Source organism: Phycodurus eques, chromosome 15, assembly GCF_024500275.1.
Source record: "Phycodurus eques isolate BA_2022a chromosome 15, UOR_Pequ_1.1, whole genome shotgun sequence".
NCBI classification, from domain to species: domain Eukaryota; kingdom Metazoa; phylum Chordata; class Actinopteri; order Syngnathiformes; family Syngnathidae; genus Phycodurus; species Phycodurus eques.
This window is the reverse complement of record NC_084539.1, coordinates 789974-862062: the sequence shown is the minus strand read 5'-3', so window position 1 is coordinate 862062 and position 72089 is coordinate 789974. Positions and strand designations below refer to the sequence as shown.

Sequence of the window (72089 nt, the reverse complement as noted above, 5' to 3'; positions counted from 1 at the left end):
TCAATAGTGCACATTATACATGGGTAATGGAAAAACTTTCACATTTTAGAAATGCATGCCGCCATCTAATGGTTATGAAAAAGTTGTACACTTTCATTCCAATATGACAAGGGTACGTATGACTCCATATAGGTACAGTTGTGCTCATAACTTTACATACCCTGGCAGAATTTGTGAAATATAGTTTTTTTTAATTATTATTAAATATGACTGATGACTGAACAACAACCATCATTAATTTATTTATGGTTATGTTTTGTTTAATTATAATTCTTTTTTTAAATGCTTGACCGTTTAATTTGAATCGCATTAAAATAAAAGTTAAAAGTGGTCTACCTGGTCCTTCATGTTTTCTTTAAAGAATTCTACCCATCTTACAAATTCTGCCTGGGTAATCAAACATATGAGCACAACTGTGTATTTTCTAATTTACTAAATAAAAGTAGGGCTGTGTATTTCAAAATAAGAGCAAGTAAATAAAACAAGTATTACGTGTTCAAATAAAGTGCTTAACTTCAGATTTAAAAAAAATAAATAAATAAATACAATTTTTAATATACAGATATTTCATGTTTTGATCATATGGATAGAAGCAAAAATCATGCATTGTGAAAATGCATTATACATGGGTCGAAGGGTTTTCCAGAACTTTGGGGTCAACTTTGGGGGTGCCTATTATACATGGGTGCGTATTATACACGAGAAACTACGGTAATTGATATCAGGAAAAATCACAAATGCCAGGCACTCTTTGTTGTTCTAGCTCACCTACATAATGAAGGAATTTTTTGGGTTAACATGTGGAACCCCTAGTGTTTAACACCAACGTGTGATAAGGATGGAATAGATTAATTAATCTGCATAAAAACAGAAAGGCGAACCTGCAGGTTAGAGGGGTCCTTGTAGTTCTCATCAGAGGCAATTTGCAACTTCTCCTGAATCCATTTCTCCAGCTCATCTGCATCGCGGCGGAAGAACTGAAAACGGTAGGAGTCTTCCAGCTTCTGACGCCGCATAATAGACAGATCTTTGAAGCGCCTGTAGCGATCCAGTACTTGTTGCCGGCGCTCTTGGATGTCTTCGGCAGTCTCCAGAACTTTAACTCCAGTCGTTTCCATTTTCTTTTAAAAGGACAACAACAGATTAGTATATGCATGTTCCGATATTGTGTTGCTGTACATACCACAAATCAGTGAGTCCCAAACAAAGTGCCGTGGCACATTATTGTGCCATCGGAGACAAATGAGGTGCCACGGGAAATGTTTTAATTTTACTGAATTTGTTTGAAAATGATTATTCATTACAAATAAATTTTTGGGCATCAATCTATGCCAGAGTGTAGTTAAATGCTCTTCCATTAGATGGCAGAAGGTACAATAGACATGATACATACTATAGTGTGATATAAAAAAATAAAAAAAAGTATCGTACAATAAAACAGTAATTTACATTGTTAGTTTCGATTTCCCTAACAGCTACTATGGCAATCATGTAGTCTTTTCCTCCGTGCAATATTGTGTGCACTAGTAAAACGAAGACTCTTTTGACCTGCAGACGAACAAGCTTAAATAAACAAAAGCAACTACACCAGGTAAATCCCGAGGTAGTGTGGAAATACAGCAAACATGACCAGAAGCCCACTGCTCATCACACTACCCACAGTCAAGCTTTCATGAAACAAAAATGCATACATACCAATCTAGCCTAATGTACAGTTAAGGCCTACACATAAAAATATAGGAGGGAACAAATACAAACAGGGGCAGATGTTAAGCCTTTTTGAGTGGTTGTGTTGGCCCTGTCCGAACTTGTATTTATCCCGTATATGAATGATATAATGGTTTAGTGATTATTTTGTATTTAGCGTTGTTATGCTGTATTATTTAGCATTGACATTCCAACAATGCTTTATCTATTGTCTTGATGCTGTGCACACTATGTATAATTAAAGGTGTGCTCTGATCAGTTTTTTGCTGCCGATTCCGATTCCAGTCCATGAGTGAGATCTGCCGATCACTGCCGATACCGATCATATGGATTAACTGTAAATGTTTCAATTTACGTATGGTGAGTGCTATTGAAACTCTCAATAAACATCAATTATAATACTAAGAAACCACAGCCGAAGCTTAAAAACTCTGCTGTGACACAGTAAAACTATTCCGGCATAAAAGGGATACAGATCCTCCATTCTGCTTGACCTAACAGCCGAACAGGACAAAAAAATTATCACAAGAACGGTGAGCAAAAATCCCAGAACTACACGGTGGGACCAAGAGAATGACCTGCAGCGCGCTCAGACCAAAGTAACAAAGGCTACCATCAGTAACACACTACGCCGCCAGGGACTCTAATCCTGCAGTGCCAGGCGTGTCCCCCTGCTTAAGCCAGTACATGTCCAGGCCCGTATGAAGTTTGCTCGAGAACATTTGGATGATATAGAAGAGAATTGGGAGAATGTCATATGGTCAGATGAAACCAAAATATAACTTTTTGGTAAAAACTCAACTTGTCATGTCCGGAGGAGAAAGAATGCTGAGTTGCATAAAGAACATGCATGCTTTGGGGCTGTTTTTCCTGCAACGGGACCAGGACGACTGATCCGTGTAAAGGAAAGAATGAATGGGGCCATGTATTGTGAGATTTTGAGTGAAAAACTCCTTCAGTCAGCAAGGGCATTGAAGATGAAACATGGCTGGGTCTTTCAGCACGACAATGATCCCAAACACACTGCACGGGCAACAAAGGAGTGGCTTCGTAAGAAGCATTTCAAGGTCTTGGAGTGGCCTAGCCAGTCTCCAGATCTCAACCCTATAGAAAATCTTAGGGGGGAGTTGAAAGTCTGTGTTGCCCAGCGACAGCCCCAAAACATCACTGCTCTGAAGGAGATCTCCACGGAGGAATGGGCCAAAACACCAGCAACAGTGTGTGAAAACCTCGTGAAGACCTCGGTCATTGCCAACAAAGAGTATATAACAAAGTACTGAGATAAACCTTTGTTGTTGACCAAATACTTAGTTTCCACCATAATTTGCTACTAAATTCTTAAAAATCAGACAATGTGATTTTCTGGATTTTCCTCATTTTGTGTCTCATAGGTGAGGTATACCTATGATGAAAATTACAGGCCTCTCTCATCTTTTTAAGTGGGAGAACTTGCACAATTGGTGGCTGACTAAATACTTTTTTGCCCCACTGTAAGTCCTTGAGCTTTTTGTGTACTGGCCTTTAAGACACCATAGGAGTACTGTTGCGCATGCCATCCATCCATTTTCTACCGCTTATCCGGGTCGGGTCGCGGGGGCAGTAGCTTTAGCAGGGACCCCCAGACTTCCCTCTCCCCAGCCACTTCATCCAGCACTTCCGGAGGGATCCCGAGGCGTCCCCAGGCCAGCCGAAGGACGTAGTCTCTCCGGCGTGTCCTGGGTCGTCCCCGGGATCTCCTCCCGGTGGGACGTGCCCGGAACACCTCACCGGGGAGGCATCCAAATCAGATGCCCCAGCCACCTCATCTGGCTCCTCTCAATGCGGAGGAGCAGCGGCTCTACTCTGAGATCCTCCCGGATGACCGAGCTTCTCACCCTCTCTCTAAGGGAGAGCCCGGACACCCTGCGGAGGAAACTCATTTCGGCCGCTTGTATCCGGGATCTCGTTCTTTCGGTCACGACCCACAGCTCATGACCATAGGTGAGGGTAGGAACGAAGATCGACCGGTAAATTGAGAGCTTCGCCTTTCGGCTTAGCTCCTTCTTTACCACAACGGACCGATACAAAGTCCGAATCACTGCAGACGCTGCACCGATCCGCCTGTCGATCTCCCGTTCCATTCTTCCCTCACTCGTGAACAAGACCCCAAGATACTTGAACTCCTCCACTTGGGGCAGGATCTCATCCCCGACCCGGAGAGGGCACGCCACCCTTTTCCGACTGAGGACCATGGTCTCAGATTTGGAGGTGCTGATTCTCATCCCAGCCGCTTCACACTCGGCTGCGAACTGCTCCAGTGAGAGTTGGAGCTCACGGTTTGATGAAGCCAACAGAACCACATCATCAGCAAAAAGCAGAGATGCAATACTGAGGCCACCAAACCGGACCCCCTCTACGCCTTGGCTACGCCTAGAAATTCTGTCCATAAAAGTTATGAACAGAATCGGCGACAAAGGGCAGCCTTGGCGGAGTCCAACCTTCACCGGGAACGAGTCCGACTTACTGCCGGATATGCGGACCAAACTCTGACTCCGGTTGTACACCCCGTATCAGGGGGTTCGGTACCCCATACTCCTGAAGCACCCTCCAGAGGACTCCCCGAGGGACACGGTCGAACGCCTTCTCCAAGTCCACAAAACACATGTAGACTGGTTGGGCGAACTCCCATGCACCCTCGAGGACCCTGCCGAGGGTGTAGAGCTGGTCCACTGTTCCACGGCCAGGACGAAAACCACACTGCTCCTCCTGAATCTGAGATTCGACTTCCCGACGGAACCTCCTCTCCAGCACCCCTGAATAGACCTTACCAGGGAGGCTGAGCAGTGTGATCCCCCTGTAGTTGGAACACACCCTCCGGTCCCTCTTCTTAAAAAGGGGGACCACCACCCCAGTCTGCCAATCCAGAGGCACTGTCCCCGATGTCCACGCGATGTTGCAGAGGCGTGTCAGCCAGGACAGCCCCACAACATCCAGAGCCTTTAGGAACTCCGGGCGAATCTCATCCACCCCCGGGGCCCTGCCACCGAGGAGCTTTTTAACTACCTCGGTGACCTCAAACCCAGAGATAGGAGAGCCCGCCTCAGAGAACCCACACTATGCTTCCTCATGGGAAGGCGTGTCGGTGGAATTGAGGAGGTCTTCGAAGTATTCTCCCCACCGACTCACAACGTCCCGAGTCGATGTCAGCAGCGCCCCATCCCCACGATACACAGTGTTGGTGGTGCACTGCTTTCCTCTCCTGAGACGTCGGATGGTGGACCAGAATTTCCTCGAAGCCGTCCGGAAGTCTTTCTCCATGGCCTCACCGAACTCCTCCCATACCCGAGTTTTTGCTTCAGCGACCACCAGAGCTGCATTCCGCTTGGCCAGCCGGTACCCATCAGCTGCCTCAGGAGTCCCACAGGCCAAAAAGGCCCAATAGGACTCCTTCTTCAGCTTGACGGCATCCCTCACCGTTGGTGTCGACCAACGGGTTCGGGGATTGCCGCCACGACAGGCCACAGCTCCGGTCGGCCGCCTCAGCAATGGAGGCGTGGAACATGGTCCACTCGGACTCGATCTCCCCAGCCTCCCCCGGAACATGAGCAAAGTTCTGTCGGAGGTGGGAGTTGAAACTCCTTCTGACAGGGGATTCTGCCAGACGTTCCCAGCAGACCCTCACAATACGTTTGGGCCTGCCACGTCGGACCGGCATCTTCCCCCACCATCGGAGCCAACTCACCACCAGGTGGTGATCAGTTGACAGCTCCGCCCCTCTCTTCACCCGAGTGTCCAAGACATGTGGCCGCAAGTCCGATGACACGAACCACAAAGATCATCGAACTGCGACCTAGGGTGTCCTGGTGCCAAGTGCACGTGTGGACACCCTTATGCTTGAACATGGTGTTCGTTATGGACAATCCATGACGAGCACAGAAGTCCAATAACAGAACACCGCTCGGGTTCTGATCGGGGGGTCCGTTCCTCCCAATCACGCCCTTCCAGGTCTCACTGTCATTGCCCACGTGAGCATTGAAGTCCCCCAACAGAACAATGGAATCCCCAGCGGGAGCGCTCTCCAGCACCCCCTCCAAGGATTCCAAAAAGGGTGGGTACTCTGAACTGCTGTTTGGTGCATAGGCACAAACAACAGTCAGGACCCGTCCCCCCACCCGAACGCGGAGGGAGGCTACCCTCTCGTCCACCGGGGTGAACCCCAACGTACAGGCGCCGAGCCGGGGGGGTAATAAGTATACCCACACCTGCTCGGCGCCTCTCACCGTGGGCAACTCCAGAGTGGAAGAGAGTCCAACCCCTCTCGAGAGGACTGGTACCAGAGCCCAAGCTGTGTGTGGAGGCGAGTCCGACTATATCTAGTCGGAACTTCTCGACCTCACACACCAGCTCGGGCTCCTTCCCTGCCAGAGAGGTGACATTCTACGTCCCTAGAGCCAGCTTCTGTAGCCGGGGATCGGATCGCCAAGGTCCCCGCCTTCGGCCACCGCCCAGCTCACACTGCACCCGAGCCCTATGGCCCCTCCCACAGGTGGTGAGCCCATGGGAAGGGGGACCCACGTTACCCTTTCGGGCTGTGCCCGGCCGGGCCCCATGGGTGCAGGCCCGGCCACCAGGTGCTCGCCTTCGAGCCCCACCACCAGGCCTGGCTCCAGTGGGGGGCCCCGGTGACCCGCGTCCGGGCAAGGGAAAACGAAGTCCATTGTTTGTAGTCATCATTAGGGGGTCTTTGAGCCGTGCTTTGTCTGGTCCCTCACCTAGGACCTGTTTGTCATGGGTGACCCTGCCAGGGGCATAAAGCCCCAGACAACTTAGCTCCTAGGATCACTGGGACACACAAACCCCTCCACCACAACAAGGTGACTGCTCAAGGAGGGGCTGTTGCGCATGTTTTTATTTATTCTTTTTAAAGTACCAGTCCTAAAAAAAAAAAAAAACTTGCTATTTTTCACATCAAAATATTTGCGGTCACGTACTGGGACTGGTACTTGGTGCAACACTACTGTGTTGTATTTATTTTAATTATTTGCACTTTACTGTTGTACTACCAGATATTTATTTAGCCATTGGATAATTGTTTAAATTTTATTAATCTTTTATAAATTTTGTGTGTTCCATAAAAATTAATTTTACGAACAAATGATAAAAAAAGAATAGAAAATCTCCAGTTATTTCATGTAATTTAAGGGAATAATACTGTATTGGGATATATCGTTATCATGATGTAAAATTATCTACATTGGGTGTGCATTAGGACTGTCACTATCAAATCTTTTTAGAATTGATTATCGACTATTCATTCACTCAAGTAATTGCCCCAAAAAAAGAATTTTTCCAAAAAAGACCTGGATTACCACTACTGTGCATGTACATTAACGTCAGAAGGTAGACAACAGGCAAACAGCAAGGGGATTTTTGAGAGAATAACAAAGTTTAAAAAAAATAAACGGCAGCCCAACACTGCATATATGGGTTTTTTTTACCTGTAACTATAGTGTGCACACTGTACTGCATTTATTAAATCAACCCCTAACCCACTGTTACAAATACCACAACATGTTCTTTCTTCATGAAACAAAAACATTTTTAACTCTTAAAAAATATACTTAATAATGACGATTACTATAGCGCTTTGTTAGAGCTGCGGTGGTTAAAGTGCTCTATAAATAAAGTTTTTATATCCAAAGTATGCATGTATGTCTGGCTATTTTGTATTTTTAGCAGCAGCCATCTTGCTGACCACACTCACCCAATGTCCACACATTTCCATTCTTCTGCCTTGCTTTTGTCTTACAATTTGCAAAGCCATCAGATCTACATTCAGATGCTAAAGCTGGGCTGTTGTTGGAATTTGCTGACCTCTCTTTCCATGCATGGTCAGGTCAAAATCTGACAATAAATGGAACCTTCAAATGTTTTGTTTGGTCCCGAACAAGTCTTTTAATATGGCCACATTATTTGACTTGAAATTCTGTAATATTTTATTTAATAAATTCTAAGAGACACAAATTTAATAAATTAAGTCTTTTAAAGATGTTTGATAATTTTCTTTTTTTCTGAAAATCCACACCCAAAAATAAAATAAATAAATAAAAATGTAGACCAAGTCCACAACCATCATCTTAGGTGTGGTTTTGATGGTTTCTCGATATTTACAGATATCTGTGTTTGTGCAAGCCGATAAGCTTCACGGTGCAGAGGGAGAGACACTCAGCCACATGTCAACTTTCTTCTCTCTGAATTACACAGTCACATAGCTTTGGCCAGATCATGTGGACTAGTTGATATTAGTGATGCACCAAAAAGAAAATTCTTCACCAAAACCAAAAACAGGAGGAACCCAAATCCAAAAACTGAAACACCGAAATAAATTATCGATTAATCAAACAGATTTGATTTGTAAGCACTTTTCATACAAATGAAATGCAACACTACATTAATGCAAATATAGAAATAAATCAAACCTGCCAATTATTAATAAAAAAACCATGCCAATTATTAGTACATTTGAATTTATGGCTATGACTGCAGAGCTTCCAACCTATAGAAATTCCCTTCCAGAACAATTTTTCTGACTTTCCATATTTTTTATATTATATCAAGAGCACCCCCGCAGGACAGTTATTGCAGTATATTATGTAAAAGGAAAAAGAAATAAAAAATTAAATAAAAAAAATTAAAAACTTCAGCATGCTGTTCAATTTCACAAAGTAATCATTACTCTTATAATCGTACTTGTTAATAAATTATGGCTTCAAATTTGTTATTTTAAAGTAATTATTGCAGCAACCTTGGAATAGCGGACGCATTTACAGCCAAATGTCTTTTGTATTTCCTGTATTCACTATTGCTGCTAAAAGTATGCAAATTTCACCATTGTGGGACTACTTATAAGGATTTATTAATGTACTCTTAAATTATAGGTTCATTTTCTCAAGTGACGTACTAATTCATTTTCGGTTTCCGGTCCCTGTTATGGCTGTATATTATAGTATTTTCCTCGATAAACGCGTACTAATTTGCCTGCTATTTTGCTCTTCAAACTTTGCTCATTTCTGCTATAATGCGGTTCCAGCCAGACCAATGTGACAAGTGTCTCTACCACCCAATCACTTAATTTGGCGTTTTGCCACGTCATGTGATTGCTGACAACGGACACCAAGCGAACGTTCACCTCCGCGGCACAGAATCGTATTTAGTCGCATTCGCACACACCTGTCTATATAATGTCCCACAGGTGACATTGCATGTCAAAGCACAAACCAAGCAAAGAAATTGAGAACTTTTAAGGAGGGAGACACGGCAGCTAAAATCAGTCAGCCAAAACATTGCAGTGTGTACTCTCTTACCGGTTCAATAGATCGTTTTCAAATAATCACATTTGATTTTTCATTTGTTGGAATATTATGCTAGAACACTAAAAGGAGTAAAGAGTCTATCTAGATTCGCTAGTCATTTGTTACTGTCAATAAGAATAACGAATGGGGATTAAGAAACTGAGTCCGAGCACGACTAAACGCAAGAAATAGATCAAACACACCCAACTAAGTCTTTCGACCGGCCGAAGCCAGTGTTGAATTCTAGTTAACGTAGTAACAATGCCCGTTTGTAGCACTGTCCATGCATGGTGATCTTACATTGAAATCTACATTTCCCAGAGCCTTGACGTTCATCCTAAAGACATTTGTTTTTAGCATTTCTTTGGCTCCAGTACAGCATTGTAGGGTAGGAAAAAATAGGTTTGTGCTGAAACAAACCTCCAACGGTATATACGTTTGTGAATCCTAATTTGGTATTGCGTGATATGTGTCAGACCTGTTTCAGTAACCCAGGGATATGTGATGCTAACATTTAGCACAGCCAGCATGGTGGATCTACACGAACAGTTATAATTCCTACACCGTTGACCTGATTTGGATGTAAATGCCATCAAATTAAAGCTGGAATTCGGCAGTTAAAGCACATCCTGGTCGTTTCAATTTAAATCCATTGTGCTGGTGTTTGGAGTCAAAAAGATGAGAATAGTGTCCATGTCACGCATGAGCTGTGCTCATTTAAGTTTGACTATCATCAGGTGATAAATAAATAATAGTAATAATACACAATAATCACTCCTCTACCCCGATTAGATATGAATTGTGAAACATGTCAGTCTATGCGCATTATAAGACTTATTTCACAACTGGAGCTTTTATTTAGGCGAGTAATCGTTAGACGAGTGTTTTGCAACCTTCGTTGAGCAAAGGAACCTATTTTGGTTGGTCGTTGGAGACTTCAATCATGACAATGACCTTTGTTTAACTAGGTTCAGGCAATAAAAAACTCTCTCTCATTTACAATGCTAAGCTTGAGGCAATTTAGGGTTCAGTGTCTTGCCCAAGGACATTTTGACAGTGGACAGCCGGAGCCAGGATTCAAACTAGCAACTGAGCGACAGCCACTCTGCAATCCTCTCACACCGATAAACCTTCAACACATGTAGGCGGCGCAACAAAACCTCCTGCATCCCAAACGCTAATGTGAAAGGAGCTCTTCTTGCATAATCAATGAGAACATGATATTGTATTTATTAAAAAAATTTTATTTTTAATATATTTATTAAAAAACAATTGTTGAAGTTTTTGCAGATTAATTCAAAAAGACATACTGAAATATCACACAGCCATAAGTATTCAGACCCTTTGCTCAGTATTTAGTAGAAGCCCCCCTTTGAGCAAATACAGCCAGGAGTCTTTTTGGGAATGATGCAACAAGTTTTTCATACCTACATTTGGGGATCCTCTGCCATTTCTCCTCGCAGATCCTTTCCAGTTCTGTCAGGTTGGATGGTGAACATTGGTGGACAGCCATTTTCAGGTCTCTCCAGAGATGCTCAAATTGGGTTTACGTCAGGGCTCTGGCTGGGCCATTCATGAACAGTCATGGAGTTGTTCTGAAGCCACTCCTTATTTAATGTTAGCTGTGCGCTTTAGGGTCAATGTCTTGTTGGAAGTTGAACCTTCAGCCCAGTCTGAGGTCTTGAGCACTCTGGAGTTTTTTGTCCATGATATCCCTGTACTTTACCGCATTCATCTGTCCTTCGATTGTCCTGCCCCTGCAGCTCAAAAACACCCCCCAGCATGATGCTGCATGGTGATCATGCTTCACTGTTGGGAAGGCGATGGACAGTTGGACAGGTGATGAGCAGTGCCTGGTTTTCTCCACACATACCGCTTAGAATTAAGGGGGAAAAGTGTCATCTTGGTCTCATCAGACCAGAGAATCTTATTTTTCACCATCTTGGAGTTCTTTAGGTGTTTTTAGCAAACTCCATGCGGGCTTTCATGTGTCTTGCACTGAGGAGAGGCTTCCGTCGGACCACTGCCATAAAGCCACGACTGGTGGAGGGCTGCAATGATGGTTGACTTTCTCGAACTTTCTCCCATCTCGCAATTGCATCTTTGGAGCTCAGCCACAGTGATCTTTGGGTTCTTCTTTACCTCTCTGACCAAGGCTCTTCTCCCCCGATTGCTCAGTTTGGCCGGGTCGTCCCACACGTCTTCCATTTAAAGATGATTGAGGCCACTGTGCTCTTAGGAACCTTAAGTGCAGCAGAAATGTTTTTGTAACCTTGGCCAGATCTGTGCCTTGCAACAATTCTGTCTCTGAGCTCTTCAGGCAGTTCCTTTTAGCTCAAGATTCGCTCTGACATGCACTGTGACCTGTAAGGTCTTAGATAGACAGGTGTGTGGCTTTCCTAATCTAGTCCAATCAGTATAAACTAACACAGCTGGACTCGAATGAAGGTGTAGGACCATCTCAAGGCTTATCAGAAGAAATGGACAGCAGTCGAGTTAAATATAAATGTCACAGCAAAGGGTCTGAATACTTAAGGCTGTGTGATATTCCAGTTTTTTTTAATAATTCTGCAAAATCTACTAAGTATTCATTCTAAAAAATACTTTTAAAACATTTCCTCTACGGTCTTATGGGGTTAGCCATTTTTAAGTCTTTTCACTCTTGCAAGAGTGCAAATGTGACATGTTCACCAATTCCTGCCAACTTTATTTACCAAGAAAACCATACAATAGTAATGTAGAGTTGGGCAGGTGTTTCTGACAAACGAAAGCAAGCATAGGTGCACAAACGATGAGTCAACAATTCAGTTTTTTTCTGTCAATATGGGGTGCTGCGTGTACATTAATGAGGAAAACAAATGATTTCAGCAAATGGCTGCAATATAACAGAGTGAAGGATTTAAGGGGGTCTGAATACTTTCCGTACCCACTGTATATATTTATACATTGTATATTTATTTAGTGAGGAAACTGACTTCAAGAAAATATTTCATTAAACTGACAGCTCATTATCTTTGCTCCTGAATGCAGAGGTGGATTTAGTAGCCAGATATTGTACTCAAGTAAGAGAACTGTTACTTTAGAAATGACAAGTAAAGGAAAAAGTAGTCCGCCAAATTACTCGAGTAAGAAAGTACTCAGTGAAAAAAGGACAAGTACTGAGGAACTAGTGAGTAACTTCTGATTTATTAATTTATTTATTTTTAAGTCAGAGCATGAATGTCAAATAAAATTAAATATGAATGTGCAAATTCAGATATTCCTGAACAACATCACGTAAACATAAATGCAATCTGGCGGCACGGTGACCGAATGACTGGTTAGAGCGTTTGCCTCACAGTTCTGAGGACCGAGCTTCAACCCCCGGCCCCGCATGCGTGGAGTTTGCATGTTCTCCCCATGCCTGCGTGGGTTTTCTCCGGGCACTCCGGTTTCCTCCCACATCCCAAAAACATGCATTAATTGGAGACTCTAAATTGCCCGTAGGTGTGACTGTGACTGCGAATGTTTGTTTGTTTGTATGTGCCCTGCGATTGGCTGGCAACCAGTTCAGGGTGTACCCCGCCTCCTGCCCGATGACAGCTGGGATAGGCTCCAGCACGCCCGCGACCCTAGTGAGGAGAAGCGGCTCAGAAAATGGATGGATGGATGAATGTGCAAATTCAGATATTCCTGAACAATATCACTTTAACATAAATGCAATCTGGCGGCACGGTGACCGACTGGTTAGAGCGTTTGCCTCACAGTTCTGAGGACCGGGTTCAATCCCCGGCCCCGCCTGCGTGGAGTTTGCATGTTCTCCCCGTGCCTGCGTGGGTTTTCGCCAGGCACTCCGGTTTCCAAGTTCCAAATATCCAAGTTTGGGCAGTGAAAAAAACTACACTGCATGCTAAAGCTGGTTTTTTTTTTCGTAGTCTGTTAATGTAAATTTGAGTCGCCCGCGAAGCCCAATGGAAGGCTTTGTGCAGACGTGACTTTCTTGTGTCGTTTGATTGGTGAACTTGAGTCAAAAATCACTGTGGTAATCACGGTGGATTGGAGCAACTGCACCCGATGTGGAAGTCGAAAACGGAAATCTAAAAATAGATAGCACACTTCCATCCATCCATCCATTGTCTTCTGCTTATCAGAGGTCGGGTCACGGAGGCAGTAGCTTTAGCACCTTCTCCAAGTCCACAAAAATACATGTAGACTGGTTGGGCGAACTCCCATGCACCCTCGAGTACCCTGCCAAGGGTCTTGAGCTGGTCCACATGTTCCATGACCAGGGCGAAAACCACACTACTCCTCCTGAATCTGAGATTCAACTTCCCGGCGAACCCTCCTCAAAAGCACCCCTGAATAGACCTTACCAGGGAGGCTGAGGAATGTGATCCCCCGACAGTTGGAACACACCCTCCGGGGACCACCTCCCCAGTCTGCCAATCCAGAGGCATTGTCCCCGATGTCCACTCGATGCTGCATAGGCATGTCAACCAGGACAACCCTACAACATCCAGAGCCTTTAGGAACTCCGGGTGAATCTCATCCATCCCCCGGCCCTTGCCACCAAGGAGCTTTTTAACTACCTCTGTGACCTCAACCGCAGAGATAGGAAAGCCCGCATCAGAGATCACAGACTCTGCTTCCTCATGGGAAGGCATGTCAGTGGAATTGAGGAGGTCTTTGAAGTATTCTTCCCACCGACTCACAACATCACAAGTCAAGGTCAGTAGCGCCCGATCACCACTATACACAATGTTAATAGTGCAATGCTTCCCCCTCCTAAGACGCCAGATGGTGGACCAGAATTTCCTCAAAGCCGTCCAGAAGTCTTTCTTCATGGCCTCACCGAACTCCTCCAATGCCCACGTTTTTGCTTCAGCGACCAACAATGCTGCTTTCTGCTTGGCCAGCAGGTACCAATCAGCTGCCTCAGGAGTCCCAAAGGCCAAAAAGGCCTGATAGGACTCCTTCTTCAGCTTGACAGCATCCCTCACCATTGGTGTCCACCAAGGAGCTCGGGGATTGCTGCCATGATAGGCCGCCTTACGGCCACAGCAATGGAAGCGCGGAACGTGGTCCACTCGGACTCGATGTCCCCCGCCTCCTCCGGAACATGAGTAAAGTTCTGTCGGAGTTGAAACTCTTTCTGACAGGGGATTCTGCCAGACGTTCACAGCAGACCCTCACAATATGTTTGGGCCTGCTAGGTCAGACTGGCATCTTCCCCCACCATCATAGTCAACGCACCACCAGGTGGTAATCGGTTGACAACTCCGCCCTTCTCTTCACCCAAGTGTCCAACACATGCGACCGTGAGTCCGATGACACGACCACAAAGTTGATCATCGAACTGCGACCTAGGGTGTCCTGGTGCCAAGTGCACGCGTGGACACCCTGATGCTTGAACATGGTGTCCGTTATGGACAATCCGTGGAGAGCAGAGAGTTCCAATAACAGAATAACGCTTAGGTTCTGATCAGGGGGGCCGTTCTTTCCAATCAAGTTCTGTCATTGACCACATCAGCATTTAAGTCCAACAGAACGATGGACGGAAGAACACTTAATTAATAAATTAATTAAGTAGTATTATTAAGTAGTGAGCGGCATGTCGATCACTGTAGTGGAGTAAAACTACAGTTTCTTCTAAACTAATACTTTAGTAAAAGTAAAACGAATGGTTCATTAAAACTACTCTGACAAGCACAATTTATCCAAAATGTTACTTAAATGTAACCGAGTAAATGTAGCCCGTTCCTACCCACCTCTGCCTAAATGTGATAAGAACAGTTTGATTAGAAGGAAATGAGGAATTTGACATTCGGATGGGGCATTGAGCACCCCTAACAGTCAGAACCGTGAATCGCCCCTTTTGGAGCCCTTTGTAAAGTTCCCCACCCGAAAAAAATGTCAACGGCAACATTTTTTTTTTTTTATACTTCTCCACCAAAAAGTATAGTTCCTATTTTTACACAATTCAGAACGCTTATACAGAGGAAACGTGTCAATCATTAACAGTGATCATGCACAGTGTATCATCAATGCAGGACTTCAGCCATGCCAAACTGCAGCAATGCACCTCCGCTGGGCGGTTCCCCATTTGAAATGGCCGACAAGCTTCTGCTCAGTCAAAGACCTTTTACTTCATTCAATCGACAAACGCCCAAAATTCTTCAATAAAATTAAAACTCAAACGTAAAATTCTTACGATAAAATTGCACTTATATATGCAATACAAAAACTGCAGTGTCAGATATTTTCATACGTCTCAATGAACATGTCCTGGACTTAAAAGCGAGAAAAAAATGATATTACAGTAAAACGGCCAAACTCTTCGAGCTTACCTCACGACGGACAGATGCGAAAACTACCATGTGTTCAGTTTCAGAGAGTTTGGTCGTATGTGATCTTAAATACATAGGTACAATCAACATCCACTGAACTAAAACATCAGAAGACTGGTGTCACCCGCACCCCCCAAAAAATAAATGTGGAAAACGGGTTTATTAGGCCATCACATACTTCGCGATCTGACTGATTTACATCGACTAAATATTGTAGTAATGTTGAAACACAAGCCGCTTGGTAGAGTTAGCTGCCAAGCTAGCGCCAGACGGACATAAAGATTAAGAGATGATAACCCGTGTAAGCAATTGCCATTGAACCTGCCTGTTATATAATACACATGACAAAAGGAGTATGAGTCTTCAAGAATAATTCCTACCTCTTTCTGTTTTTTTGAACCAGCGTACAAAGAAGTAGCGTTGTCGCTGTCCGGTACGGTAGGTCGTCGAAGAATGACTGTTGTTTGCGTCGTCTTTTCTTTTTTTTTTTTTTTTTTTTTTTCCCCAACAGTGTGACGTCAGTTTTGCTGCATCAACATGGACCGGAAGCTGTGCAGGATGACGTTCACAAATAGAAACGATTGCACATTTAGTGTACAGTCTACAGTTTATGCCCGACATGTTAATCCAGGATATACAATCTAATATCTTATAACTTTGACAGAAACGTCTAATAGGTTTAACTCTCTACGTACCGAGGTAATACAAATAAAACAGCTCTCAGTTTTTTTAACCTGACCTGTTTGGTGCTAAGTCATGGTGGCTCCATACGCAGTCCCCTCCAAAAGTATTGGAACGGCAAGGTCAATTTCATTGTTTTTGTTGTATACTGAAGACATTTGGGTTCCAGATCAAAAGAATGAATATGAGACAAAAGTTAAGAATTCCAGCTTTTATTTCATGGCATTTACATCTGAATGTGTGAAACAACTCAGGACAGTGCACCTTTTGTTTGAAGCCACCCACTTTTCAAGTGAACAAGAGTATTTGAACAGGTAACGGATGGGTGTTTTTAAAACAAGCGCAAGATAGTGCTTGTTTTTGGCTTTGGGTTTCACCTGTGAAAACTGTATTTGCTATTAAGAAACACCAAGACCAGAGAGCCGTCTATGGGAGAAAAGCAAAACAATTTGAAATTGTGAGAAGAGGGAAAAATCGATCAGAGCTACTGCACAAACATTGGGCGTAGCCAATACTAAAATTGGGAATGTCATGAAAAAGAAAGAAACTACCGGTGCACTGAGCAACAACCATCGAACAGGTCGGCCAAGGGTATCAACAGCAGTTGATGACAGAAAGATTGTGGGAGCTGTGAAGAAACACCCAAAGACAACAGTCAGTGACATCACTGCCAACCTCCACAGGGAAGGGGTGAAAGTATATCACAAGTCACTGTTCGAAGAAGACTTCGAGACAATAATTATACAGGCCATACCACAAGATGCAAACCACTCATCAGCAAAAAGAATCGGAAGGCCAGATTGGATTTTGCAAAGAAGTACAGAGACGAGTCTCAAAGGTTTTGGAACAAAATTTTATGGACTGATGAGACTAAAATTAACCTCTACCAAAGTGATGGAAAGGCCAAAGTATGGAGAAAGAAAAGCTCTGCTTATGATCCAAAACACACAACCTCATCTGTGAAGCATGGTGGAAGTAATGTCACGGCTTGGGCTTGCATGGCTGCTTCTGGAACAGGCTCACTAGTCTTTATTGATGTTGTAACTCATGATGGTCACAGCAGAATGAATTCTGAAGTCTACAAAAACATTTTGTCTGGCAATTTACAGGAAAATACATCCACACTAATTGGGAGAAGCTTCATCATGCAACAAGACGATGATCCAAAGCACAATGCCAACACAACAACGGACTTCATCAGGGGGAAAAAATGGAAGATCAGACTAGCCAAGTCAATCAGTGGACCTTAACTCAATAAAGCATGCATTTTACCTCCTGAAGAGGAGATTGAAGGGAGAAACTCCCAGAAACAAAAAAGAACTGAAAGAGGTTGCAGTAAAGGCCTGGAAGAGAATTTCAAATGAAGAAGGCAACAGTCTGGTGAAGTCAATGGGTCGCAGTCTGGATGCAGTTATTGGAAATAAGAGTTCATGCCACCAAATATTAAATTTTATTCACTTTGTTAATTTCATAGTCTGTTCCAATACTTTTGCTCACTTGAAAAATGGGTGGCTTCAAACAAAAGGTGCTCTGTCTTGAGTTGTTTTTAAAACGTCTAGATGTAAATACTATGAAATAAAATCTGGAATTCTTGACTTTTGTCTCATATCCATCTTTTGATCTGAACCCAAATGTCTTCGGCATACAACAAAAACAAAGGAATTGACCTTGCCGTTCCAATACTTTTGGAGGGGACTGCCTGGCTGAGAGGCATTTGATTTTCGCAACGGAGATGGATATTTGTGGGAAAAGTAGTTAGACAGAACGAAGTTTGAGATGGGCTCCGTCCTTTCTCAAAATAACTTTTCAGAAAATAAAGGACAGCAACAATAACAACTAAAAAACCACAACATCATAACAACAGTGTAGACATGAAAATATCCATCCATCCATCGTCCTCCGCTTATCCGAGGTCGGGTTGCAAGGTCGGGTTGCGGGGGCAGCAGCCTCAGCAGGGAAGCCCAGACTTCCCTCTAGCTCTTTCGAGGGGATCCCGAGGCGTGACCAGGCAAGCCGAGAGATGTTGTCTCTCCAGCGTGTCCTGGGTCGTCCCCGGGGTCTCCCCCCGGTGGGACGTGCCCGAAACACCTCACCAGGGAGGCATCCAGATGCCTGAACCACCTCACCACTAAACAGATGGCTGAACCACCTCATCTGGCTCTTTTCAATGCGGAGGAGAAGCGGTTCAACTCTGATCTCCTCCCGGATGACCGAGCTTCTCACCCTATCTCTAAGGGAGAGCCTGGACACCCTGCAGAGGAAATTCATTTCGACCGGTTGTATCCGGGATCTTGTTCTTTCAGTCACGACCCACAGCTCATGACCATAGGTGAGGGGACGAACGAAGATCGACCGGTAAATCGAGAGCTTCGCCTTTCGGCTTAGGTCCTTCTTTACCACAACGGATATATACAAAGTCCGCATCACTGCAGACGCTGCACCAATCCGCCTGTCGATCTCCCGTTCCATTCTTCCCTCACTCGTGAACATTACCCGAAGATACTTGAACTCCTCCACTTGGGGCAGGATCTCATCCCCGACCCGGAGACGGCACTCCACCCTTGTCCGACTGAGGACCATGGTCTCAGATTTGGAGGTGCAGATTTTCATCCCAGCCGCGTCACACTCGGCTGCGAACCACTCCAGTGAGAGTAGGAGATCATGGTTTGATGAAGCCTACAGAACAACATCATCTGCAAAAAGCAGAGATGCAATTCTGAGGCAACCAAACCGGACCTCATCTACGCCTCGGCTGCGCCAAGAAATTATGTCCATAAAAGTTATGAACAGAATCGGTGACAAAGGGCAGCCTTGGCGGAGTTCAACCATCACCGGAAACAAGTCCGACTTGCTGCTGGAAATGTGGACCAAACTCTGACACCGGTCGTGCAGGAACCGAACACCACGTATCAGGGGGTTCGGTACCACATACTCCCAAAGTACCCCCCATAGGACTCCCCGTGGGACACTGTAGAACGCCTTCTCCAAGTCCAAAAAACACATGTAGACTGGTTGCGCGAACTCCCCTGCACCCTCGAGGACCCTGCCGAGGGTAAAGAGCTGGTCCACTGTTCCACGGCCAGGACGAAAACCACACTGCTCCTCCTGAATCCGAGATTCGACTTCCCCACGGACCTTCCTCTCCAGCACCCTTGAATAGACCTTACCAGCAATGGAGGCGCAGAACATGGTCCACTCAGACTGAATGTCCCCCGCCTCCCCTGGAACATGAGCAAAGTTCTGTCGGAGGTGGGAGTTGAAACTCTTTCTGACAGGGGATTCAACCAAACGTTCACAGCAGACCCTCACAATATGTTTGGGCCTGCCACGTCGGACTGGCATCTTCTCCCACCATCGGAGCCAACTCACCACCAGGGAGTAATCGGTTGACAGCTCCGCCCCTCTTTTCACCCAAGTGTCCAAGACATGTGGCCGCAAGTCCGATGACACGACCACAAAGTTGATCATCGAAATGCGACCTAGGGTATCCTGGTGCCAAGTGCACATGTGGACACCCTGATGCTTGAACATGGTGTTCATTATGGACAATCCGTGGTGAGCACAGAAGTCCAATAACAGAACACCACTCGGGTTCTGATCGGGGGGGCCGTTCCTCCCAATCACGCCATTCCAAGTCTCACTGTCATTGCCCACATGAGCATTGAAGTCCCCCAGCAGAACGATGGAGTCCCCAGCGGGAGCGCTTTCCAGCACCCCCTCTCAGGACTCCAAAAAGGGTGGGTACTCTGAACTGCTGTTTGGTGCATAGGCACAAGCAACAGTCAGGACCCGTCCCCCCACCCAAAAGGCGGCGGGAGGCTACCCTCTCATCCACCAGGGTGAATCCCAACATACAGGCGCCAAGCCGGGGTGCAATAAGTACACCCCACACCTGCTCGGCGCCTCTCACCGTGGGCATCTCCAGAGTGGAAAAGAGTCCAACCCCTCTCGAGAGGACTGGTACCAGAGCCCAAGCCGTGTGCCATGGGTGACCCTACCAGGGGCGTGAAGCCCCAGACAACTTAGCTCCTTGGATCATTGGGACACACAAACCCTTCCACCACAATAAGGTGACGGGCCAAGGAGAGGCAAATGAAAACAATAGCATGAAAACAATAGCAATACATACTATCAGTGTTTGGGCAGTATCTACTTACATGTAACAAGATTACGTAATTTAATTAGAACATGTACAATGCTGTGAAAAAGTATTGGCACCCTTCTCAAATTCTGAAAATTTTGCATAGTTTCCCCAGTTAAATGTTTAAGATCATCAAACAGATTTAAATATCAGACAAATATAACCCAAGTGAACTAAAAATGCTCTTTTTAATTGGTGGTTTCCTTTATGAAGGAATAAAAACTTAAAAGTCACCTGGCCCTGTGTGAAAAGGTAATGGCCCCTTAAACCTAATAACTGGTTAGCCCTTCCTCACAACTGAAATAAAGCCTTTTCCATAACTGGCAATGAGTCTTTCACATCTCTGTTTAAATATTTTGTCCCACTCTTCCTTCCAGGATTGTTTAAATTCAGCAAAAACGGGAGTGTTGTCGAGCATGAAGGACCTTTTTAAGGTCATTCCACTGCATTTCAATCGGCTTCAAGTCTAGACTTTGACCAATCCACTCCAAAACCTTGTTATATATTTTTTAAGCCATTCAGAAGTTGACTTGGTGTGTTTTGGATTATTATCCAGCTGCAGAACCCAAGTGCGCTTCAGCTTGAGGTCACAACCTGATGGCTAAACATTCTCCTTCAGGATTTTCTGCTAAAAAGCAGAATTCATGGTTCCATCAATCACAGCAAGTTGTCCAGGTCCTGAAGAAGAAAACCAACCCAAGATCATCACAGTACCACCATGTTTAACTGTTGGTATTATGTTTTCTGAAATGCTGTACCCCCTCCTTGAGCCGTCACCTTGTCATGGTGGAGGGGTTTGTGTGTCCCAGTGATCCTAGGAGCTAAGTTGTCTGGGGCTTTATGCCCCTGGCAGGGTCACCCATGACAAACAGGTCCTAGGTGAGGGACCAGACAAAGCATGGCTCAAAGACCCCTAATGATGACGACAACCAATGGACTTCGTTTTCCCTTGCCCGAACGCGGGTCACCGGGGCCCCCCACTGGAGCCAGGCCTGGTGGTGGGGCTCGAAGGCGAGCGCCTGGTGGCCGGGCCTGCGCCCATGGGGCCCGCCCGGGCACAGCCCGAAAGGGTAACGTGGGTCCCCCTTCCCATGGGCTCACCACCTGTGGGAGGGGCCATAGGGGTCGGGTGCAGTGTGAGCTGGGCGGTGGCCGAAGGCGGGGACCTTGGCGATCCGATCCCCGGCTACAGAAACTGGCTCTAGGGACGTGGAATGTCACCTCTCTGGCAGGGATGGAGCCCGAGCTGGTGTGTGAGGTCGAGAAGTTCCGACTAGATATAGTCGGACTCACCTCCACACACAGCTTGGGCTCTGGTACCAGTCCTCTCGAGATGGGTCTCTTCCACTCTGGAGTTGCCCACGGTGAGAGGCGCTGAGCAGGTGTGGGTATACTTATTGCCCCCCGGCTCGGCACCTGTACGTTGGGGTTCACCCCGGTGGACGAGAGGGTAGCCTCCCTCCGCCTTCGGGTGGGGGGACGGGTCCTGACTGTTGTTTGTGCCTATGCACCAAACAGCAGTTCAGAGTACCCACCCTTTTTGGAGTCCTTGGAGGGGGTGCTGGAGAGCGCCCCCGCTGGGGACTTCATTGTTCTGTTGGGGGACTTCAATGCTCACGTGGGCAATGACAGTGAGACCTGGAAGGGCGTGATTGGGAGGAACGGCCCCCCCGATCAGAATCCGAGCGGTGTTCTGTTATTGGACTTCTGTGCTCGTCATGGATTGTCCATAACGAACACCATGTTCAAGCATAAGGGTGTCCACATGTGCACTTGGCACCAGGACACCCTAGACTTTGTGGTCGTGTCATCGGACTTGCGGCCACATGTCTTGGACACTCGGGTGAAGAGAGGGGCGGAGCTGTCAACTGATCACCACCTGGTGGTGAGTTGGCTCCGATGGTGTGGGAAGATGCCGGTCCGACGTGGCAGGCCTAAACGTATTGTGAGGGTCTGCTGGGAACGTCTGGCAGAATCCCCTGTCAGAAGGAGTTTCAACTCCCACCTCCGACAGAACTTTGCTCATGTTCCGGGGGAGGCTGGGGACATCGAGTCCGAGTGGACCATGTTCCAAGCCTCCATTGTTGAGGCGGCTGACCGGAGCTGTGGCCGTAAGGTGGTCGGTGCCTGTCGTGGCGGCAATCCCCGAACCCGTTGGTGGACACCAACGGTGAGGGATGCCGTCAAGCTGAAGAAGGAGTCCTATTGGGCCTTTTTGGCCTGTGGGACTCCTGAGACAGCTGATGGGTACCGGGTGGCCAAGCGGAATGCAGCTCTGGTGGTCGCTGAAGCAAAAACTCGGGTATGGGAGGAGTTCGGTGAGGCCATGGAGAAAGACTTCCGGACGGCTTCGAGGAAATTCTGGTCCACCATCCGACGTCTCAGGAGAGGAAAGCAGTGCACCACCAACACTGTGTATAGTGGGGATGGGGCGCTGCTGACCTCGACTCGGGACGTTGTGAGTCGGTGGGGAGAATACTTCGAAGACCTCCTCAATTCCACCGACACGCCTTCCCATGAGGAAGCAGAGTGTGGGTTCTCTGAGGCGGGCTCTCCTATCTCTGGGTTTGAGGTCACCGAGGTAGTTAAAAAGCTCCTCGGTGGCAGGGCCCCGGGGGTGGATGAGATTCGCCCGGAGTTCCTAAAGGCTCTGGATGTTGTGGGGCTGTCCTGGTTGACACGGCTCTGCAACATCGCGTGGACATCGGGGACAGTGCCTCTGGATTGGCAGACTGGGGTGGTGGTCCCCCTTTTTAAGAAGGGGGACCGGAGGGTGTGTTCCAACTACAGGGGGATCACACTGCTCAGCCTCCCTGGTAAGGTCTATTCAGGGGTGCTGGAGAGGAGGGTCCATCGGGAAGTCGAATCTCAGATTCAGGCGGAGCAGTGTGGTTTTCGTCCTGGCCGTGGAACAGTGGACCAGCTCTAGACCCTCGGCAGGGTCCTCGAGGGTGCATGGGAGTTCGCCCAACCAGTCTACATGTGTTTTGTGGACTTGGAGAAGGCGTTCGACCGTGTCCCTCGGGGAGTCCTGTGGAGGGTGCTTCAGGAGTATGGGGTACCGAACCTCCTGATACGGGCTGTTCGGTCCCTGTACGACCGGAGTCAGAGTTTGGTCCGCATATCGGGCAGTAAGTCGGACTCGTTCCCGGTGAGGGTTGGACTCCGCCAAGGCTGCCCTTTGTCGCCGATTCTGTTCATAACTTTTATGGACAGAATTTCTAGGCGCAGCCAAGGCGAAGAGGGGGTCCGGTTTGGTGGCCTCAGTATTGCATCTCTGCTTTTTGCTGATGATGTGGTTCTGTTGGCTTCATCAAGCCGTGAGCTCCAACTCTCACTGGAGCAGTTCGCAGCAGAGTGTGAAGCGGCTGGGATGAGAATCAGCACCTCCAAATCTGAGACCATGGTCCTCAGTCGGAAAAGGGTGGCATGCCCTCTCCGGGTCGTGGATGAGATCCTGGCCCAAGTGGAGGAGTTCAAGTATCTTGGGGTCTTGATCACGAGTGAGGGAAGAATGGAACGGGAGATCGACAGACGGATCGGTGCAGCGTCTGCAGTGATGCGGACTTTGTATTGGTCCGTTGTGGTAAAGAAGGAGCTAAGCCGAAAAGCGAAGCTCTCAATTTACCGGTCGATCTTCGTTCCTACCCTCACCTATGGTCATGAGCTAGAGTAGAACCCGACAAATCAATCAAGGAGAGGGAAGGTGCCAAGCAGAGGTTCTAATCTTGGGGAGAGCTGAATCCTTGTCTAGATTCAAAAGGGCGTAGTGAGGTCCGGAGGGCAGTTTAGGTCAAGGAAGACCTCCTTCCCCTGTCTGTATGGGGTTAGATTCGGGTTAAGTCGTTATTTTTCCTACGGACAATTTTGAGTTGCGCACCTGAGCACTGGTTCAGAAGACCCTGCAAGTTCTGAGTCTTTCGGTAGAGCAGGTAGGCGATGCCGAAGGTCATGCATTAACCGAGACTGACCAGGGCAATTAAGATGTTATCTGCTGTGGACCAGGAATGCATGTGCGGGAGCTCGTGTGTTCTGTCCTCAGTGCTAATAGCGCGTAAGGTGTTGTCAATGTGGGTGATGTCAATCGTCTGAGTTCCTTCACACTGAATCTGTATAAGCGTCTCAGGATCAACTTCCAATTTGTACTGTCCGAAAAAATAAGAAATCTCGATTTCGCTCTCATAATTTTCGGTTGGCAGGTGGTAGAGGGCGACGTCCTCAATATGCAAAATGGCATCTTTGGGGACGTCGAACCACATGGTTTGATTTGGCAGGGCGAGTCTCATCGTGGTGTCGTGGTGGTCATAACTCAGCGTTGCACTTCGGGCTGGTGTGTTGACTAGCCACTTGGACCCAACAATTTCCGCGTGAGTAGTAGAAACCTAGTAGCGAGGTTTAGCTTCTGCTCTACACCGCGACCCATCCTTCATGGGCTTCAGGCCACAAATCCCTTCCGCTACATCTCGGATGAACGGCTTACTGGGACACAGGTAATGGATGTCTTTGGTGAGGATGCACATGTGCAAATTTGGAGCCAGATACAGATCAGGGTTACTATCGTGATAGGCGACTACCACGGGAGTACTGATTCGGACGTATGTGTCACTTTGCCAGGTGCCAACATTAATTACGTCTTTTAGGCGATAGATGTTGTGGGAGTCGATAATTGGAAGAGTAACAAGGAAGGCTACTTCTCAGAACTCAGGGTTGACAGGACAGTGGAACTCCTGAGAGAAAAAGCCAAGTGGGCTTGGACAGGGCTAATGGGGCTTGCCAGAGCTTTAGACAGGATGCTTTCGATTAAGCTCAGGGGAACCAAATACGGAGGGATTTTACCCATTGCTAAGTGGTCTATGGACGAAGAGAGCATGTCATTCATCAATGTGGTAACAATCTGTGTGTGAGCATAATCCGTTTGGACCACCGACAGTAGTTTACTTATGTTCTGTCTAGTTTGGTTCAGGATGACACTGTGCGTGTTGAGGACAAGGATAGTGCCCTTGAGTGTCTCGCGTAACGATTGGAGGTTAGCATTTTGTTTCTCCACGTTGCATTGGATGTTACGAATTTCGGTTTTGAGTTCACCAATTTGTTTCTTAACCGTGTTTAAGCTGATGGCGTTAACTTTGGAGATTCCTTTGCTAAACAATGTGCCGAGGGAAGCGGCAGCCATAAGTGGGCCCCCTACAAAATCCTTTGAACGTCTGGGGATTCCGCTGAGATCGGCGAATTTTTCTAATTGCTGGAGCATGTGAGTGGTGTCCAAGGCGGCATGGTGGATAGCGTTGCGAGACCACGTGGCTCCTGCGTAGCTGGTTTTGGTGGACGTCCCGACGGTACTAAGGGTAAACGCGTCACCGGTGGGGGCGCTGCGGATACCTGTTATTTCGGTCTTTATGTTTATGGTTTGTGATGGAGCAGCGCGTTCGGATTCACCAGTGCCTCGGTCGGGGGTCTGTGTTGGCGGACATGGTGGAATCCTTGGCGTGGCAAGGATGCTATCAAGGAGGTTGGACCAGCTTGACCGGTCCGGTCTCAGTGTGTGGACCTTCCTCTGTTTTGTGCATGAAGCATCATGGGCGGAGTCTTGTGTGACCCCCCCCCCGCCCCCACCCCCTTTCGCACCGTGAGGCCACGAGGGGTGGTGAAGTACGCTTCACGGAGGCGCAATAACCAAAAGTCCACGACAATGCGAATGCGCAGGTGCAAAGCTAAGGAGAAACCGAAGTCAAGCTTCCGCAGCACGCGGGAAGGAAGAAGAGAAGGAACGCCGGTCATGGCGGGCCACAGAAAGATCAAAAGAAAGGCTGGCAACTTCACCATCATGAACAATGTGGAACAGAAGAGGAAGGCTGGGAACCAGCACAGAAGGAGGCTCACATCACCAGTGGATGATGGAGGTGACCAAAAAGAGCCGGGGCCCAGGCGTGGCCTGAAGGAGAGGTGGTTGGTTAGGGTGGTTAAAACGGCATGGAGGTGCCCATGTCCTGTGCTGTTGAAGGCATGCATGTGTGAAAGTCACAGAAGAAGCAAGATGACTTAGCGGCCCTCGATGGAGCGGGCCAGCTCTGAAGGGAAGTCACAATGAAGCTCAGCGTGATGGCTGGAAATGCATTCCATTGTTTAGGGGCAGAGTCCACAAATTGCTTTTCGAAGGGTGCAATTGTTGTAATTATTAGGGGGTCGAGTGGGCTCAAAAGGTTGAGAGCAAGTCCAGTGTCACAGGAGCGACCCGTGGCGGGCGTCCTTGGTATCGCAGGTGCAGTCCCCCCTTTTGTAAGATCGTCAACCGGTTGTGGTTGTAGTCGATGTGTGCAAGTCTGTTAGGCTGCAGTCTCGTGAGTCTTTAGCGAATGACGCGGCGTGTTTGGTTAACACTTCCCGCAAACCCCGTCGTTCGTCATCAGAACTTAAGGCGAGTTTCAACGTCGGGACAAGGGAGTAGGCTTATCACACGGTGATACCGGTGCAGAAAGGTTGATTTGCGATGAGTTTGAGGGAGTGGGTGAAGAGACGCACTTTCGGGTGCAGCTGGGATTGTATTGAGCGCATGGATCACCAGGTGTTGGTCTGTAGCAAGGTCCACTCTGCTAATGCCATCACCCTCAGTAGGTCCCACTGGAACGAGAGCAATGTGTCGCGAAAAGTTCTAGTGGAAGGTGACCAATCACGGGGACCGTGATATTGAAGTCGTGGAAGTCGGAGCAGATCAAGAGGCCAAGCCTAGTAGATCTAGGGATGTGAATGTCATTTCGTGTGGGTTGTGAATCAGCAGCACGGTTGTCCGGGAAGCATCTAGGAGGCGTGTGGCATGCAGTGACAAACCGCGCGACCAGTCGAATAGGGAAGTTGATAGGATGACATCGTCTGTTGGGCAGTCATGCAAGTTAATTCCACCAGCAACATTGGGGCCGTTGGGCTCTTCGTGCGGTGGTTGGATAAGATGGCAGAGAAACGTGTCAAGTGCTCCAAGTCGGTTCAGCGGTGGCGAGGTGACTACAGGGAACTCGGCGGTGTCGTCAATGGGGGTGCCGTTACTTGAAGGAGTGTGGCCTACAGGTCACCATCCTCCGAGTGGTCCCACCCCAGGCACCGGCCTGAGGACAGTTCCCGAGTTGGTGGTGATAATGCCTGTTCCACCTGCGCCCACAGCTGAAGATTTTTGTAATTGATTAGAGGCTCGAACCGGCAGAGCAGGTCTTGGCCGATGAGCAGGGGTATGGTTTCAATTGGAGACACGTGGAATAATGTCATGGGGCCAATTGTCCAGTGAAGCATAGTTACGGTGTTTAGCTCGGTATTAGTTACTGAAAATGCACGGGTCTAGTCGGACAATTAGGATGGCACGAGAGGGCTTTAGGGATTGGTCGTCACAAAGTGGTCCGCTTAGGTTATGGCAAGGTGAGTTCGTCGAAGAGTCGGTCGGGGTCACGGAGGCACTTGGGAAGTCATTAGGCGAACAACTGAGGTTACCTGGTTGACCTATTGCGTCCTATGTGGCCCTGTTCGACTCAGCCAGGCCTAGTCATAAGGATGGGTCCCGCTTTTAGTCTTTGGACAGTCTGCGGAGCACCTCAAGTAATTCTTCTGCCACGGCACTAAATTCCCTTTGGGAGCTGTTGGTTCGGGAGCCCTTGTCTCGGTTGTCACTTGTCGTTTTAGGGTCTCGGTTGGACGAGTCAGATTTAGGCTGGTCGTTACGTGTACCCTGTTTCAGAATCAGAATCAAAATCATCTTTATTTGCCAAGTATGTCCAAAACACACAAGGAATTTGTCTCCGGTAGTTGGAGCCGCTCTACTACAACAGACAGTCAATTTACAGAACACTTTGGGGACATAAAGACATTGACAAAAAACAATTGAGCAAAAAGATGCAGAGTCCTCTAGCACTTAGAGCAGTTCGAATGACTAATATTGCAATAGTCCGGTGCAATGACCATTGTGCAAAGGGTGCTGAGACTTCAAGGAGAGTATGCGGTTTAAAGTGACGAGTAGTGCGATCATCTGGGACAAGGTTGGTTGTGCAAATGTTACAGATACTCCTCAATCAGTGTGCAAATGGAGCAGATGCTACTCTGGCATGAGTGGCCAGTATATGCAAATAGTGCAGCATGGCGAGACAACTACAGTGAGTGCACGAGTAATACATAATTGGCCCCACAGAAATGTGACAACGAACTCAAATCAAAAAAATTCCAGCTTGTTGTAATGGAATTATAGGTTAGGTGTTTAAGAAGTTGATCGCAAGAGGGAAGAAGCTGTCGGAATGTTTACTAGTTCTAGTTTGCGTTGATCGGTAGCGCCTACCTGAGGGAAGGAGCTGGAAGAGCTGGTGACCGGGGTGCAGACGGTCCGAGAGGATTTTGCACGTCCTTGTCTTAGTTCTGGCAGCGTGCAAGTCCTCAATGGTGGGTAGGGGGGTACCAACAATCCTTTCAGCAGTTTTGATTGTCCGTTGCAGTCGGAGTTTGTCCTTTTTTGTAGCAGCACCAAACCAGACTGTGATGGAAGAACACAGGACTGATTCGATGACCGCTGTGTAGAACTGTCTCAGCAGCTCCGGTGGCAGACCGTGCTTTCTCAGAAGCCGCAGGAAGTACATCCTCTGCTGGGCCTTTTTGAGGACGGAGTTGATGTTGGTCGCCCACTTCAGGTCCTGAGAGATTGTAATTCCCAGGAACTTGAAGGTCTCGACGGTTGACACAAGGCAGCTGGACAACGTGAGGGGCAGCTGTGGCGAAGGATGCCTGCTGAAGTCCACGATCATCTCTACAGTCTTGAGCGTGTTCAGCTCCAGGTTGTGTCGGCCGCACCACAGCTCCAGCCGCTCCGCTTCCTGTCGATATGCAGACTCGTCACCGTCCTTGATGAGGCAGATGACAGTGGTGTCATCTGCAAACTTCAGGAGCTTGACAGTCGGGTTCGCTGGGGTGCAGTCGTTCGTGTAGAGAGAGAAGAGCAGCGGAGAGAAGACACAACCTTGGGGCGCCCCAGTGCTGATGCTGCGTGTGGTTGAGGTGGCCTCCCCCAGCCTGACCTGCTGTATCCCGCCCGTCAGAAAGCTGTAAATCCACTGGCAGATGGCAGGTGAGACGCTGAGCTGGAGAAGCTTGGTTGAAAGGAGTTCAGGGATGATGGTGTTGAACGCTGAGCAGAAGTCCACGAACAGGATCCTCACGTAGGTCCCTGCACTGTCGAGGTGTTCTAGGATGAAGTGCAGTCCCATGTTGACTGCATCATCCGCAGACCTGTTCGCTTGGTAGGCAAAGTGCAGGGGGTCCAGCAGGGGACCTCTGACACTCTTGAGGTGGTCCATCATGATACGTTCAAAGGACTTCATGACCACAGATGTCAAAGCGACAGGCCTGTAGTCATTCAGACCAGAGATTGCAGGTTTCTTGGGGACTGTAATGATGGTGGAGCGTTTGAAACAGGATGGAACTTCGCACATTTCCAAAGATCTGTTGAAGATCTGAGTGAAGACTGGAGCGAGCTGGTCTGCGCAGACTTTGAGGCATTTGAGTTGGGCCACCAAGTTCAGCACCATGCAGCCAAGAGTTTGCGTGAGATTTTTATCTTTTAAGGTTTTGTGCTCGGCTTCACTCATAAGTTGTGCGATGTTATCATTGAGGACTTCGAGGCCAACATTTTTGATGGCCTCTGCATATCCCTAGTTAAATTGCTGACGAGCTCTTCCAGTGTGTCAAGATTGTCGTATTGACTGGGACTTTCTGGAAGTTCCGCCATAATTTGCGTTGCACTAGCTTGTTTGTAATGTAGGCTCGTTTGAGCAGTGCGTCTAGTTTGGAATAGAGGCACAATATAGGTGATTTGCTTATGTGTTAAACACTTAAATTGCGTTCACAAATTATGGTGTGAGGGATGATCACGTACTTTAAAGGTGTTTGAGAATGTGCATACAAGCAGCAATCGAGTAGCGCCAAAGTGTTGACGGCCTCCAGCGACATGCGCACAATTTATTTGATTGAATTAAATTGCTGCGTGAGAGTTGGCAATTCAATTGGTGATTTAAAATCGTTGCGAAGGACACTTGGTGGAGTGGACGAATCATCTTGTTGACTAAATTTGAAGCTAATTTAACCAATTAATTTATTTAGTTTGGGTAAATAAATTATTGTCTTCCGCTTAGCCGAGGTCGAGTCGCGGGGGCAGCAGCCTCAGCAGGGAAGCCCAGACTTCCCTCTTCCCAGCCACTCTTCCGAGGGGATCCCATGCAAGCCCGTATCAGGTGGTTTGGTAACCCATACTCTTGAAGCACCCCCCACAGGACTCCACGTGGGACCTCAACCTCAGAGATAGGGGAGCCCACTCCAGTTACCCCAGACTCTGTGTCGGTGGAATTGAGGAGGTCTTCAAAGTATTCTCCCCACCAATTCACAACGTCCCGAGTCGAGGTCAGCAGCCCCCCATCCCCACTATACACAGTGTTGATGGTGCACTGCTTCCCTCTCCTGAACTGCCGGATGGTGGACCAGAATTTCCTCGAAGCCGTCCGGAAGTCGTTCTCCACGGCCTCTGAGGACCGGGTTCAATTCCCGCCCAGGTTTTTGCCTCAGCAACCACTAAAGCCGCATTCCGCTTGGCCAGCCGGTACCCATCAGCTGCCTCAGGAGTCCAACAGTCCAAAAAGGCCTGATAGGACTCCTTCTTCAGCTTGACGGCAACCCTCACCGCTGGTGTTCACCAACAGGTTCGGGGATTGCCGCCACGACAGGCGGCCACAACTCCGGTCGGCTGCCTCTGCAATAGAGGCGCGGAATATGGTCCACTCGGACTCAATATCCCCCGCCTCCCCCAGGATGTGGGTGAAGTTCTGCCGGAGGTGGGAGTTGAAACTCCTTCTCACAAGGGATTCTTCCAGACGTTCCCAGCAGACACTCACAATACGTTTGGGCCTGCCACGTCGGACCGGCATCTTCCCCCACCATCGGAGCCAACTCACCACCAGGTGGTGATCAGTTGACAGCTCCGCCCCTCTTTTCACCCGATTGTCCAAGACATGCGGCCGCAAATCCGATGACAAGACCACAAAGTCGATCAACGAACGGCGACCTATGGTGGTCTGGTGCCAAGTGCACGTGTGGACACCCTTATGCTTGAACATGGTGTTTGTTCTGGACAATCCGTGGTGAGCACAGAAGTCCAATAACAGAACACCACTCGGGTTCTGATCGGGGGTCCGTTCCTCCCAATCACGCCCTTCCAGGTTACACTGTCATTGCCCACGTGAGCATCAAAGTCCCCCAGCAGAACGATGGAGTCCCCCAGCGGGAGCACATCCTCTAAGGACTCCAAAAAGGATGGGTACTCTGACCTGCTGTTTGGTGCATAGGCACAAATAACAGTCAGGACCCTTCCCCCCACCCGAAGGCGGAAGGAGGCTCCCCTCTCGTCCACTGGGGTGAACCCCAACGTACAGGCGCCGAGCTAGGGGACAGTATACCCACACCTGCTCGGCACCTTGCACTGTGGGCAACTCCAGAGTAGAAAAGAGTCCAACCTCAAGAGGACTGGGTAGAGCCCAAGCCGTGTGTGGAGGCGAGCCCGACTATATCGAATCTGAACTTCTCAACCTCACACACCAGCTCGGGCTCCTTCCCTGCCAGAGAGGTGACATTCCACGTCCCTAGAGCCAGCTTCTGTAGCCAGGGATCGGATCGCCAAGGTCCCCGAACCACCCAGCTCACATTGCATCCGACCCCTATGGCCCCTCCCACAGGTGTTGAGCCTACGGGAAGCGGGACCCACGTTACCCTTTTGGGCTGTGCCCGGCCAGGCCCCATGGGTGCAGGCCCGGCCACCAGGCGCTCTCCTTCGAGCCCCACCTCCAGGCCTGGCTTCAGAGGGGGGCCTCGGTGACCCACGTCCAGGCAAGGGAAAACTGAGTCCATATATTTTGTTCGTCATAGGAGTTTTTGGAGCCGTGCTTTGTCTGGTCCCTCACCTACGACCTGTTTGCCATGGGTGACCCTACCAGGGGTGTGAAGCCCTCAGACAACTTAGCTCCTTGGATCATTGGGACACACAAACCCCTCCACCATGACGGCTAAGGAGAGGTAAATAAATAAATAATTATTAGTTATAATTTAGGCGGCACAGTGGCCGACTGGTTAGAGCGTCAGCCTCACAGTTCTGAGGACCGGGTTCAATTCCCGGTCCCGCCTGTGTCGAGTTTGCATGTTCTCCCCGTGCCTGCGTGGGTTTTCTCCGGGCACTCCGGTTTCCTCCCACATCCCAAAAACATGCATTAATTGGAGACTCTAAATTGTGACTGTGAGTGCGAATGGTTGTTTGTTTGTATGTGCCCTGCGATTGGCAGGCAACCAGTTCAGGGTGTACCCCGCCTCCTGCCCGATGATAGCTGAGATAGGCTCCAGCACGCCCGCGACCATAGTGAGGAGAAGCGGCTCAGAAAATGGATGGATGGATGGATAGTTATAATTTAGTTAAGCAACTTGATTTGACGGTGTGTGATGACTATCACTGCAAGTCAATTCACTTGAAGCGATTTAGGCGTTCCGCTGATTCACACAAGTTTTATTTAACTTCGGGTAAAAGTCAAATGTACTTATGATTAGACTTGTGAATGAATTGATTGCTTGTATGGGTAGTGCCGGTGTGGCTTTTAGGGCAAGTGAAGAGGCATCCAAAACAAGAAGCGATTTAAAGAAATAAAAATAAAAATAAACATTTCCACCCCAAAAAATTCCCTCCCCCAAAAATATTTTTTTTTAAATCCAATAAAAAAAGTAAACAAAAATTAATAATGAAAATAAATTCAAAAACCAAAAATAATTCCAAAAGAAAAGTTCCCCCGCCCCCCCACCCAAAAAAAAAAGCCTTTTCGGAAAAAAATCCGTTATTTAACTGTGGTTACTGAGCGGTTGTCAGTTTAATTTGACAGAAGGTGTTGTGCACGTTTACTGGTGGCAGGTGGCGGTGTTGCTGTATAGCAGTGCCGATGCTTTCCGGCGGTGAAACTCGTTAGTCTCACGTTATAACTCCCAAAACTGGTTAAAAACACTCGGCATAAAGCTTCGAAGAACTGGTTAAAAACACCCGATCAGAACCCGAGCGATGTTCTGTTATTGGACTTCTGTACTCGTCATGGATTGTCCATAACGAACACCATGTTCAAGCATAAGGGTGTCCACACGTGCACTTGGCACCAGGACACCCTAGGTCGCAGTTCGATGATCGACTTTGTGGTCGTGTCATCGGACTTGCGGCCACATGTCTTGGACACTCGGGTGAAGAGAGGGGCGGAGCTGTCAACTGATCACCACCTGGTGGTGAGTTGGCTCCGATGATGGGGGAAGATGCCGGTCCGACGTGGCAGGCCCAAACGTATTGTGAGGGTCTGCTGGGAACGTCTGGCAGAATCCCCTGTCAGAAGGAGTTTCAACTCCCACCTCCGACAGAACTTCGCTCATGTTCCGGGGGAGGCTGGGGACATCGAGTCCGAGTGGACCATGTTCCACGCCTCCATTGCTGAGGCGGAGCTGTTGGCCGTAAGGTGGTCGGTGCCTGTCGTGGCGGCAATCCCCGAACCCGTTGATGGACACCAACGGTGAGGGATGCCGTCAAGCTGAAGAAGGAGTCCTATTGGGCCTTTTTGGCCTGTGGGACTCCTGAGGCAGCTGATGGGTACCGGCTGGCCAAGCGGAATGCAGCTCTGGTGGTCGCTGAAGCAAAAACTCGGGTATGGGAGGAGTTCGGTGAGGCCATGGAGAAAGACTTCCGGACGGCTTCGAGGAAATTCTGGTCCACCATCCGACGTCTCAGGAGAGGAAAGCAGTGCACCGCCAACACTGTGTATAGTGGGGATGGGGCACTGCTGATCTCGACTCGGGACGTTGTGAGTTGGTGGGGAGAATACTTCGAAGACCTCCTCAATTCCACCGACACGCCTTCCCATGAGGAAGCAGAGTGTGGGTTCTCTGAGGCGGGCTCTCCTATCTCTGGGTTTGAGGTCACCGAGGTAGTAAAAAGCTCCTCGGTGGCAGGGCCCCGGGGGTGGATGAGATTCGCCCGGAGTTCCTAAAGGCTCTGGATGTTGTGGGGCTGTCCTGGTTGACACGCCTCTGCAACATCGCGTGGACATCGGGGACAGTGCCTCTGGATTGGCAGACTGGTGTGGTGGTCCCCCTTTTTAAGAAGGGGGACCGGAGGGTGTGTTCCAACTACAGGGGGATCACACTGCTCAGCCTCCCTGGTAAGGTCTATTCAGGGGTGCTGGAGAGGAGGGTCCGTCGGGAAGTCGAATCTCAGATTCAGGAGGAGCAGTGTGGTTTTCCTCCTGGCCGTGGAACAGTGGACCAGCTCTACACCCTCGGCAGGGTCCTCGAGGGTGCATGGGAGTTCGCCCAACCAGTCTACATGTGTTTTGTGGACTTGGAGAAGGCGTTCGACCGTGTCCCTCGGGGAGTCCTGTGGAGGGTGCTTCAGGAGTATGGGGTACCGAACCCCCTGATACGGGCTGTTCGGTCCCTGTACGACCGGAGTCAGAGTTTGGTCCGCATATCCGGCAATAAGTCGGACTCGTTCCCGGTGAGGGTTGGACTCTGCCAAGGCTGCCCTTTGTCGCCGATTCTGTTCATAACTTTTATGGACAGAATTTCTAGGCGCAGCCAAGGCGTAGAGGGGGTCCGGTTTGGTGGCCTCAGTATTGCATCTCTGCTTTTTGCTGAGGATGTGGTTCTGTTGGCTTCATCAAGCCGTGAGCTCCAACTCTCAATGGAGCAGTTCGCAGCAGAGTGTGAGAATCAGCACCTCCAAATCTGAGACCATGGTCCTCAGTCGGAAAAGGGTAGCATGCCCTCTCCAGGTCGGGGATGAGATCCTGCCCCAAGAGGAGGAGTTCAAGTATCTTGGGGTCTTGTTCACGAGTGAGGGAAGAATGGAACGGGAGATCGACAGACGGATCGGTGCAGCATCTGCAGTGATGCGGACTTTGTATCGGTCTGTTGTGGTAAAGAAGGAGCTCAGCCGAAAGGCGAAGCTCTCAATTTACCGGTCGATCTTCGTTCCTACCCTCACCTATGGTCATGAGCTGTGGGTCGTGACCGAAAGAACGAGATCCTGGATACAAGCGGCCGAAATGAGTTTCCTCCGCAGGGTGTCCGGGCTCTCTCTTAGAGATAGGGTGAGAAGCTCGGTCATCCGGGAGGATCTCAGAGTAGAGCCGCTGCTCCTCCGCATTGAGAGGAGCCAGATGAGGTGGCTGGGGCATCTGATTCGGATGCCTCCCGGACGCCTCCCCGGTGAGGTGTTCTGAGCACGTCCCACCGGGAGGAGACCCCGGGGACGACCCAGGACACGCCGGAGAGACTACGTCCTTCGGCTGGCCCAGGAACGCCTCGGGATCCCTCCGGAAGAGCTGGATGAAGTGGCTGGGGAGAGGGAAGTCTGGGCGTCCCTGCTAAAGCAACTGCCCCCGCGACCCGACCCGGATAAGCGGTAGAAAATGGATGGATGGATGGGTGTTGTGCACGTTTACTGGTGGCAGGTGGCGGTGTTGCTGTATAGCAGTGCCGACGCTTTCCGGCGGTGAAACTCGTTAGTCTCACGTTATAACTCCCAAAACTGGTTAAAAACACTCGGCATAAAGCTTCGAAGAACGATCGCGGTGTCGGCGCTTCGAAAACGAGCGAAAACGGAGGCTTAAAAACACTCTTTCTAACTATCATAAATTGAGGCAAGCTCTCTGGGGCTGTTCGGTTGCCTAGGCAAAATGTGACGCCGTTGTGCGCGATCGGTAATGGCTTACTCGCGGCTCGAGCCGGAGCTAGTCAGCGCCAGTTTCCAGTCACACAACCGGAAGTTACGTGATGGGATGAACGTCCACGAGGGGCACTCGAGGATAACCCGGAGTTTCTGCTACGGATTAGAGTTCGATTGACATGTAACGGGATTCTCGGTATAGAACACATTCTCGTGACCAGTGACTTCCCAAACCTCCTATTTACATAGCGAAACTCAGAATAAAATTCCCCAAACCACAAAGGGCATATAGCTAGTCTGGTTAGCAACTCCAGAGCATAGCGGGAAGAAGACGAGGACAGTGCGAACACTCAGGATTCGTGACCCGTTCGCGATCCTCGAAGGCCTTTTCAACAGAACTTTACGTCGGAAATCTCCCGACAGTTCAAAGCATGCAGCGCATAAAACGGATATCCAAATAACATTTGCAATGCAACAACACTACTTTCACTAGGGCTAACCTTAGTTTCTCTCGTTAATAAGTGCTTTGACCTTGGTCGCTATGGTAACGGAATGTGCTCACACAGACAATATAGCCACAATCTAGATAGCAGGAGACGTGTCTAAACATGACCCTGCCAAGATGGCGGCTGGCGTCTTGTTTATTGCAAAATATTGGGAGTTTTGTGTATTTGGATTTAGGACAAACTTAGTATCTCCTCACTCGGGGCACCACTCTGTAGCGGTTATGGGATTTGTAAGAATTGTGCTTAATTTAGAAGGAAACGATGAGTTGGAAGCGGCGCCTGCGTCACTTCCGGGTTATCGTAATTTTAAATTACAGCGTTATAAATCAAGATAATGCAGCCCTATGGGTGGCACAAGCCAGTGCAAACTGTAGGCCGGTCCCAAGCCCGGATAAATGCAGAGGGTTGCGTCAGGAAGGGCTTCCAGCTTAAAACTTTGCCAAACAAATATGAGCGTTCATCCAAAGAATACCATACCGGATCGGTCGTGGCCCGGGTTAACAACGTCCGCCACCGACGCCGTCAACCTGCAGGGCGCCGTTGGAAATTCAGCTACTGTGGGTCGAAGTCGAAGAAGAAGAGCTGGAAAGCGGCTTCTTCGGCAGAAAGAGAAGAGAAAAGCACAGAGCCTAGAACTGAATGTGGGGACTTTGAATGTTGGGACTATGATAGGAAAATCTCGGGAGTTGGTTGACATGATGATTAGGAGAAAGGTTGATATATTGTGTGTCCAGGAGACCAGTTGGAAAGGCAGTAAGGCTATAAGTTGAGAGGCAGGGTTTAAATTATTTTACCACGGTGTAGAGAAATGGAGTCTGGGTTATTTTAAAAGAAGAGTTGGCTAAGAATGTCTTGGGGATGAAAAGAGTATCAGATCGAGTGATGAGGCTGAAACTTGAAATTGAGGGTGTTATTTATGATGTGATTAGTGGCTACGCCCCACAGATAGGATGTGACCTAGAGGTGAAAAAGAAATTCTGGAAGGAGCGAGACGAAGTAGTTCTGAGCATCCCAGACAGAGAGAGAGTCGTAATTGGTGCAGATTGAAATGGACATGTTGGTGAAGGTAATAGGGGTGATGAAGAAGTGATGGGCAAGTACGGGATCCAGGAAAGGAACTTGGAGGGAGAGATGGTGCTAGACTTTGCAAAAAGGATGCAAATGGCTGTAGTGAACACTTTTTTCCAGAAGAGGCACGGACATAGGGTGACCTACAAGAGCGGAGGTAGAAGCACGCAGGTGGATTACATCTTGTGCAGACGATGTAATCTGAAGGAGGTTACCAACTGTAAGGTAGTGGTAGGGGGGAGTGTGGCTAGACAGCATAGGATGGTGGTGTGTAAGATGACTCTGGTGGTGGGGAGGAAGACAAAGGCAGAGAAGAGAACCATGTGGTGGAAGCTGAGACAGGACGAGTGTTGTGCAGCTTTTCGGGAAGAGGTGAGACAGGCTCTCGGTGGACAGGAGGAGTTTACAGAAAACTGGACCACTGCAGCCAAGGTGTTCAGAGAGGCAGGCAGGAGAGTACTTGGTGTATCTTCTGGGAGGAAAATTCTAGCGCGTGAGAAGATGCCTGAGGAATGGAGGAAAAGCGTGCTGGTGCCCATTTTTAAGAACAAGGGTGATGTGCAGATCTTGGGAACTATAGAGGAATAAAGTGGATGAGCCACACAATGAAGTTATGGGAAAGAGTAGTGGAGGATAGACTCAGGACACAAGTGAGTATTTGCGAGCAACAGTGTGGTTTCATGCCTAGAAAGAGTACCATAGATGCATTATTTTCCTTGAGGATGTTGATGGAAAAGTACAGAGGTCAGAAGGAGCTAGATTGTGTCTTTGTACATCTAGAGAAAGCCTATGACAGAGTACCCAGAGAGGAACTGTGGTACTGCATGCGGAAGTCTGGAGTGGCAGAGAAGTATGTTAGAATAGTACAGGACATGTATGAGGGGAGCAGAACAGCGGTGAGGTGTGCTGTAGGTGTGACAGATGAATTTAAGGTAGAGGTGGGTGTGCATCAGGGATCAGCCCTGAGCCCCTTCCTGTTTGCAGTAGTGATGGATAGGCTGACAAATGAGGTTAGACTGGAGTCCCCGTGGACCATGATGTTTGGTGACGACATTGTGATCTGCAGTGAAAACGGGGAACAGGTGGAGGAACAGTTAGAAAGGTAGAGGCATGCACTGGAAAGGAGAGGAATGAAAATTAGCCGAAGTAAAACAGAATATATGTGCATGAATGAGAGGGGCGGAAGAGGAAGCGTGAGGCTACGGGGAGAAGAGATAGCAAGGGTTGAGGACTTTAAATACTTGGGGTCAACAGTCTAGCGCAATGGTGAGTATGGTTAGGAAGTGAAGAAACGAGTCCAAGCAGAAGAGTCTCTGCTAGGATGAAGGGCAAAGTTTGCAAGACAGTGGCGAGGCCAGCCATGATGTACGGATTAGAGACAGTGGCACTGAAGAGACAACAGGAAGCAGAGCTGGAAGTGGCGGAAATTAAAATTTTGAGGTTCTCTCGAGGAGTGACCAGGTTGGGTAAAATTAGAAATGATCTCATCAGAGAGACGGCCAATGTTAGATGTTTTGGAGACAATGCTAGAGAGAGCAGACTTTGATGGTTTGGACATGTTCAGAGGAGAGAGAGTGAGTATATTGGTAGAAGCATGATGAGGATGGAGCTGCCAGGCAAGAGAGCAAGAGGAAGACCAAAGAGAAGGTTGATAGAGGATGCAGGAGATAGGCTTACATGGAAAAGGATGACACGCTGTGGCGACCACTAACAGGAAAAGCCGAAAGGAAAAGATGATGATGCTTTGTTCCTTTTTAAATGTCATTGTGTTTTTCTTTTTTGAATGTATATATTTTGCACCTATGTGAGATAGTACCGGGTGGTACGGTGCATGACTGGTTAGCCCATCCGCCTCACTGTTCTGAGGTCCGGGGTTCAAATCCGGCCTTCCTGTGTGGAGCATGTTTTTTTCCCCCTCTGGGTACTGTGAATGGCTGTTTGTCCATATGTGCCCTGCGATTGTCTGGCGACCAGTTCAGGGTGTACCCCGCCTCTCGCCCAAAATCAGCTGGGATAGCCGCCAGCACCCCCATGACCCCAGTGAGGAGCAGTTCGGAGAATGGATGGATGAGACAGCACCCCAATTTCATTATTAACTGGGCAATGACACTGAAAATTCTGGTTGTATAGCAAGACAATAAAACGAGTGGAGAAATCGCTATGGCCCCTTGATTTCAAACCTTGCTTTGTATTCAGGTGTCATTTCTGATGACGACTGGTGAAATACTAACATGGTAGCAGCTGGTATGCTCATACTGTAAATAGCAAAATAGCAACCTGAGTAACAAACGTGCCAAGGCCAGTAGATCAATAAGGATTCTTACATCCTGCATTCATGGACTGTACTAACTCCATTGACAAGTGATAACATGCTAACAGTTGATATGCTAACATAACGTTCATCAAAATAACCTATGCGAATTGCAAATATCTTGAGTGAGCTGAACAATTTGAAGTTTCAATGGTTTGAATCAATTGGCAAATTTGAAAGAAAAGGTAAACCGTAATCATTTTGGAATTTTATTTTGAAAAAAAGTGGAAATTATTGGAATGTGTAAAAACAGTTTGGAATATGTCCTGAATGAGTTTCCAAATGGGGCCTTACCCTTTTGACGAAGAAATGTAATGGCAGGCGTGCTTGGCAGCCGTATGAGCCTTGGAAGTGGCTGCATTGCAGTGTGTTCTGGATTAGCCAGGCAGACGGCTTTGTTGACAAATGTTTCGAAACAGCCTACAGATTCTAATTTGGAAACCGTCAATCAGGCAATTTATATTCCTCCCAGACTGAGATGGTGGCAGTGTTATGGCCGCTAGAGCCGAACACCGGTTCTATAATAATAATAATAATAATAATAATAATAATAAATAAACAGGCTGTCCAAGTATGGGATTTATTGGCAAGAGGAATTGTTACAACAGAGAGACAATCTACCAAACACATTTCAGAAAAGTTTTTATGTTTTATTTCTTTCTCAGCCCTTGTGTATGTTGTTTGGATATCTTGTTTGCCTGTCCAGCCAGATCAGTTATAAACTTCATTTTCAGCAAAAAAAAAAAAAAAAAATATCATTTAAGGTTCTGGTGTTCATCCATTGACTGCATTAATAACCCTGCCCCGTGCTAATCTGTTATATATTATTTCTGCGTGTATGTTGGCTGTTTGAGCAATGGTGGGAAGTATTTGTTGAATGAGATTTTTCCCCCTCACTATTTAATCTATCACATTTCATTCTATTTGATACATGAAGATTAAAGCTGATGTTACAATCAGATTTTGCATTGTTCAACTTGGAATTAATATTTAATTCAAAAGAAAAACAATCACATACGTCAACATGACTGTACAAATTATACAGTATTGCGCAAATGAAAAACGGTGAGTAAAATAATAGAATCAAACAAAACAAGAAACCAGTCAACCAGAAGATATACATTTACTGTTAAACAGAGTTAGAAAACAGTGCAGCTTTTTGACTCCACCCTTAAACCCTTACAATCAAAATAATTGAAACCATGAGTTTAATTTTCCACAAATAAGACAAAAAAAAAACCAAACATGTTTACACACACATAACAAATAGTTTCTTCGGGTCATTTGAATCCATTTTTGAAAAACTAAACAATAACAAATGGATCTCTCCAGATGAGTTCTGCATTTTTTTTGCATTCTCCACCAACGAATAAAAATAATCACATCAATGCACCTCATCACAATGGTGGAACATTTTTGGGAGATACTTGACAACACCGGAGCATTCAAAGAGCAGGATTTAACCTCCAAAGTGTGGTGGCCCCTCACCCCAAGCAAACCCTCCTGGTCGATCCTCGGGCAATGGATTGTAATTGGCATCATCATCAGGAGTGTCAAACAGCATCTTTCTGGTGACATGGGAATGTGGGGTTGGAGGGGGTGAGGATGAAGATGTACAGATAATTGATTATTCAAGGCTCAAAAGTTATTTCATTGATCAAAGATAAAAGGTATAACATTACATCAAGAAGTGTTTTGACTGAGAGTTTACGTGGCTTTGACAACACCGTCATCATGGATTTGAATGTGTGAAGTGGAGACTTTCAGCTTGAAGACAAAATACGGGCTCTACGAATTTTCATATCATTTGATCGATAACGGTAAAGACATGGCCCACTGAATTTTCTTTTGAAAATGAATACATTCTTCTGATGGGTATTTGAATTATTGGCAGTTGTTATCCAACAAAAGGTCATAATTGTTTCTCAGGAAAAAAAAAACCTCGAAAGTAATATTTTTCAAACTTTTCATGGCAAAATGTCTTCACCCTTACGTGTTCCAAACCAGGTTTCATGATATGCAATATGTTTTCTGAAGATGCTAATTTCATTTTCGGATATATAGGATTTCTCTCCCATTGGTATGCCTTTTCCCGGAAAACTAACACAAATGCACCTTAAGGCTTGCGCAGTGTGTGTGGCTTGGCTTTTCATGAGTGGCTGACCAGTTGGCCATTGGGTTTGCCGCGATTCAAGATTTGAAATCACCGTTGCAACGTCGCAGCTTACAGCCAATCAGAATGCACAGAAGCTTCCGGTAATTCTGGGAAGCCGCAGGAACCACCATGGTGCTTTGCGCTGCCTAACGACAAGACCATCATCACATTGCCTCATTGTTTAGCCAGCAAATCACCAGTCGGTTGCACGTCCACAGGGGTTGACTTTCATGTCACTCAAGCAGAGCACACTCACCTTTTAAGGCATGTGCTTGTGTGCTGTGTGGATGGTGACCTCAAGTGGACAAATAAATAATTGCATCTATTATACATAGACCTTGGGGTGCATACTAAATTTGTTCCTTTGACCCCGTCTGTAAACGGAAACGTTCTTAAACCGAGTTAATGTCCAGCCATCCATTTTCGGTTCCGCTAATCCTCACTAGGGTCACGGGCGTGCTGCACCCTATCCCAGCCATCTTCGGGCGATAGGCGGGGTACACCCTGAACTGGTCACCAGCCAATCGCAGGGCATAGAAAAACAAACAAGAATTCGCACTCACATTCACACGTATGGGCAATTTAGTGTCTTCAATCAACCTTTTTTTTTCTTTTATGGTTTTTTTTCTCTCTCTTTTGTCATGGCAAAATGACAAAATATAGGCGATATAGTCTTCTCTTATATTATCCCCTAGTTTATTATATTATCCAATATATTATATCCCATAGTTTTGTGTGTGATGATTTTATTCAATAGTCATTTGTTCTTGTGTGGCCTAGTAGCTAAATTGTTTCTTAGTCTAAGTCCTTTCCGTCATGCTGTCTTGGCGACTGTACAGACCTCCCTTTTTTCTCAAGGACAAGGTGAGACAACTTTGTGACGAGGTCTCTCTCTTTCTTTCTTTTCCTCATCTCCCTCCCATTTCTCTTTAATCAGGCGTTGTTGTGTTCTTAAGCGACAGGGAGAGGCGCAAACCCCTTGAACTTTCTCCTTGCAAAGATTTTAATAAAACTACAAAAGACAAGATTGCTTCCTGATCTAATTTCCAAAACACACTTGGTGTCAGAAGTGAGATCCGAGGATTGACTGCTGATCGAGGGGACCCCGGGAGTGATTGATCATTCAGAACCAATGCACGAGTCCTGCTTCCACCCAAAGGATTAAGGACGGTGGTGCTGCCGGGGCTCTGGATGGTCGGCTATCACCTCAGGATCCAAACGGACCTGTTGTCCTCCAAACAAATGACTTACATAAGGTCAATTGGGCTCTTATATGGAGCAGAAAAAGAAACCTTACTCAGTAAATCTCCACTCATCCATTTGGTAGGTCAACAAATTGCTGGGAGTCTACAAAGAACATGAGAAAGCCACTGTTTAAAACACAAGCTACAGTCAAGTTTTGTGAAATAAATTCACAAGTACAAAACTTAGCCCAACGAATAGCTAATGCACACACACAGAAAAATAGACAAAAAGAATTGCAAGAGCAACATTTCGCTTGATTTTCCACAACTACAGTACTGCAGTTAAAAACAACACCGCAATTAATTCCCATAATGCTTTTCGTTGACTACATTGCCAGGACCGTCACTGTGAGGAATAGTGCCAATCCTTACGGCAGGAAATCGCCTGCTCACACCATGTCCGCATGGGCTGTTGTTCACAAATAAAATACCTGCATCTTCTCTTAAGTATTATATATTGACATTGAATTACATATACAAAACTTACACATTTAGATAATAATCATATGATAAATGATTAACTGGTCACTACTTTGTGGACTTCATTTATTGCAGGGTTTTCTGGACCCTAAATTGCTATACAATGACTACTTTGCAATTGTAGCAAAGTGTCATTTCAGTTTCAGTCCCAAGAAAAGATTAAATATTTACAAAAGTGTGAAAGGTGTACTCGCTTTTGTAAGATAGTGTATACAGAACAAAATGGGAGGATAAGCTGGCATGGGCCACAGCTTCTGCTCATGTTCTGCTGCAAGCTTCTCTAACAATGACAGTCAATCAAAACCTTGAATTTACAAAACGAAAATGATTAAACTAATGACAATTTTTTTTTATTACTGTTGTCAGAGCAACAGACAGTAAACAACTGTCATTGTACCATTTGCATGTACAATGTGGTCATGTCCGTTATGTATTTATGATTGTGTTATTATTATTGTAGCGTATATGGGTCAAATAAAAGTGTTATTAATTTAGGAGAAAAGAACGTGCTGGAAGCGATGCCTGCGTTACTTCCGGTTTAGCGTAATTTTCAATTGCAGAGTTATAAATCGAGCTATTTCATCGAGAAAAATGGGGCACCGCGTCACTTCTTATGTGCATAAAAGTTAGGGGAAGTGATGAGAAACCTTTTTATCAGTCTCGTAATCTGAAGGTTGCTACACTTTAGGAAATTCTGATAAGAGTTCCAGACGGCCAGAGGTTTCTTTCCTCGAACCCAAACACGCACAACAATGTAGGTAGTGAATTTCATGGAACATTTTATGATCTAACATGGGGAATCTACAGGGAAACAAGACAGAAAAACACACAACAAAGAATAGACGAACATTGGCAAAGGAAACGGACTTGTGATGTGAGATTGGTAGAATGAGCGTGTCGTGAACGCATATATCTGAGGATTCCTGTTCTCGTTAATTTAAACCCAAATATAAAGAAGAATCGCCTTTTATTGTCGCGAACATGCATGCATGCACACGAAATTGGTTCTCTGCATTTAACCCATCACAGCGAACACCTACACTTGTTAGTGGAGCAGGGGGCAGCTGAAGCGCCCGGGGACCATTTTGGGGTATCAGTGTCTTGCTAAAGGACACCACAGCCGTGTGTCCGGGGGATGTTGGCGGATGGTCCAGTCGGTGGTCTTAACCATTGGGCCACGGCTGCAACTACATATGCACTCATCTGTACTTTTAGTAGTCCGCAATGTCGGACTTGCGTGCCTTGAACACGATTGAGGCAGGCAAGTCGAGCTTCCGGGTGTTCGACCGGCCCGGTCCGCACGGGGAACAGGTGGATTTGGCGGAAAGGAAGAAGAAAAAGGAAAAAAGGAGCCCAAAATGTTCCCAGGCACGACGGCTGGGTGTCTCTGCTCACAAGCCCTTCGGAGTTGGGCGTGTTGTGCCCGCTTCCGCCCCCCCGGGGTGAGCTCAGGCCCCCAAAAAGGGTAGCTCGGAGGGCTTGCAGGATGCTCTGCAGTCGGGGATGGTCTGATGTGTCCTCGCCACCTCGTGGTGCGGTGGGTGTCCTGCCTGGGCCAGTCTTCAGCAAGTTGGTCGGTGAGACAAGAGCTGACCCAGAGCATTGCTCCGAGCGAGACAAAAAGGGGGTGCTTTACCCCCTCCCTCCTTCCTTTCCCACCACCTTCGGGCCCAAAAGGGGAGCTGGACCGCCTCTTATTGTTAATTTTCCATTTTGAGATTATGTTTGTGGTTTAAAACCAGTGAAATAAAATATTAATTATTGGATTTAAGAGAACGAGACCATTTTCCCGCTTTGCGTTGTCCCACGCCCATCCTCTTTAATCCCTGTAACAAATGTTTCAAATGTTATGTGATTGTTGAGAACACTACTATTTTAAATGTGGCATTTGTGGGGTGTGGAGTGAAACATTTCATCTGGTTCCGTTGACGACAGATTCGACAACAGACATTCAAGTTTGCAGCAATACGGTCACTAGTGGCGTGCATGTAAAGTTCTTAAAATATTAACTCCCAGTCGAGTCACAGACAGTCTTATGAAACCATGTCTGTAGTGTCGTTCTGTCGCCCATGGGTGTCGCTGTTGTCTGTTCCAACTGCCAAGTGGCATTACTCAACAGGGTGGAGGCGCCTTTGTTGGTGCAATCCTTCGACTGGCGGGGAGTTAATTAACTTAGCATCCGTGGGCAAACTCTGCATCCTTGGGTCTCCGCTTTGAAGGGCCAGGCAGCCATGATTCACTTAGCGTCGGCATGGCAAAGCAAATGTCTGTGTCTTGTTGAAGATAGTTTATGGTGTTGATCCGTTTAGAGTCTGCGTGTGACTCTGGACTTAACGAAAAAAAAAAAAACAACGAAGAAGCAGCGAAAACCAACGAAGAAGAACACGCACAAAGACATGCTTTTGCCCAATGGCAGTGGCGAACAAAAGTGTTAACTATGTTAAACTAAATGACCAGTCACCTCAGGGCAACACTTGGATTAAGATGATATTGTGCAAAGGAGGCTTTCACGACGTGTAGAAGTCTGACACGCTCCCTCCCGCTCCGAGCCTCAGCTTACACCGCGTGGAACGTCAGTCAAGTGAATTGCGTCTCACAGTATCACAAACATTAACTTTGTGTCTCATTGGTGTGGAGGCAAAGGAATCAACATTTTACAGAGCATTCGGTTCCATCCGTTAATTTTTATTTTTTTGGCGTTCATTTTAAATTTGTTTTTCCCAGTGTCGTGTGAAGTTATTTTTCGTGCCAAAATGCTGAGCTCTGGTGCGTACCCTTCAAAATAAAAGGCTCCATGCTTAAAACAGGAAGTGAAGTTAAAACTTGCACATATAAACCATTTGATGTGATAAAACAGTTGCAAGTAACTATTATAACAATGCTATATTTAACTTTTAGCTGAAAGAATAATTAATGAATGTTAAGTGAACTGGGTTAGTGGTCCACACATTGCATAGGTTAGATATTGATACTTATAAATACTATAATACTTATAAAGAACGCGGAGTTAAATCTTCATTTTAGTTTATGCTGCAGGCTGCTAAGAAAATGGATTTTCATAATTTAGACACCCTTTATTTAAACCATGCAAACCTTTTTGACCCAGCCACCTAAAAGAATCGGAACCGGAATCAAATTGAAGAACCGGGACTCGCTCAAATTCAAACGATGCATAATCCTCGTGACTGTAACTCTTTCTAGTATTTTTTTTTTAATATATGGGGCATTCCATGGATATGGTGAAATGTTACGAGCAATTATTAACGGCAAAATACATTAAAAGGCATCAAATATTAACACACAACAGTATCGTCAGTAATCAGGTATCAATATGAAGATATAAAATATTGTATCAAGAATTTTCCACCTACAATTATTTTGCAATGAACGATTTCAAATGCATTTTTTTTTTTTTTTTTTGACCAGCGCCGAAGTGTGACAGCAGTCATCAACGGAAATAGGCACAGTGTGAAAAATGTCGGCAAAATCAAGCAACCACTTCGCCAATATCTTCTAAAAGGATGCGGCTACCGCTCAACAGAAGTTAATGACGTTCCACGGCGAGATTTCTTCGAGGGACTTATTAGAAATAGGCATCGTGCTCGTAACTTTGTCGGTCAAAACGCGTTACGAGCAAGCGGCCGCTCAATTTCATAACTGTAAACAAACAACGGCTATTTGGAATTGAGGCAATAATCTCCCAAAGATATCACGGAAGGATCAATCAATTGCTTCAGAAGGAGTAGGAGACAATATTGACTTACATTTTTAAGTGTCGGTCATATCTTCGTTCGAGCGACTTGGACAAAATAACAAAAACAGTCGACTATTTTGCGACATTGATCACCCAGAACCATTTTCGGCTTACATAAAACCAGCGTACGGCAGCATTTGCACTTGATGGGAACATGTAGTGGCCGGTAGAACCTGGTAAGTGTTTTCAAGAAAATGAGGTCAAAATGTTACACGCTTCGATCTCAAACGGTCAAGTTACTGGCAATGATGAAAAGCGAGTTTGTATAGAATGAGATGGTTTCTTGTTTGAATCGTTGACGGAGAAATGATTCATGAATTTCAACTGTTTTCTATCGCTAGGGCAAAGGCTGTTTTCTGTGTCTCCTGACTGCACTGCTGACTAGCTGCTAATTTTGACGAGTCACAGCAGTGTTGAGGATGTGGTCATGATTACGCGCATCCTTTAATCGTTATTATTAAACTTGGATTCGTTCCGATTAGAAATGCCTCGTGTCAAACGTTTGTAACTATCTTTGATAAAGACTAACACAGCATTAACAAATTGGACATAAATTGGTTTGTGAACCTACTCTAACCCTAGTATTTGTGTGAAAAATTCCCAAGGTTTTCGTACAATAAACAGTTGTCCATGTCCACATCTCGAGTCAGTGTTACAAGCGACCACTGGTCAAATAATGGTCATATTAAGTAAACTATGTATGTTTTATCCCATGAATCCCTAAACGTAACTGGTATACTTCAAAGAAATTTTACGAACATATTTTCAACAAAATGATTCATGTTCTTAAATTTTTCTTACATGTCACAAGCTTGCGTTACCACCTCAGTGGAATGACCCATATATATTTGCCTATATGAATCGTTTTCATTTTATTTCAAACTCATCTTGCAACATTAATCTTGAAAATAAGTGGCTTAGATTATTTTATTTCTAAAAGGTACATCGGAGCTGCATGGATGCTGGCGTGTATATCGCCTTCGTAACCCTTAAGATAATACCATTTTAATGATCGGTGCGTTTTTCAACTAATAGTTGAGGTTAGGTTTCACAGAACAAAAATGCAAATATTTGAATTCGTAATTAGTGAATAGACAAGAATTCGCTGTATTTTTGTTGTTGCACACCACACAGAGAACCAGGTCACACGCAGGCATGCAAGGAGAGATGTCAGCAAACAGTGCTCCAACCTATTGAGCTGAGGTTGGAGGGAGGGTTTGGTGCCTTGCTCAAGGGCATCTTGAAAGTAGCCAGGAAGAAGACTAGTGTCTTTTAGCCTGAATGCAGGGAAAACTGCATTTCTGGTGTGTAAATGGGTATAAGTCTTAGCAACTCACATGATTGATGGAGTCTTCAGCCATCTTCCACCACCCGGCTGGTTAGGGAAGACGTCTTCCAAGAAGAAGTAGACATGCCCAACAGCGATACCTTACAAAGGCAAAACACATTCCAACAATATTAAGAGAGATCATTAACCACAAGGTAATTGCAGTTGACTGTTAGAAATACCTAAAAGATCTATAATGATGGAATTGCCCAGCAGAAGTGAAAATCCCATGAGCACCCAAGGCAGGAAGGGTGCCTGGAAATTCAAAAGGCCAAAGAAATTCATACGGACATTTGGATTTCTTCGACTCCATACATACACCAACATGATTGTGAAAGCTTGGCCCAGGAACACCAAACTCACAAAGGTTCCAAATACCTGAAATCATGTTAAGGAACCCAGAAAAGTAAATTGAGAGTTTTCCCCTGCTAGAAATGGTTACATATTTATCATTCATTGTTATTCTCTGAGGGCGATGTGTCTACTATAAACTAAAACAAGCATTTTAGTTTTATATACAAAACAAATAATTCAAGTAATCTAACTACTGTATTTACAATGCTGTCTTCAACTTGAGAATTTACGAGGAAAATACCTGTACAATTCAAGACAAAATAAATTGAACAATTTGTAAAAGATATATGAATACTTGGGCCACCAACATTTGCTCTGTCAGTTAGACTTTACTTTGAATGCGCAAAATTTTAAAATCAATAACTTTGAAAATATGACTAGGCGCATGACTAGTCACAGCTGTCAACATGGGAGATCATACCCATATAAAACCAAGGCACCATTAAAAATAATTGCTGAATGATAAGCTTCTTTACAGTAATTGATGAAATAAAAAGACTCCAGCAGCCCGCGAACCTAGTGAGGAGAAGCGGTAAAGAAAATGGATAAATGGATGGATGGATGGATGGATGGGATGGATGACAATAAAAGCCTACACGCCTCCTTGCATCAGTGGGTTTTCTTGCTAAAATTTGAGTTAGTTTTTATTACAAGGACCATTTCTGCCACTACAGTGTTCAGTTCGCGAGCAGACTAAGCCTACGACTCGAAAATGCACTTTCCTGGATGCCAAAATTTACAGACAACTTGGAGTTATTTAAATTCCCAAGTGTTAGGTAATTTGTGTTATTCGGGCTACCATAATACAGTCCCCACCAAAAGTATTGGAATGGCAAGGTCAAATCCTTTGTTTTTGTTGTATACTGAAGACCTTTGGGTTTCAGATCAAAAGATGAATGAGACAAAAGTTCAGAATTCCAGCTTTTATTTCATGGTATTTACATTTAGATGTGTTAACCAACTCAGGATAGAGCGCACTTTGTTTGAAGCCACCCATTTTTCAAGTGAGCAAAAGTATTGGAACAGACATTATTAAATTAACTTAAAGTGAAAAACATTTAATATTTGGTGGCATAAACCTTACTTACAATGACTGCATCAAGCCTGCAACCCATTGACTTCACCAGACTGTTGCAGTCTTCATTTGAAATGTTTTTCCAGGCCTTTACTGCAGCCTCTTTCAGTTCTTGTTTGTTTCTGGGAGTTTCTCCCTTCAGGAGGTAAAGTGCATGCTGTGATGGGTTAAGGTCTGGTGATTGACTTAGCCAGTCTAAGACCTTCCACTTTTTCCACCTGATGAAGTCCTTTGTTGTGTTGGCAGTGTGTTTTGGGTCATTGCCTTGTTGCATGATGAAGCTTCTACAGATTAGTTTGAATGCATTTTTCTGTAAATTGCCAGACAAAATGGTTTTGTAGACCAGAATTTATTTTGCTGCTACCATCATGAGCTACATCATCAATAAAGACTAGTGAGCCCATTCCAGAAGCAGCCATGCAAGCCCAAGCCATGACATTACCTCCACCATGCTTCACAGATGAAGGTTGTGTGTCCTTTTCTTCTCCAACGTTGCCTTTCCATCACTTTGGTAGAGGTTAATCTCGGTCTCATCAGTCCATAAAGCTTTGTTCCAAAACTTTGTGGCTCATCTCTGTACTTCTTTGCAAAATCCAATCTGGCCCTACAATCTTTTTTGGGGGTGATGATTGGTTTGCATCTTGTGGTATGGCCTGTATATTTCTTCCCTCAAAGCCTTCTTCGAACAGTGGATTGTGATCCCTTCACCCCTGCCCTGTGGAGGTTGGCAGTGATGTCACTGACTGTTGTCTTTGGGTGTTTCTTCACAGCTCTCACAATGTTTCTGTCATCAACTGCTGTTGATACCCTTGGCCGACCTGTTCGATGTCTGTTGCTTAGTACACCAGTAGTTTCCTCTCTTTTTCAGGACATTCCAAATTGTTGTATTGGCTATGCCCAATGTTTGCGCAATAGCTGTGAATGATTTTCCCTCTTCTCTCAGCTTCAAAATGTTTTGGTTTTCTCCCATAGACAGGACTCTCGTCTTCCTGTTTGCTTAACAGCAAATGCAGTTTTCACAGGTGAAACCCAGAGCCAAAAACAAGCACTAATGTTTACGCAATCAATCTAAAAGGCAACACTTGAGCAACGAGAACCAGCCACCAGTCACATGTTCCAATACATTTGCTCACTTGAAACGTGGGTGAGTTCAATTCTGAACTTTTATCTCATATTCATCTTTTGATCTGAAACCCAAATGTCTTCACTATACAACCAAGGAATTGACCTTGCCGTTCCAATACTTCTGGAGAGGAATGTATGTTGAACCGTAAAGCATTGTGGGGTTTATAATTAGCAGAAAGTATGTGCCCAAATGTCTGTAGTGTGAGCCACATCCTGAGTAACGTGTGCCCGTAATAAACATTTAATTTTCCCTGAAGTGTCTCTATTCTGTGAAACGCGTAGACATCACCAGATTATGGATTTAATCCTTGGTGATGCTCTGTAAAGCCTCGACTGCAACTGTCTTCAGTTCTTGCTTGTTGTTCTTGGGGCATTTCCCCTTCGGTCTTCAGCAAGTGAAATGCATGCTCAATCAGATTCCAGTCAGGTAGTTGACTTGGCCAATGCATAACATTCCACTTCTTTGCCTGAAGGAACTTTGGTTGCCTTCGTAGTACGGTCATTGTCCATCAGACTGTGAAGCGCAGTGAACCCAATGGGTTATAAGCATTTGCATGAAGAGGAGCAGATAATATTGCCTGAATCACTTCAGTTCTTCCTGCTGCTTTTGTCAGTAGTCACATCATCAATAAATACAAGGAAACCACTTCCATTGGCATGTGTATCCAGTTGCCAAGGCCAAGATGCTCAGCTGCCCAGACAAAGTGAAATGATAATCCAAACCAGTGACAACAGATGTCTGACCAGAGACACTCTAGCCATCTACTCCGATCTCAAGGTAAAACTAAAAACCCAAAACCTTCCAGTTTATGTTCAAAAGGCACTTGAATGTTATTCACACTTAATTCCAAAAAGTTGCATAAGAATTTTCTTTATTATAGAAATACAGTATTTTTGGGTTATTGTGTTTTGAAAGTCAACTTTTGAAATAAAGCCCAACAATTTTTAACCAGGTAGCACGGTGTACAACTGGTTAGCACATCTGCGTCACAGTTCTGAGGATCTGGGTTCAAATCCGGCCTCGCCTGTTTAGAGTTTAGATGTTCTCCCCGTGGCTGCGTGGGTTTTTCTCCAGGAACTCCGGTTTCCTCCCACATCCCAAAAACATGCTTGATAGGTTAAGTGAAAACTCTAAATGGCCCGTAGGTGTGAATGTGAGTGCAAATGGTTGTTTATACACTGGGTGCGGAAAGTATTCAGACTCACTTACATTTTTCACATTTTATTAAGAGAGGCATTGTGGCAAAATTAATGCTGTACGGTGAACCCGACTGTAACTAAAATTAGAACACTCCTCTTTCAAAAAAGCAAACTTAAAATCGCAGTTTATTCTATGAAGCAGTCCTGAAGTACCAGATCAGTCTGTTTCCAATTTAAGTCCTAACCGTACTAATTTTACTCAGTGAGGGGCCTGTTTGTGTAGTTGCCTGCGGGTGGATGGTGGAACATAGATAGGTGGTTGGAGTGTGGCGCCAGGATACAGTCTGATAGTATTTGAGTCCCCAACTGCTGATGTTGAGATGATTGGGAATTATGAAATTCTCACATGTACCTTAGGGGGACAGTCCTAACGTTGCAGTGTTTAAAATCCTTGGCTACAACATATACAGTTGCCAGGGAACAATAGCTTGCAATAGGTCTGTAATATTTCAGGATTACTTTGTTCCAGCACCAGGACATATCTTTTGTTTCATATTGGTCATGATCAACTCAAGGCCACCCGCCAACAGTATTCAGACCTCCTTACAATTTTCACTCTTTGTTATATTGCAGCCATTTGCTAAAATCATTGAAGTTAATATTTTATCTCATCAATGTACACATAGCACCCCGTATTGACAGAAAAAAACTTGAATTGTTAAACATTTTTCAGATTTATAAAAAAAAAAAAACTGAAATATCACAAAGCCATAAGTATTCAGACCCTTTGCTCAGTATTTAGTAGAAGCACCCTTTTGAGCTAATACAGCCATGAGTCTTTTTGGGAATGATGCAACACGTTTCACACCTGGATTTGGGGATCCTCTGCCATTACTCCTTGCAGATCCTCTCCAGTTCTGTCAGGTTGGATGGTGAACGTTGGTGGACAGCCATTTTCAGGTCTCTCTAGAGATGCTCAATTGGGTTTAAGTCAGGGCTCTGGCTGGGCCATTCAAGAACAGTCACAGAGTTGTTCTGAAGCCACTCCTTCGTTATTTTAGCTGTGTGCTTAGTGTCATTGTCTTGTTGGAAGGTGAAGCTTCGGCCCAGTCTGAGGTCCTGAGCACTCTGGAGGTTTTCGTCCAGGATATCACTGTACTTAGCCGCATTCATCTTTCCTTCGATTGTAAGCAGTCGTCCTGTCCCTGCAGTTGAAAAACACCCCCACAGCATGATACTGCCACCACCATGCTTCACTGTTGGGACTGTATTGGACAGGTGATGAGCAGTGCCTGTTTTTCTCCATACATACTGCTTAGAATTAAGGCCAACAAGTTCTATCTGGGTCTCATCAGACCAGAGAATCTTATTTCTCACCATCTTGGGAATCCTTCAGGTGTTTTTTTTTTTTTTTTTTTTTTTTTTTTTTTTTTTAAAGCAAACTCCATGCGGGCTTTCATGTGTCTTGCACTGAGGACAGACTTCCATATGGCAACTCTGCCATAAAGCCCCGATTGGTGGAGGGCTGCAGTGTTGGTTTACTTTCTATAACTGTCTCCTGTCTCCCAGCTGCATCTCTGGAGCTCAGCCACAGTGATCTTTGGTTCGTCTTTACCTCTCTCACCAAGGCTCTTCTCCTCCGATTGCTCAGTTTGGCCTGACGGCCAGCTCTAAGAACGGTTCTGGTCGTCCCAAACATCTTCCAATTAAGGATTATGGAGGCCACTGTGCTCTTAGGAACCTTAGTGCAGCAGAATCTTTTGTAACCTTGGCCAGAACTGTGCCTTGCCACAATTCTGTCTCTGAGCTCTTCAAGCAGTTCCTCTGACCTCATGATTCCCATTTGCTCTGACATGCACTGTGAGCTGTAAGGTCTTATATATATAGTAGGGCAAAAAAGTATTTAGTCAGCCACCAATCGTGCAAGTTCTTACACTTAAAAAGATGAGAGAGGCCTGTAATTTTCATCATTGGTAAACCTCACCTATGCGAGACAAAATGAGGGGGGAAAAAATCCAGAAAATCACATTATCTAATTTTGAAAGAATTTATGAGCAAATTATGGTGGAAAATTAATATTTTCTCACTTAACAACAATCAAGATTTCTCACAGACCTGTAACTTCTTTAAGAAGCTCCTCTGTTCTCCACTCATTACCTGTATTAAGTGCACCTGTATGAACTCGTTATCAGTGTAAAAGACACCTGTCCACAACCTCAAACAGTCACACTCCAAACTCCACTATGGCGAAGACCAAAGAGCTGTCAAAGGACACCAGAAAAAAAAAATTGTAGACCTGCACCAGGCTGGGAAGACCGAATCTGCAATAGGTAAGCAGCTTGGTGTGAAGAAATCAACTGTGGGAGCAATTATTAGAAAATGGAAGACATACAAGACCACTGATAATCTCCCTCGATCTGAGGCTCTATGCAAGATCTCACCCCGTGGGGTCAAACGGATCACAAGAACGGTGAGCAAAAATCCCAGAACCACACGGGGTGAGACCTAGTGAATGACCTGCAGTGCAAAATAACAAAGGCTACCATCAGTAACACACTACTCCACCAGGGACTCAAGTCCTGCAGTGCCAGACGTGTCCCCCTGCTCAAGCCAGTACATGTCCTTGCCCGTCTTAAGTTTGCTCGAGAGCATTTGGATGGTCCAGAAGAGTATTGGGAGAATGTCATATGGTCAGATGAAACCAAATCCGAACTTTTTTGGTAAAAACTCAACTTGTCGTGTTTGGAGGAGAAAGAATGCTGAGTTGCATAAAAATAACACTATACCTACTGTGAAGCATGGTGGTGGAAACATCATGCTTTGGGGCTGTTTTTCTGCAAAGGGACCAGGACGACTGAGCCGTGTAAAGGAAAGAATGAATGGGGGTCAGGTATCGTGAGATTTTGAGTGAATACCTTCCATCAGCAAGGGCTTTGAAGATGAAACGTAGCTGGGTCTTTCGACATGACAATGATCCCAAACACACCGCCCAGGCAACAAAGGAGTGGCTTCGTAAGAAGCATTTCAAGGTTCTGGAGTGGTCTAACCATTCTCCAGATCTCAACTCCAGAGAAAATCTTTGGAGGGAGTTGAACGTCTGTCTTGCCCAGCGACAGACCCAAAACATCATTGCTCGAGAGGAGATCTGCATGGAGGAATGGGGCAAAATACCAGCAACAGTGTGCGAAAACCTTGTGAAGACTTACAGAAAACTTTTGACCTCTGTCATTGCCAACAAAGGGTATATAACAAAGTATTGAGATGAACTTTTGTTATTGACCAAATACTTATTTTCCAAGATAATTTGCTAATAAATTCTTTAAAAATGTGACAATATGATTTTCTGGATTTGTTCCCCTCATTTTGTCTCTCATAGGTGAGGAATACTTCTGATGAAAATTACATGCCTCTCTCATCTTTTTACGTGGGGGAACTTGCACAATTGGTGGCTGACTAAATACTTGTTTTGCCCCCCAGACAGGGGTGTGGCTTTCCTAATCCAAGTCCAATCAGTATAATTGAACACAGCTGGACTCCAATGAAGGTGTAAAACCATCTCAAGGATGATCAGAAGAAATGGACAGCACCCGAGTTAAATATGAGTGTCACAGCAAAGGGTCTGAATACTTATGGCTGTGTAATATTTCATTTTTAATAAATCTGCAAAAATTTCAACAATTGCGGGTTTTTTTTCTGTCAATATGGGGTGCTGTGTGTACATTAACGAGGAATAAAATGAACTTAAACTATTTTAGCAAATGGCTCCAATATAACAAAGAGTGAAAAATGTAAGGGTGTCTGAATACTTTCCGTAACCACTGTATGCGCCCTGCAATTCGCTGGCGACCAGTTCAGGGTGTACCCAGCCTTTCGCTAGAAGATAGCTGGGATAGGCTCCAGCACGCCCGCGACCCTAATGAGGATTAAGCGGTACGGAAAATGAATGAATGAATTTTTAACCAACAAATATAACAAAAATACACACGGTCATTTGTAAAATAAACTGAATTTCCCCCTGGAAAAAGGTTCCCTGCCCAAACTTCAATGTAAAAGGATACAGTCATCAGAAATCCACCAAAGAGGAACATGAAGACAAAGTCACCTGTCCGACCCCTGAAAGAGCCCTCCTCTAGCATACGACAGTATCTGTATCTGAAAACAAATTGTTGAGGAAGTGGATACAATTTCTTAAAGATTTCAAGTTATGCTTAGAAAAATATGTGGCTGTGGTGATTATTGGTGTGATTATTGTTAGATGTCATACAGCGGAGCTGCAGTACATCTGGACAGGAGGCGCCTGTGAGTCGTCAGCCTGTCAATAGCCCTGCTAACTTTCTTCTTTATTTGTACTTTTTACTCGTTTTTTTGAGTATTTCGTGTCTATTTTGCATAATTCTCAAATGTTTCAGACTGTTTTCAGTGTTTTGGCCGTGACATTCATTGGCAAAAAATAATGATTGTGTGCACCTGTTGAATCGGCATAATATTTACAACTCCTCCGTTCACTTTCTTCTTTATTTACACTTTACACCCTATATTATTTTTGCGACGTATTAAACTGTTTCGCAATTATACCACTTTTTATCCGTGATATTCTTTTAGCGTTGAATATCATTTGTCTACGATTCTACAAATGTGAAGAGGGACAAGATGGCTCTTCTTGTATATTTTTAATAAGAAATTTGTCTTTATACCTTCATGTTTTTTAATTTACTATTTCACTTTTTAAAATAGGTATGGTAAACGCTACACTGCAGGCCACAGAATCAATGTCAGGCAAGCTAGTCCAAAATGTCCGCTTCTTAGCATAGTTCTCTTCCCTTTAGGTGTTCTTTACACATTCACAAACGCATCCTTAGTTGTTGGTAGTCACTACGATGACCTTTACACAGCTGTAAGGGAACAATTCCCACTCAACGCCTAAATCTGAATCGCCCTTTGATTAACTGACCATCACTCCAGGGTGTAGTCTGCCACCTGGGATAGGATCCCATAACCACAAACAGGATACGCAGATTGTGAATGTGTGAAAGGAAAGCACCATTAAATTTCCTGATTTGACACCAAAGGGGTCAATCATTCACTAAATCATAATAATACTCAAAGATGAGCACATAGTAAAGGAAGAACCAAAGGTTTGAATTTGGAATCAATTGTATTATGGGTTAGACATTGCAGTGATGTTGAAAACTGGGAAGGATACAAAAATATCATATTGAACAGAAAATTGAAGCCAACTGGACCAAAAAATAGGAAGTTTGTTATTAGTCGCCATACCTATAAAAAGAAGAGAGAGAGAGATTAAACACCACAGACAACACATTGCAAATTTATCAGCGGCCCATGGCATATACAAAAAAATGACATTTGACAAGGCCTGCGTAATGCAAGTTAACAAAAAAGAGTGGAGTTGGGCAGCATGAGAAGTGTGGGTGTCGAAAAACAATAGGTGCCACTACTGATGATAAATTAATTTACTCTAGAGCAGTTTCTATTGTTTGCCTGAACTAATAATCATTACATGCCACACCGCGAGGGGGCAGTGCTACTCTCTTTGAATGCTTATGTTGGGTTCTGTGTGGCGGGGAAGTCACTTATAGTGTTCGTGAACAAGCCAGGGGCCAACTAAAAGCCTGCTTGAAGTTAAACTTAACGCAGAGTTATTAAAGCTAACATTGTCCGTGAGAGTTCCGTCACCTTCTGAAGAAGGAAAACCCTTACGAAAGCTGAAAAACAAAGGTTGGAATTTGCACAAGAGACTTGGAGATAAAAAAAAGCAAGCCCTTGCGGTTCCTGTGGAGTAGTCATGTAGAGTGCAAGAAACGGTGATGGAAATTCCGGTGGACGACTTAAATAAAGACAGAGGAATGAACACTTTATTTGCTACACTTGCTGGTTTGTTCCTAAACGAAGAAAATGATAGGATATACGAGGCTCACTGTAACTTCGACCAGATTATGAAAGATGTGAATGTGTCCATGGCGGACTATATTATTGCGTTTGAACAGTGTTATTCTCAGATGATCAAATACAACATGGAGTTACCCGATGCAGTTTTAGCTTTTAAACTACTGGACACTGCGTGTTTGGATGAGACCGACAGACAGCTGGCTTTAACAGCATGCAGGGATTTAACTTTTGCTAATATGAAGTCAACGCTAAGGAGAATATTTGGCTGAAACACGTGTGCTATGACAGATGGTATCAGCCAGGAAACGTATGCTACGGAGCAGCAATGGGGAAAAAAAAACTACGAGAGAGACTGAAACACAAAGTCGCAGGCCCTTTAGGTTTGAGGATGGGCTGGTGATCTACTCACTGAAAAGTGTGAAGATACCTGCTAAAATTTGGCACACAAAGTGTAACAGAGACTGAAGTTGTACCTGTTCACATTGCCCTACTTTTTAGTAAGACCTCACTAAAAAGCAGGAACCATACTGCATATGGAGCGTGACAGGGCAGTTATGTTCAACCAACCAGTCAAAATAGACTTCACTAGTGCTGGACATTATTGTGTGAGCATTGTGGACAGTGAGGAAAAATGTCATGCTGATACGGATCAGATACTAGCTACCAAGGAATAAGTACTGAGCATTCCAGATCAAATTAATACAGACCAGAAGATAAAGGTTTTAGAGAAACATCATAAACAGTTTGGACATGCCTCTGCTGACAAGCTGCAAAGACTGTTAAAACAGTTCCAGCAACTAGGATGCTGAATGTGCCAACCTGCTACAAAAGGTTCATAGTCGATGTGAAGTGTGTCAGAAATACAGTGGGGTTATACCCAAGCCTACTGTTGGCTTATCATTAGCATCGACGTATAATGAAACAGTTGCTGTAGATCTGCATTTCCTTGAGCCAGGAGTGTGGTACTAACACATTATTGACCGGTTCACTCATTTTAGTGCAGTGTTCTGACAAGCATGAAGTCTTCTGAGATAGTCAAACATGTTATTCATGACTGGATAAGTGTGAACAGCCCACCTCCAAAACTGTTCAGTGACAATGGTTTGGGAGCTCAATAATGAAGAAGTGAGAGACATGGCTGAGAATTTGAACATGCAAATCAACAGCTGCCGACAGTTCTTGGAGTCATTGTGCCGTTAGAACGCCACAATCAAACACTAACGGAGATCATAATGAAAGAGAAAACAAGCACTGGATGTAACTGTGAGAGCCAGAAATCTTGCTTGTTTGTAGGTGACCAAATACTTACTTTCCACCATAATTTGCTAATAAATTCTTTAAAAATCAGACAATGTGATTTTCTGGATTTTTCTCATAGGTGAGGTATAGCTATGATGAAAATTACAGGCCTCTCTCATCTTTTTAAGTGGGAGAACTGGCTGATTAAATACTTATTTTGCCCCACTGTGTGTGACAAGTGTCCTGTATCACCCAATCACTTATTTCAATGTTTTGCGGCCGGACCAGTATATTCGTGGCCTTACTGTATATACAATAAATAACAAATTTTTTTTGGGTCCACGTAATTACAGTTACATTTCGGAAAATACATTTATTGATTATTATCTTGCAAATTTTGTTTCAACTCATGAGCAATCTCAAATTTCATAACAAAAATGTGTGCAATTTCAACATTATGAATCAGTGTTTTCATTTACACATGCAATTTACAGATCACAGTAGCTCTATAAACGGTATGTGTACCTTTTAACTTGTTTATAAATCATTTTAAATTTACATACATTTTCACATCCATCTGGAAATTTTGAAAGGCTCAACTGACTCATCACACCTTACAAACGAAAGTGGGAATTTTTAAGAATGAAAGTGCGAGAATCCCCAATGCCTTGTAAATGTACACAGGCAGATTGACAGAGTGAAACTAAAAAAATGAAGACAAAGTTCACGTATTAGCTGTTTCTCTTAAGGACATACATAACCACAGTAAGTGCACAATAGAAACTTAAATTCGCTGATTGTTTAATAGTCACCCAGTAGCTTGCCATAAAAACACAAACAATGAATCTACTGGATATGATGTTAGCATTAGTCAGCACAAACAAGTAGCAACCTCTCTCCAACTATTAGCATGCATCAAATTACCCTGTAGCCTACATTTCTTTTTCCTGTCAGGTGGTCGTCACCACAGCGAGTCAACTTACATGATTTGTTTGCCTGACATATCCCAACCATTTTTATCCGGGCTTTAATAAAACCATGTCCCAAAGAACTGCACAAACTCGTTTTTAACTGCACATGCACACATTTGCACATGAAATTACATAACAAACAATACATGATATGATAAATATCTAGGCATTGCTTCACACAATGTGTCAATCTCTTGCTGCATATGGATTGGAGGCATGCCCAGCCGTGCCAATCTTTCTCTCTCTCAGCTTCGTGAATGTCATGTCACAGCACATCTGGATTTACGGTGCTCGTGTCAAAATAAAAGCACGAGTTTCAAAATAAGAGTCTATATGTATAAATGAGACGGCACGGTGGACGCCCGGTTAGAGCGTCTGCCTCACAGTTCTGGGGACTCAATCCCCGGCCCCGCCTCTTTGGAGTTTGCATGTTCTTTCCGTGCCTGCGTGGGTTTTCACATCCCAAAAACATGCATGGTATGTTAATTGACAGCTCTGAATTGCCCGTAGGTGTGAATGTGAGTGCGAATGGTTGTTTGTTTGTATGTGCCCTGCGATTGGCTGGCAACCAGTTCAGGAAATACCAAATTAGTCTTGTAGTCTGATCAAGGTGTTATGTGTCTAGTCTAGTCCCACACCGCGACATTTTTTTCAAAATAACTTTATTGGCGGTCAGATATTTACAGTACGGTCAGAAGACATGACAAGGCTAAAATAAACTAGCTTTTGGATTCAAATATACCGTACACGATGCCGACGCGGAGTTAATGTCTTTTGCAAAGCCGATCAATGACGTCATTGATCGATAGGAGAATTATTACATTCAAGCCGATCAGCATAAAATGCTAATTATGCCAATGCTAATTACCGATCAAGCTGATCACAGACATCCAAAAAAAAAAAAATATATATATATATATAAGGAGGGGTCTGGGGGGATCCCCAACCCCCCGCAGAGAATTTGTTTTTTAATTTTAACATAAATTAAACAATCTAGAAGACTCTACAGAGTATAATAAGGCAAAAAAAGCCAAACAAACAAACAAAAAAAAGTCTTTACGCAGAAAAACTTATTTACACCGCTGAAGTACATGTTGATGTACAAATTTAAAATTTAAATTAAATTTGCTTCATTTCTTTGCTTTTTTGTTCTGGCCTCCTTTTTGTCTGAGATACCGCAAAATAGTCCCACACCGATGACGTATTTTTAACCGACAAGATTGAAAAAAACTTTATTGGTCGTCAGATAGTTACAGTACTACGCCACAAGACACGTGACAAGGCTAAAAATAAACTAGCAACGGTGACGCGGGGTTAAATGTCTTGTGCGGAGCTGATCGATGACGTCATTGATCGGATCGGCGAATTTTGACATGAAAGCCCATCAGCATAAAATGCTAATTATCGGCCGATACCGATCACACCGATTAGATCAGGGTAAAGTCTAATAAATATATAAAATTAAATATATACATAACATAACATATAATATAACTTAAAATAATTATACTTAATACGATAATTAATAAACCTCCAATCAAATTACTAAGAGTAAAAAGTACACAGTGAAATTATTGGTGACCTCAACCCCAGAGATAGGAGAGCCCACCTCAGAGACCCCAGACTCTGCTTCCTCGTAGGAAGGCGTGTCAGTGGAATTAAGGTGGTCTTCGAAATGCTCTCCCCACCAACTCACAACATCCCGAGACGAGGTCACCAGCGCCCCATCCCCACTATACACAGTGTTGATGCTGGACTGCTTCCCCCCGAGACACCGGATGGTGGACCAGAATTTCCTCGAAGCCGTTCTCCATAATCTCACCAAACTCCTCCCATGTCAGAGTTTTTGCCTCAGCAACCACCAAAGCTACATTCCGCGTGGCCAGCCAGTACCCATCAGCTGCCTCAGGAGTCCCACAAGCCAAAAAGGCCCAATAGGACTCTTTCTTCTTGTGTGGAGGGGTGACTCAAAGCGAGCAAAAAAGTCATTTAGCTCATTTAGCAGGGAGGTGGAGCTGTCGCAGGTCTGTGGTGAGGATTTATAGTCTTTAATGGTCTGAATACCATGCCACAGACTCCTAGTGTCACTGCTGTCACTGAAGCGGTGAGCGATCTTCCTGGAGTACTCACACTTGGCCTCCCTGATGCCACGGGACAAATTGCCCCGGGCTGTTCTCAGGCCCTTCTCATCCCCAGCTCGAAAATCCACGTTGCGGACCTTCAGTTGTTTGTAGACCTCCCCTGTCAGCCATGACTTCTGATTAGCAAGGACGGTGATGGACTTAGTGATGGTGACATCATCCATGCACTTGCTGATGTAGGCAGTAACAGTCTGTGTGTACTCCTGAAGGTCTGTGATGGAGTTGTAGGTGGCAGCCTGTTTGAACATGGTCCAGTCTGTGGTGCCTCGATGGACCTTTCTGGCCACACTTGTACCCGTTTCGTAACTGATTGGGAGACTTTAACGAGTGGTCTGTAAACTCGCATTAGCATAACAGTGAGATGGTCTGAGATGCCGAGGTGGGGGAGGCTTTATCTCACAGGGCTGAGTGTAGGTTACTGTATGAACACATTTGTTAGGAGTTCTAAAAATACATGGTATTACCCTTGTGGGGTGATCATAGTCAGCCACGTGTCGTCCCATCACACCTGAGAGAGCAGCGTCGCCCACGATCGCAGCGATTCTCTCCTCCAACGGGGTGAGGCCCTCCGCGCCGGTTCTTCCGCCTTTTTTTGGCCAACCTTTGGCGTTGGGCAGCTGTCCTCCACTTCACATCCACCTTCATGTCTGACACCTTCTTTTTTAGCTCAGCGTGTGTGCGCTATTCTGTGTCCACAGCATTGACAGGCGCACGAGCGCTGCCATTTGCTCCTCTTTCGCGCGTTGTTAACGCCGTAGGACAGCGTGCCAAAGAGGATTTTCTTGCGTGCCTCCACTTCATTGAGCAACTTCACTTTCAGAAAAATATTTTTTCTTCATTACCTTGCTCATTTTCCTTTTTTCTGATCATGCAGAGATCGGCATCTTAGGTGCCGGGTTCATTCAAATATGATTTGCATATTCAAATGTGGGCATGGACAGGGACAGTGCGCTGAATTCTATGTTGATTGGGATGTACGAAGGAAATGTGCTTGGATTCATGAGTACGCAGAGTTTCATACATCTGAATATTTTTTGTGCGCCAGACGTTTTCTGGATTTGAGCGTACGCCATGTTTTAGGAGGAAATCCAGTCTTTGTACATGAGGCCCCAGGCCCTTGTGAAAAAGCAATGGCCCCTTAAACCTAATAACTGGTTTGGGCCATCCTCAGAAGCAACAAGTGAAATAAAGCATTTGATATAACTGGCAATGAGTCTTTCACATCTCTGGAGATATTTCGTCCCACTCTTCCTTGCAGAACTGTTTGAATTCAGCAAAAATTGAGGTTTTCGAGCATGAACGGACGGTCTTTTTAAGGTCATGCCACTGCATTTCAATCGGATTCAAGTCTGGACTTTGAATAGGCCACTCCAAAACTTTCATTTTGTTTTTGAATTCATGGTTCCATAAATGACAGCAAGTTGTCCAGGTCCTGAAGGAGCAAGCCAGCCAAAGACCATCACACTACCGCCACCATGTTTGACTGTTAGCATGATGCTCTTTTTCTGAAATGCCGTGCTACATTTACTCCAGATGTAACGAGACACACACCTTCCAAAAAGCTCAACTTTTATCTCATCAGTCCATATAATATTCTCCCAAAAGTCTTGAGAATCTTTCAGATGTTTTTTATTTTTTTATTTTTGCAAAAGACAAGCCTTTATGTTCTTTTTGCTCACCAGTGGATACTTTTTGCTCACCATGGATACCATTTTTGCCCAGTCTCTTCCTTATTGTTTTTTTCATGAACACTGACCTTAAACTGAGGCAAGGGAGTGTAACTGTTCCATGTTTTCCCCATGTGAGGATAACGGCTTTCCCTATGGTTCGCTGGCATCCTAAAGCTTGATAAATAGGTTTTGTAACCCTTTCCAGAGTGACAGATGTAAATTACTTTATTTCTCGAATGTTCTAGCATTTCTTTGGATCGTGTCATTTTGTTGCAGCTTTTTTAGATCTTTTGTCTGACTTGATTTTGTTGGGATAGATTCTGTTTAAGTGATTTCTTGATTGAACAGGTCTCTCGGTAATCAGGGTTGGGTGTGATCAATGAAAATTAGACTTTACACCGATTTTATCGGCTTTATCAGTATCGGCCGATAATTAGCATTGTATGCTGATCGGCTTTAATATCATAATTCCCCGATCCGATCAATGACGTCATTGTGCGGCTCCGCAAAAGACATTTACTTCGCCTCGCCATCGTGCACGGTATATTTGAATCCAAAAGCTAGTTTATTTTTCGCCACAAACGGTTGTACGTAAACATGCCGCTGTTCTGTCGACTCATGCTCTAAAGTTTCTGTGTGGGTGAAGTAATTTAATTAAAAATAAAAATTTTATTCGAGTAAGTTAGCACCCCTTATTTCTGTCATGTTGTAATGTTGGTTTGACCTGACTGATTAGAATGCACGACCTGACTAGAGCAGTGATTTCCAACCTTTATGGAGCCAAGGCACATATTTTACAATTGAAAAATCTCACGGCACACCAACAAACAAAAATGCCACAGAAGGTGGATACATTAATTACTGTATGTACTTCCCGCCATCTAATAGAAGACCATTCATTTGTTCTGTCACTATGCCTCACTGGCATAAATAGAGGAACAAAGATACATTATATATTGTAAATATAATTTTTGGAGCAATTAAGTAAACAAGCATATACAGTAAATGAACAGGTCATTTAAATAGACAAATTCCTCTATCATGTGATCGGTTTCCCCACTTTAATGCTTAAAGTGGGGAAACTATGCAAAAATAAAAGAATTTGAGAAGGGCGGCACTACATTTTCAGGGCACTGTAAATACTGAATAACACTACTTTTGACACTTCTGCTTGCAAACTGAAGACAAATTGCTGCTCTTGCTCACTTTCATGAGCACATACACATGAAAATAAAAGCACCGCTTTCAAAATAAAAGTGCGGCATATTTTACTTGTGATTTTGACTTCATCAAGACTTGACGAGAGCTGGTCGAGGACTTTGGACGGACGGGATGTGGCCTGCGGGCTGTACTTTGCCCAGGTCGGGACTAGAAGCTTAATTACAAACATTGCACCTTTTTTATGGATTTAAATACACAATTGAAACACCACTCCTAGTTATTTGCAAAGACTTGTTGACAAATATTACATTATATCAATATAGAGTGGGTACGTAAAGTATTCAGACCCCCTTAAATTTTTCACTGTTTTTGCAGATTAATTCAAAAAGACAAACTGAAATATCACACAGCCATAAGTATTCAGACCCTTTGCTCAGTATTTAGTAGAAGCCCCCCTTTGAGCAAATACAGCCAGGAGTCTTTTTGGGAATGATGCAACAAGTTTTTCACACCTGGATTTGGGGATCCTCTGCCATTGCTCCTTGCAGATCCTTTCCAGTTCTGTCAGGTTGGATGGTGAACGTCGGTGGGCAGCCATTTTCAGGTGTCTCCAGAGATGCTCAATTGGGTTTAAGTCAGGGCTCTGGATGGGCCATTCAAGAACAGTCACAGAGTTGTTCTGAAGCCACTCCTTTGTTAGTTTAGCTGTGTGCTTAGTGTCATTGTCTTGTTGGAAGGTGAACCTTCAGCCCAGTCTGAGGTCCTGAGCACTCTGGAGAAGGATTTCGTATAGGATATCCCTGTACTTGGCCGCATTCATCTTTCCTTCGATTGCAACCAGTCGCCCTGTCCCTGCAGCTGAAAAACACTCCCACAGCATGATACTGCAACCACCATGCTTCACTGTTAGGACTGTATTGGACAGGTGATGAGCAGTGCCTGGTTTTCTCCACACATACCACTTAGAATTAAGACCAACAATTTTTATTTTGGTCTCATCAGACCAGAGAATCTTATTTATCACCATCTTGGAGTCCTTCAGGTGTTTTTTAGCAAACTCCATGCGGGCTTTCGTGTGTCTTGCACTGAGAAGAGGCTTCCGTCGAGCTACTCTGGCATAAAGCCCCAACTGGTGGAGGGCTGCACTGATGGTTGACTTTCTAGAACTTTCGCCCATCTCCCAACTGCATCTCTGGAGCTCAGCCACAGTGATTTTTGAGTTCTTCATTACCTCTCTCATCAAGGCTCTTCTCCCCCAATTGCTCAGTTTGGCCAGACAACCAGCTCTAGGAAGGGGTCTCATCGTCCCAAACGTCTTCCATTTGGATCATGGAGCCCACTGTGCTCTTAGGAACCTTAGTGCAGTGGAAATCTTTTTGTAACCTTGGACAGATCTGTGCCTTGCCACAATTCTGTCTCTGAGCTCTTCAGGCAGTTCCTTTGATCTCATGATTCTCATTTGGTCTGACATGCACTGTGAGCTTTAAGGTTTTATATAGACAGGGGTGTGGCTTTGCTAATCAAGTCCAATCAGTATAATCAAACACAGCTGGACTCCAATGAAGGTGTAGAACCATCTCAAGGATGATCAGAAGAAATGGACAGCACCCGATTTAAATATGAGTGTCACAGCAAAGGGTCTGAATACTTATGGCTGTGTGATATTTCAGTTTTTCTTTTATAATAAATCAGCAAAAATTTCAACAATTCCTTTTTTTATCTGTCAATATGGGGTGCTGTGTGTACATTAATGAGGAAAAAAATGAACTTAAATGATTTTAACAAATGGCTGCAATATAACAAAGAGTGAAAAATTTAAGGGGGTCTGAAAACTTTCCGTACCCACTGTATATCTTAACTTTTTAAAATACAATGGAAGTAACCGTACACCTTCAGTTAAGTAAAAATATGCCAACTTTCACTGTTTGCAGAAAGACAGTAACTAACCTTTGCAGCTGGTTTATCGGTATACGTTTCCCTGAAATAAACCAGGAATAACTGTGACAATGACATTCGTGTTGATGACTGACCTGGTAATTTCTTAAAATCAAATCTGGATTGAAGTATAGTTGAAAAGGTGTGATGATCTCCAGTTGCTGGAGGGGAAAAACACAAACATGAACTTCAGACTTGTACTTCAGCTGTGAGACACATTAATTCATTTACTCGACAGGTCAAATCTTTTGACTCATCTTCATGATTACCAACCAAACTTGTACACTTTTTCAAAAGCATGCTGTAAGTGAAATATCACTGTCATGTGCAAGTGTGTCACTCACCAACGGATGAACGATCGCCTGTTCGAAAACTAGTCGCTTGTTTACTTTCAAACTCGGCTTGTAGCAAACGTGCGTGACGTCATGCAGGCTGTGATTGTGACATCTATGATCCCAGGGCCTTCGTACAGGTCAATGGAGACATCAATTTTGCTACTCTTTAATCTACTAAAAGCTTCAAACAACATGTGCAACAAGAGGGAATAAACTCAGCACTTCCTGTATGGAAACTGCCAGTATGAAGGGAGCTGTTGTGTATTTTAATTGGAGATTTTCTTTGGTTATTTGTGATTGTAGTATATTGCTAAATTCTTGTATTGTTTGTTGATTTGTGTACATCGCTTTGTTAAAGTTGCAGCTGTTGTGAACGGATAATTACAAATATAAATTTGAGTTGGCTGTACTTACACACCAAATAAAATGCTATCTGTTATAAGAGGTATGTGTGTGAAAAAATGACAAATAAAAGTTCCATATAATTTTTTTTTTTTTTAAGTGTTTGGCCTCGTTCACAGCCAAAGTACTTACAGAACATTTTACAAAGTATTACATAGTACTAGGTATTACACTTTGTACTAAATCCCACTTGGACAATGTGTCATTTTTTGCCCCAAATGTATATCTATTACCGCTCACTCAGTATAGGAAGAAAACACACATTGAAATCTGTGGCAATGGAAAAACACGACGTTCAATTACATTCGAATTCATGTCACCCATTATGAGACGCGTGCACATACGTTTCGCATGCACACGTTCCAGTAGTCTACTATGTGAATGACGATATTAAATTGAAAAGCTGTCGTGGCGAACTCAGAGAAGGTAACGGCTCCTCTGACAACACAGTGAGTACAACTCGTCATCTTACCACAGCTGCAGTTGTAAGGACACATGCAGTCGTATATGCCCTCGTTACAAACGGAATCTGTAAGTACTCCTGTTGAAATGTCTGGTAAGCCATTTTGAACAGATTCTGCGCATCCGGAACTTTCTTGTCATGCAATCTTACAGTGCATAGGTACCTCCGAACATTTGGGGCTTCAACGAGTCTTGTTTTTCTTGTTGTTGTTGTTTTTTTGTTTTTTAAAAAAAATAATAATTTCTTCTTCTTCTTCTTCTTCCTACTTCCTTCTTCTTCTTCTTTTCTTCTTCTTCTTCTTCTTCTTCCTACGTCCTTCTTCTTCTGCGTTTTCTTCTTCTTCTTCTTCTTTTTATTGGCGGGTGGCATCTACCGTTGAAGGCCAATTACCGCCACCTACAACCTTGTAGTGTGGGTCGATTTACGTACAGTCCTGGGGCCTCGTGTACAATAGGAGCGTACGCACAAAAATGTGGCGTACGTTCTTTTTCACGGCAAAGTATAGATATATCAAGCGTGAAATGACCATGGAAATGTGCGGTGCCTAACGCTAACTTCGTGGCTGGCGTACGCACGTTGTACAGCTGTTGGTGATTTGGCGACACCTCGAGGTGATGCTGCGAAACGTATAATAAATATATCTGCACATTAGAAACAACTAATGCCCAGCAACATTTGATTTCAACAATGTTAAAGAGGCAAGGACTCAGAATACTTTTGTTAACCAGTGAATTGAATGAATCACTGATATTTGTGAGGACACATTAATTGATGAAGGCAATCATTTATGCCACCAATTACCCTCACAATCTCTTCTTGTGACTGTTTGATTCGGTTTGGAGAGGGAAGTCACGGAAGCAGAGCCAAACCATTTGACCCTCCTTGTAAACAGTCGTCCCTCGTTTTTCACGGTGAATGGGGACCAGAACCCCCCGCGAAAGGTGAAAAACTAGAAGTAGGATTCCCCCCCGCTCCAGGAATTTTTGTGGATGTGTATGTGGGCACCAGAATGTTTAAAATATGTAAACAGTATTTATACTTTACATATTTGAGACAACGATTATAACAGTGCACATATTTACTTAAATCTTTAATTATAAAACCTTATACAGTAATTAACATGCATTACACAGTAATTAACATTCATCAACATTGCCTTCTGAGAGAGGCGAAGAGGCTTGTGTTGGTGGCGGAGGAGAGGCTCTCACTTGACTTGGAGACTCTTCTGCTGGAGGCACTGACGGTGTAGCTGGGGTTTTTACCTTACCTTAAGCATAAAACCTGCAGCATTGCCACACATGATGACAGTCACACGGTTCTTGTGGGGTTTGAAGCCTGGCCTCTTCACTTCGTCCTTGAAGATGAATGTACGCGAAGGCATCCTCTTCCAAAAAAGGCCTGTTTCATCCATGTTAAAAACTTGCTCAGGGAGGTAGCCTCCCTCACTGATGAGGTTAGGAAACTCTACCTCCACGTAACGACGAGCAGCATCGTTGTCAACAGAGGAAGCCTTGCCATACAGAGGCACACTTATGAGGCCGTATCTTTTTTGAAATTTTTCAAACCATCCTTTGCTGGCTGAAAAGCCTCGTCCTCGAGGAGGCGAATCACTCCTGGCAGCGCTAGTATTGGCTTCGTCAGCACCTTCTTCAGCCTCTTCATTGTCGTCATTGGGAAACATTTTGGTTGGAGAGAGCTTTGGCTTTGGTCCTGATAATATTAGTGCCCAATCTCAGTCTTTTCCCTGCAATCAGCAATCCACAATGCCAACGCAGCTTCCATTTTCACAATTCTCTTATTACGCAGCGTTACCACGTTTCGCTTCCTTATTTAAGGTTATTGAAGCAGTTTTGCGGATGTTTGTACCTCACTGTAGATTCATTCACGCCATAATGGCATAGCACAGATGCATAACTTCTGCCCTCTTAGATCAAATCTAAAAGTTTCACTTTTTCGCTGATGGTCATCATCTTCTTCTTCCTCTTGGGCGCTTCGGCGGCATTGTAAGGGCTTGCTTAACTATTCAAAAAAATCATCGCTTAAACAAAAAAAGTTATTGTGAACACAACAGCGTGAACGAGACTGGCGAGACACAACAAGGGAAGATGCTGGGTGAGGCTGCAATGATGCGCAGCCAATCAGCTCACAGGATAAATCCATTCATACTCTCATTGGTCGATGTCGCGCTGGGAACCAATCACACGCCTTGTATGAGTGCCCGTACAGTACAGGCATGTACAGGCATTTACAAAGCCTCTGAGTCAACTCATCTCTTTGTTTGGCATGCAGGGAAACCTTCTCTCGCGCACATCAACATGAAACAACGCGTCTTTCGGCAATATGGCGGCCATATTGCCGAAAGACGTAATTAACAAAGCGTGAGGCCCGGACCATGTGTCCCCATCCTGCCTCAAAGTCTGCGCGGACCAGCTCGCTCCAGTCTTCACTCAGATCTTCAACAGATCTTTGGAAATGTGCGAAGTTCCATCCTGTTTCAAACGCTCCCCCATCATTCCAGTCCCCAAGAAACCTGCAATCTCTGGTCTGAATGACTACAGGCCTGTCGGTTTGACATCTGTGGTCATGAAGTCCTTTGAACGTCTCGTGCTGGACCACCTCAAGAGTGTCACAGGTCCCCTGCTGGACCCCCTGCAGTTTGCCTACCAAGCGAACAGGTCTGCGGATGATGCGGTCAACATGGGACTGCACTTCATCCGAGAACACCTCGACAGTGCAGGGACCTACGCGAGGATCCTGTTCGTGGACTTCAGCTCAGCGTTCAACACCATCATCCCTGAACTCCTTCCAACCAAGCTTCTCCAGCTCAGCGTCTCACCTGCCATCTGCCAGTGGATTTACAGCTTTCTGACGGGCAGGACACAGCAGGTCAGGCTGGGGGAGGCCACCTCATCCACACGCAGCATCAGCACTGGGGTGCCCCAAGGTTGTGTCCTCTCTCCGCTGCTCTTCTCTCTCTACACGAACGACTGCACCTCAGCGAACCCGACTGTCAAGCTCCTGAAGTTTGCAGATGACACCACTGTCATCGGCCTCATCAAGGACGGTGACGAGTCTGCATATCGACAGGAAGCGGAGCGGCTGGAGCTGTGGTGCGGCCGACACAACCTGGAGCTGAATACGCGCAAGACTGTAGAGATGATCGTGGACTTCAGGACATTCCAACAGCTTCTTCCCTCTTGTGATCAACTTCTTAAACACCTAACCTATAATTCCATTACAACAAGCTGGACATTTTTTGACTTGAGTTCGTTGTCATATTTCTGTGGGGCCAATTATGTATTACTCGTGCACTCACTGTAGTTGTTTCGCCATGCTGCACTATTTGCATATACTGGCCACTCATGCAAGAGTAGCATCTGCTCCATTTGCAC

The 72089-nt window shown here is 45.2% G+C and overlaps 2 protein-coding genes across 6 annotated transcripts in view; both read right to left on the bottom strand.

The window, feature by feature from the left end:
• sptan1 (spectrin alpha, non-erythrocytic 1) overlaps positions 1–15837 on the bottom strand; it is a 123093-nt gene extending 107256 nt beyond the window's left edge. For all 4 annotated transcript variants that reach the window (XM_061698168.1, XM_061698169.1, XM_061698170.1 and 1 more), the window contains exons 1-2: positions 15745–15837; positions 882–1121 (exon numbers count right to left, since the gene is read on the bottom strand). In XM_061698168.1, the coding sequence (XP_061554152.1) occupies positions 882–1118 (237 nt within the window). In that variant the 5' untranslated portion in view covers positions 1119–1121; positions 15745–15837. The remainder of the gene's footprint in view (positions 1–881; positions 1122–15744) is intronic.
• Positions 15838–40382: 24545 nt separating this feature from the next.
• On the bottom strand, positions 40383–69081 carry derl2 (derlin 2). 2 transcript variants are annotated; one of them, XM_061698200.1, is made up of 8 exons: positions 68861–69081; positions 67842–67959; positions 67593–67658; positions 57674–57747; positions 56529–56622; positions 48959–49154; positions 48787–48877; positions 40383–41384 (listed from the first exon to the last, which is right to left on the bottom strand). In XM_061698200.1, exons 1-8 carry the CDS (start codon positions 69064–69066, stop codon positions 41276–41278), a joined length of 954 nt encoding a protein of 317 aa, XP_061554184.1. In that variant the 5' UTR covers positions 69067–69081; the 3' UTR covers positions 40383–41275. The 2 variants fall into 2 exon arrangements, with proteins under 2 accessions (XP_061554184.1, XP_061554183.1); XM_061698199.1 differs by lacking the exon at positions 67842–67959 and having other exon boundaries at positions 68707–69041.
• Between the last annotated feature and the right edge of the window lie 3008 nt (positions 69082–72089).

What these genes read in the sequence shown, in the direction of transcription:
- derl2 (XM_061698200.1), bottom strand. Translation starts at nt 69,066, where the DNA reads ATGCCACCCGCCAATAAAAAGAAGAAGAAGAAGAAGAAAACGCAGAAG. An exon ending in CTGTTCAATATGATATTTTT is followed by an intron (nt 56,623 to 57,673) that starts GTATCCTTCCCA and finishes ATTTGTTTTCAG; the next exon opens with ATACAGATACTGTCGTATGC. An exon ending in TTGGTGGATTTCTGATGACT is followed by an intron (nt 49,155 to 56,528) that starts GTATCCTTTTAC and finishes ACATGATTTCAG; the next exon opens with GTATTTGGAACCTTTGTGAG.